The sequence below is a fragment of the Pelophylax lessonae genome, assembly GCF_965119305.1.
Source record: "Pelophylax lessonae genome assembly, chromosome: 1".
NCBI classification, from domain to species: domain Eukaryota; kingdom Metazoa; phylum Chordata; class Amphibia; order Anura; family Ranidae; genus Pelophylax; species Pelophylax lessonae.
This window is the reverse complement of record NC_138768.1, coordinates 20911250-20983338: the sequence shown is the minus strand read 5'-3', so window position 1 is coordinate 20983338 and position 72089 is coordinate 20911250. Positions and strand designations below refer to the sequence as shown.

General features: G+C 43.7%; 1 protein-coding gene across 1 annotated transcript; it reads left to right on the top strand.

Annotated features, from left to right (window-relative positions):
* Positions 1–30008: 30008 nt before the first annotated feature.
* LOC309563504 (vomeronasal type-2 receptor 26-like) lies at positions 30009–47661 on the top strand (the record flags this gene model as incomplete). The annotated part of the gene is made up of 3 exons (XM_082267944.1): positions 30009–30539; positions 32656–32779; positions 46754–47661. The coding sequence occupies 3 exons, from the start codon at positions 30009–30011 to the stop codon at positions 47659–47661; spliced, it is 1563 nt and encodes a 520-aa protein (XP_082124070.1).
* Positions 47662–72089: the final 24428 nt, after the last annotated feature.

The following is a 72089-nucleotide window of genomic DNA, read 5'->3' as shown; positions in this document are numbered from 1 at the left end:
CAGCACCCTCAAACCTTCAGAAGTATGAGATGAACCCCAACAACTTGGAAAGGTGGATCTCTCTCACACGTACCAACACAGACTATCCCCCAATTTAACTGATCCCCAAAGGTTTTTGATTAAATAGCGGAATAGAAAATATGATCCCAAAAAAGTGTATGTATATCACACGTACACAACCACACTAGGCCCCAATTACTATTGTTTGTACCCCTAAAAGGCTAGGAGTAGGGGGGGTATGGAACAGGCAGCACCCTCAAACCTTCAGAAGTATGAGATGAACCCCAACAACTTGGAAAGGTGGATCTCTCTCACACGTACCAACACAGACTATCCCCCAATTTAACTGATCCCCAAAGGTTTTTGATTAAATAGCGGAATAGAAAATATGATCCCAAAAAAGTGTATGTATATCACACGTACACAACCACACTAGGCCCCAATTACTATTGTTTGTACCCCTAAAAGGCTAGGAGTAGGGGGAGTATGGAACAGGCAGCACCCTCAAACCTTCAGAAGTATGAGATGAACCCCAACAACTTGGAAAGGTGGATCTCTCTCACACGTACCAACACAGACTATCCCCCAATTTAACTGATCCCCAAAGGTTTTTGATTAAATAGCGGAATAGAAAATATGATCCCAAAAAAGTGTATGTATATCACACGTACACAACCACACTAGGCCCCAATTACTATTGTTTGTACCCCTAAAAGGCTAGGAGTAGGGGGAGTATGGAACAGGCAGCACCCTCAAACCTTCAGAAGTATGAGATGAACCCCAACAACTTGGAAAGGTGGATCTCTCTCACACGTACCAACACAGACTATCCCCCAATTTAACTGATCCCCAAAGGTTTTTGATTAAATAGCGGAATAGAAAATATGATCCCAAAAAAGTGTATGTATATCACACGTACACAACCACACTAGGCCCCAATTACTATTGTTTGTACCCCTAAAAGGCTAGGAGTAGGGGGGGTATGGAACAGGCAGCACCCTCAAACCTTCAGAAGTATGAGATGAACCCCAACAACTTGGAAAGGTGGATCTCTCTCACACGTACCAACACAGACTATCCCCCAATTTAACTGATCCCCAAAGGTTTTTGATTAAATAGCGGAATAGAAAATATGATCCCAAAAAAGTGTATGTATATCACACGTACACAACCACACTAGGCCCCAATTACTATTGTTTGTACCCCTAAAAGGCTAGGAGTAGGGGGAGTATGGAACAGGCAGCACCCTCAAACCTTCAGAAGTATGAGATGAACCCCAACAACTTGGAAAGGTGGATCTCTCTCACACGTACCAACACAGACTATCCCCCAATTTAACTGATCCCCAAAGGTTTTTGATTAAATAGCGGAATAGAAAATATGATCCCAAAAAAGTGTATTTATATCACACGTACACAACCACACTAGGCCCCAATTACTATTGTTTGTACCCCTAAAAGGCTAGGAGTAGGGGGAGTATGGAACAGGCAGCACCCTCAAACCTTCAGAAGTATGAGATGAACCTCAACAACTTGGAAAGGTGGATCTCTCTCACACGTACCAACACAGACTATCCCCCAATTTAACTGATCCCCAAAGGTTTTTGATTAAATAGCGGAATAGAAAATATGATCCCAAAAAAGTGTATGTATATCACACGTACACAACCACACTAGGCCCCAATTACTATTGTTTGTACCCCTAAAAGGCTAGGAGTAGGGGGAGTATGGAACAGGCAGCACCCTCAAACCTTCAGAAGTATGAGATGAACCCCAACAACTTGGAAAGGTGGATCTCTCTCACACGTACCAACACAGACTATCCCCCAATTTAACTGATCCCCAAAGGTTTTTGATTAAATAGCGGAATAGAAAATATGATCCCAAAAAAGTGTATGTATATCACACGTACACAACCACACTAGGCCCCAATTACTATTGTTTGTACCCCTAAAAGGCTAGGAGTAGGGGGAGTATGGAACAGGCAGCACCCTCAAACCTTCAGAAGTATGAGATGAACCCCAACAACTTGGAAAGGTGGATCTCTCTCACACGTACCAACACAGACTATCCCCCAATTTAACTGATCCCCAAAGGTTTTTGATTAAATAGCGGAATAGAAAATATGATCCCAAAAAAGTGTATGTATATCACACGTACACAACCACACTAGGCCCCAATTACTATTGTTTGTACCCCTAAAAGGCTAGGAGTAGGGGGGGTATGGAACAGGCAGCACCCTCAAACCTTCAGAAGTATGAGATGAACCCCAACAACTTGGAAAGGTGGATCTCTCTCACACGTACCAACACAGACTATCCCCCAATTTAACTGATCCCCAAAGGTTTTTGATTAAATAGCGGAATAGAAAATATGATCCCAAAAAAGTGTATGTATATCACACGTACACAACCACACTAGGCCCCAATTACTATTGTTTGTACCCCTAAAAGGCTAGGAGTAGGGGGAGTATGGAACAGGCAGCACCTTCAAACCTTCAGAAGTATGAGATGAACCCCAACAACTTGGAAAGGTGGATCTCTCTCACACGTACCAACACAGACTATCCCCCAATTTAACTGATCCCCAAAGGTTTTTGATTAAATAGCGGAATAGAAAATATGATCCCAAAAAAGTGTATGTATATCACACGTACACAACCACACTAGGCCCCAATTACTATTGTTTGTACCCCTAAAAGGCTAGATGAGGAGTAGGGGGAGTATGGAACAGGCAGCACCCTCAAACCTTCAGAAGTATGAGATGAACCCCAACAACTTGGAAAGGTGGATCTCTCTCACACGTACCAACACAGACTATCCCCCAATTTAACTGATCCCCAAAGGTTTTTGATTAAATAGCGGAATAGAAAATATGATCCCAAAAAAGTGTATGTATATCACACGTACACAACCACACTAGGCCCCAATTACTATTGTTTGTACCCCTAAAAGGCTAGGAGTAGGGGGAGTATGGAACAGGCAGCACCCTCAAACCTTCAGAAGTATGAGATGAACCCCAACAACTTGGAAAGGTGGATCTCTCTCACACGTACCAACACAGACTATCCCCCAATTTAACTGATCCCCAAAGGTTTTTGATTAAATAGCGGAATAGAAAATATGATCCCAAAAAAGTGTATGTATATCACACGTACACAACCACACTAGGCCCCAATTACTATTGTTTGTACCCCTAAAAGGCTAGGAGTAGGGGGGGTATGGAACAGGCAGCACCCTCAAACCTTCAGAAGTATGAGATGAACCCCAACAACTTGGAAAGGTGGATCTCTCTCACACGTACCAACACAGACTATCCCCCAATTTAACTGATCCCCAAAGGTTTTTGATTAAATAGCGGAATAGAAAATATGATCCCAAAAAAGTGTATGTATATCACACGTACACAACCACACTAGGCCCCAATTACTATTGTTTGTACCCCTAAAAGGCTAGGAGTAGGGGGAGTATGGAACAGGCAGCACCCTCAAACCTTCAGAAGTATGAGATGAACCCCAACAACTTGGAAAGGTGGATCTCTCTCACACGTACCAACACAGACTATCCCCCAATTTAACTGATCCCCAAAGGTTTTTGATTAAATAGCGGAATAGAAAATATGATCCCAAAAAAGTGTATGTATATCACACGTACACAACCACACTAGGCCCCAATTACTATTGTTTGTACCCCTAAAAGGCTAGGAGTAGGGGGGGTATGGAACAGGCAGCACCCTCAAACCTTCAGAAGTATGAGATGAACCCCAACAACTTGGAAAGGTGGATCTCTCTCACACGTACCAACACAGACTATCCCCCAATTTAACTGATCCCCAAAGGTTTTTGATTAAATAGCGGAATAGAAAATATGATCCCAAAAAAGTGTATGTATATCACACGTACACAACCACACTAGGCCCCAATTACTATTGTTTGTACCCCTAAAAGGCTAGGAGTAGGGGGAGTATGGAACAGGCAGCACCCTCAAACCTTCAGAAGTATGAGATGAACCCCAACAACTTGGAAAGGTGGATCTCTCTCACACGTACCAACACAGACTATCCCCCAATTTAACTGATCCCCAAAGGTTTTTGATTAAATAGCGGAATAGAAAATATGATCCCAAAAAAGTGTATGTATATCACACGTACACAACCACACTAGGCCCCAATTACTATTGTTTGTACCCCTAAAAGGCTAGGAGTAGGGGGAGTATGGAACAGGCAGCACCCTCAAACCTTCAGAAGTATGAGATGAACCCCAACAACTTGGAAAGGTGGATCTCTCTCACACGTACCAACACAGACTATCCCCCAATTTAACTGATCCCCAAAGGTTTTTGATTAAATAGCGGAATAGAAAATATGATCCCAAAAAAGTGTATGTATATCACACGTACACAACCACACTAGGCCCCAATTACTATTGTTTGTACCCCTAAAAGGCTAGGAGTAGGGGGGGTATGGAACAGGCAGCACCCTCAAACCTTCAGAAGTATGAGATGAACCCCAACAACTTGGAAAGGTGGATCTCTCTCACACGTACCAACACAGACTATCCCCCAATTTAACTGATCCCCAAAGGTTTTTGATTAAATAGCGGAATAGAAAATATGATCCCAAAAAAGTGTATGTATATCACACGTACACAACCACACTAGGCCCCAATTACTATTGTTTGTACCCCTAAAAGGCTAGGAGTAGGGGGAGTATGGAACAGGCAGCACCCTCAAACCTTCAGAAGTATGAGATGAACCCCAACAACTTGGAAAGGTGGATCTCTCTCACACGTACCAACACAGACTATCCCCCAATTTAACTGATCCCCAAAGGTTTTTGATTAAATAGCGGAATAGAAAATATGATCCCAAAAAAGTGTATGTATATCACACGTACACAACCACACTAGGCCCCAATTACTATTGTTTGTACCCCTAAAAGGCTAGATGAGGAGTAGGGGGAGTATGGAACAGGCAGCACCCTCAAACCTTCAGAAGTATGAGATGAACCCCAACAACTTGGAAAGGTGGATCTCTCTCACACGTACCAACACAGACTATCCCCCAATTTAACTGATCCCCAAAGGTTTTTGATTAAATAGCGGAATAGAAAATATGATCCCAAAAAAGTGTATGTATATCACACGTACACAACCACACTAGGCCCCAATTACTATTGTTTGTACCCCTAAAAGGCTAGGAGTAGGGGGAGTATGGAACAGGCAGCACCCTCAAACCTTCAGAAGTATGAGATGAACCCCAACAACTTGGAAAGGTGGATCTCTCTCACACGTACCAACACAGACTATCCCCCAATTTAACTGATCCCCAAAGGTTTTTGATTAAATAGCGGAATAGAAAATATGATCCCAAAAAAGTGTATGTATATCACACGTACACAACCACACTAGGCCCCAATTACTATTGTTTGTACCCCTAAAAGGCTAGGAGTAGGGGGGGTATGGAACAGGCAGCACCCTCAAACCTTCAGAAGTATGAGATGAACCCCAACAACTTGGAAAGGTGGATCTCTCTCACACGTACCAACACAGACTATCCCCCAATTTAACTGATCCCCAAAGGTTTTTGATTAAATAGCGGAATAGAAAATATGATCCCAAAAAAGTGTATGTATATCACACGTACACAACCACACTAGGCCCCAATTACTATTGTTTGTACCCCTAAAAGGCTAGATGAGGAGTAGGGGGAGTATGGAACAGGCAGCACCCTCAAACCTTCAGTATGAGATTGTGTTCACTGTACCCCACAAAGATTGAGTTCACTGCACCCCACAATGATTGTGTTCACTGCACCCCACAAAGATTGTGTTCACTGCACCTCACAAAGATTGTGTTCACTGTACCCCCCAAAGATTGTGTTCACTGCACCCCACAAAGATTCTGTTCACTGTACCCCACAAAGATTGTGTTCACTGCACCCCAAAAAGATTGTGTTCACTGCACCCCAAAAAGGATGTTGTTCACTGCACCCCAAAAAGGATGTTGTTCACTCCACCCCAAAAAGATTGTGTTCACTGCACCCCACAAAGATTGTGTTCACTGCACCCCAAAAAGATTGTGTTCACTGCACCCCAAAAATGATTTTGTTCACTGCACCCCAAAAAGGATTTTGTTCACTGCACCCCAAAAAGGATGTTGTTCACTCCACCCCAAAAAGATTGTGTTCACTGCACCCCAAAAAGATTGTGTTCACTGCACCCCACAAAGGATTTTGTTCACTGCACCCCAAAAAGATTGTGTTCACTGCACCCCAAAAAGGATGTTGTTCACTGCACCCCAAAAAGGATTTTGTTCACTGCACCCCAAAAAGATTGTGTTCACTGCACCCCACAAAGGATTTTGTTCACTGCACCCCACAAAGATTGTGTTCACTGCACACCAAAAAGGATTGTGTTCACTGCACCCCAAAAAGATTTTGTTCACTGCACCCCAAAAAGATTGTGTTCACTGCAGCCCAAAAAGATTGTGTTCACTGCAGCCCAAAAAGATTGTGTTCACTGCAGCCCAAAAAGATTGTGTTCACTGCAGCCCAAAAAGATTGTGTTCACTGCAGCCCAAAAAGATTGTGTTCACTGCAGCCCAAAAAGATTGTGTTCACTGCAGCTCACACACAGAAAAATGGATGTGGATCACTGACACCTGCCTATCTCCAATCCCACACCACACAGCAATATCGATTGTAGTTTGTAGAACACAGTTTCCCTAAAATTCAGCAGACTCTGTCCCTAACAGGATTGAGAAGAGATCGTAGATCAGGATTGAGTGCAGACCCCACCCCCCACACAGCAATATCGATTGTAGTTTGTAGAAGACACTGACCCTATATAATTCAGCAGACTCTATCCCTAAAATGCCTACAACTCGCCCTGCCTAAACACTCCGACCTGTCCCTCAATTCTATCCGGACACAAATGGTTTTTTCCTGCCTATCTTTCCCTAATCAGCAGCCAGCACGTTGATGTGTGCTCTGTCCCTGAATCTAAGCAGCATAATGACGCCGCTGCGGCTGCCTCGAACTTATAAAGACTTGGTCACATGCTTCAGACGGCCAATCACAGCTACTGAGACATTTGCAGGCATGGCTGGGATGGCTTAAGGCACACCAGTTAAACGATTGTTGATTGGCTGTTGAAAGCCCGCCATGAAAAGAGCGCCAAAGCATGCAAAACCCGGAAATAAAACGACCGAACACGGATTTTTACCCGAACATACAGTAAAGTGTCCGTGTCCGTGTTCGGGTACAAAAAATCCAATTATTCGGTACGAACACGAATAATACAGTCCGTGTTCGCTCAACACTAGTCAGGGCCACTGTTTGTATCAGACTTAACTCAGCAGAAGAAGCAATATTGTTGCAGGACACAAATACACTTGTAAAAGTATACTCAGATAACACCCCACTTCAATATGTGGTATTGGGGGGCCACAGGTTTATTACAACAGTTCTACAAATAATTGGCCAGTAACTGTTGTCACTGTGTGTAGCACAGTCAACACAGCAAGAGAGGCCAAATTTTTGCAGGACTAAAATACACTCTTAGAAAAGAATACTGTTAAATAACACCCCACTTCAATATGTGGTATTGGGGGGGCACTGGTCTATCACACCAGTTGTTCAAAAAATTGGCCTGGGAGTTTGGCACTGTTTGTAGTATTGCTGCAGCAATGCTCAGTTTCCACACCTGTCACAATGCTGCACAGTGCACAATAATACTACTAATCCACTATAATATGCTTTCTACAAAGTATATTATACTGTGGATTACCCCCCCCCCCTTTTTAGTGTACTGCACAGCAATACCAAAAAATCTGCAGCCCTTTTAATGACTTTTGTGGACATTAACAGAGCGATTTGTGTGACTGCTGCCGATCTCTAACTGCCCCTAAATCACAGACTGGATACCTGACCCTAACCTGAAAAGAGACTGGACCTATACCAAAAATTGCAGCCCTTTAAATGACTTTTGTGGACATTAGCAGAGCGATTTGTGTGACTGCAGCCAATCTCTCTAACTGCCCCTAAAGCACAGACTGGATACCTGTCCCTATACTGAAGAGACTGTAATAGACCTATACCAAAATTGTAGTCCTTTAAATGACTTTTGTGGACATTAACACAGTGATTTGTGTCACTGCAGATGCCGATTTCTAACTGCCCCTAAAGCACAGACTGGATACCTGTCCCTATACTGAAGAGAGACTGGACCTACACCGAAATACCAGCCCTGAAAAGGACTTTTGTGGACATTAACATAGCGATTTGTGTGACTGCTGCCGATCTCTAACTGCCCCTAAAGCACCGACTGGATACCTGCCCCTAACCTGAAAAGATACTGTAGTAGACCTATACCGAAATACCAGCCCTGAAAAGGACTTTTGTGGATCTTCACAGCGCTATTTGTGTCTAGCAATCTCTCCCTCATGAGCACAGGCAACATCTCCCTATGCTGGCAAAAAGTGGAATGTGAAATGGTCGACAGCTCAGGTCTATTTATTGGGTAGGGGGACTGTCCATGTGCTGAAATGTTTTAACCACTTTACCTCCGCTCACTTCCCGCTCGTTCCCGTCCAGCGACGTAGACCTACGTCGCTGGACTCCGCCCCTTGTGGGCAGCGCGCGCGCGCCGCCGGAGGCTCGCTCCCGCTGTTTTCAGTCACAGCGGGAGTCGGGCCAGGGGAGGAGCAGTGGTGATCGCCGCTGCTCTTACCCGATCATCGGGGAACGAGTTTGGAGATCCGCCCGCTGTGTTTACACTGAAGTGACAGGCAAGGTCAGATTGCAGGGTTCAGCATAGCTGAACCCTGGATCTGTCCTTGTGTCACACAGTCACCTCCCCCCCACACATCAGTAAGCACCAGGCATACATTAACCCCTCCCTCTCCAATAAAATTAACCCCTTCCCTGCCAGTGTCATTTTTACAGTAACAGTGCATATATATAGCATAGTATAACCATGTGTTCGCAAATTTGGCGGGTAGCGAACAAGCAGAATTTGTGGCGAACCGACCGCCGGGCGAACGGCAAGGACATCCCAATCTATCAGCCCCGATTTCAATAGCTGGAGTCTCCAAAACAATAAAAACTCTTGCCTTATACAAATCCCCAGGACCCGTCAGCTTTATTAACAAATATTACAGGCAATTTGTAGACTAACTATATCTAACTGACTCTCTAAATAATATCATGGACACTGGTTCTTGCCCCAAAAATTCCTATATTCATTTATCGTCACCATCTCTTAACTTGGTAAACCCGCAGACACCCCTGCCAACTTCCGCCCCTTCTCCCTCCTCAATTCTGCTATGAAAATGTATGCTAAAATCCTTGCCATCCGTATCTCCCAACTTACTCCCCTCCTAATACATCCTGACCAAGTGGGATTCATTACGGGTCACCAAACCTCCCACAACACCAGGTGGTTCATCAATCTTATCAAATGGGCAGAACACCATCACGCCCCCTCCCTAAATATCTCTCTGGATGCTAAAAAAGCATTTGATAGGGTGCGTTGGGCTTATATGACTGAGGTAGTTTGCAGGTTTGGCTTCAATGGGAAAATTCTCTCTGCAAGAACCACTCTGTACTCCTGACCCAGCACAAAATTGTGAGACACAATCCAAAGTATTGTGATGCCAGAAGAGATTTCTCAGATGTGTGTTGGACTATTGTTTATCGCACAATTATTTTTGGTATAATGGCACCTTTTACCGGCAGAGACGTGGCGTGGCTATGGGCGCTAAATTTGCCCCTAGCCTCGCCAATCTCTTTATTGGAAAATGGGAGGATCGGTTCATTTACTCTGCTCAATATGGGGAACTCATCATGTACAAAAGGTACATCGAGGATTTGTTTTTCATTTGGGCAGGGTCGGAAGATTCTTTGATTGATTTTGCCAATACTCTCAATTCCAATTGTAACAACATCAAATTGGATTTTAACCACTTTACCACCGGAGGATTTTGCTGTCTTACGCCCAGGCCACTTTTTGCGATTCGGCACTGTGCGACTTTAACTGACAATTGCGCGGTCATGCCACGCCATACCCAAACGAAATTTACGTCCTTTTTTTCCCACAGAGATTTCTTTTGGTGGTATTTGATCACCTGTGCGATTTTTACTTTTTGCGCTATAAACAAAAAAAGAGCGAAAAAATAACAATATTTTTCACATTTTTTTTATATGAAATTCCCCCCCAAAAAATGTAAAAATCAAAATTTTTTATCATTTTTGGCCAATTTGTTTTCTGCTACATATTTTTGGTAAAAAAAATTGCAAAAAGCGAATTTTGATTGGTTTGCGCAAAAGTTATTGTGTTTACTAAGGGAAAGACTTCTGTAATTTTTTGTGTTTTTTTTTTTTAACGAGTAATGGCGGCAATCTGCGATTTTTTTTGCTGGACTGCGACATTGCGGCGGACAGATCGGACCCCTGACTGACATTTTTGACACTTTTGGGGGTACCTGTGACATTACTACAGTAATCAGTGCTATAAATATGCACTGTTACTGTAAAAATGACACTGGCAGGGAAGGGGTTAATTTTATTGGAGAGGGAGGGGTTAATGTATGCCTGGTGCTTACTGACATGTGTGGGGGGAGGTGACTGAGTGACACAGGGACAGATCGCATGTTCAGCTATGCTGAACCCTGCAATCTGACCCTGCCTGTCACTTAGGAGATCCGCCTGCTCTGTTTACACAAGCGGGCGGATCTCCACAATCGATTCCCCGACGATCAGGGAAGAGCAGCTGCGATCGCCACTGCTCCTCCCCTGGTCCGACTCCCGCTGTGACTGAACACAACGGGAGCTAGCCTCTGGCGGCGCGCACGTGCCGCTCACAAGGGGAGGAGTCCAGCGTAGGTCTACGTCGCTGGATGATAACGAGCCACATTGCCGCAGTAGCAGCAATGTGAGCGGTCGTTATGTGGTTAATTGGAGTAAACAAAAAGTACATTATTTGGATGTGGAGATATCCATTGCTAATCATAGGTTGGAGACTATGGTGTACTTCAAACCTACTGACCGCAATGGATATCTCCCCATCCATAGTGGGCATCACCAGCAAAGGTTGGCAAATATTCCTAGAGGCCAACTATTGAGAGTCAGAAGGAATTGTACTTCTGACGTAACATTTCAGGCCCAAGCCCAGATCATCAAACAGCGATTTGTTGAAAAAGGCTATGATACTCGGGTTTTGGATGGTACAATTGCTGAAATTAGCATGCTCTCTCAAGAACATTGTTTGAGTGAGCGTAATACAGAGTCCATTAACAGACATGAGTGGGGCTTTATCACACAGTTTAATGCCCAGCATAAAGAAGTGGAAGCAGTGATTAAAAGACACTGGCCGGTCTTATGTATGGATAGGACCTTGGGGAGTGTTTTACCTCCTGCTCCCTCCTTCATCCACAGGAGAGGTCCCACTTTTGGGGATCAGGTGGTGCAGAAATTCCTTGATCCACCAGTCAAACCCAGAATGTTCTGGGATAATACAACAGGATTTTTTGCCTGCCGAAAGTGTAGGTCTTGTAGACAAGTACGGACTCATCTGAGGAACTTTTGATCCTTTGCATCTTCTGCAAATGGGCAGAATTTCGACATTAAGGATTTTATATCCCGCAACACCACGCATGTTGTATATGGACTGCAATGCCCTTGTGGTTTAATTTATATTGGCAGGACCAAAAGAACTTTAGCGGTCCGGATATCGGAACACATTGCCAATATTAGAAAGGGTTTCAAAGACCACAATGCTTCCCTTCATTTCCGTCAACATCACAATAAGGATCCTGCCCTCCTCAAATTTTGGGGCATAGAGAGGGTGGATCCAGGTTGGCGAGGGTGAGGGAATTGTCCAAACGCGAGACCTATTGGATTTTTTTGACTGATTCCTTATACCCCAAAGGGTTAAACATTGATTTAGATATTAATTGTTTTATTAGCATTTACTAGTATGGTCTGTGTTTTATATTTAATACTTTTTCCAATCATTTAGTATGAGAGTCTTGTGATTTGTCATCTATTATTTATTACACTTAAAATTGTCTTCAAGTTTTATATGAGAGTCTTGTGTTCTTACCATTTTAGGGCCTTGAATTAGGATTATGTGTATAATTTTTCAGGTCCTAGAGGTGCTCCTTCAAGGCGTTTTTTTATTATTATATATTTTTATGACTGGTTTTATACTAAATATCTGCCATTTTTGCTTTTCTTTCTGTGATTATATGTTTTATACAATTGTTTTATTATTTTTATTGTATAACATGCATTATGGTTTTTATTAGAATATTAATGATGTGCGTTGCTTTACATTGATTTTGAGATTTTGTGGGGCAAATAGTGGTTTTATGCATATATATTGAGGGAGATTTCATTGCCATTAGGTATATTCTGTTATTGAGAGACATATTGAATATACTATGTATTGTTGGGCTGACAATATTTGGTATATTTCCCATGTATATGCACCTAGTTGCCTTGATAATAATAATCTCCATTTATTTCTATATGATATGCATTACCAATATATCTCTATGTCCGGTATGGTTTAAGGGTTAATTTGCCCAGAAATACTGGCTGAATAGGGGTGTGATGCTATGATGTACCCAGGGGTAAGGGCGGAAGTACTGGCGGTCTCACACATGCTTAATTTCAGAGTGCATGCGGCTGCGTCTGCGCCCTGGGGACTATAAGATTGGTGATCGGGCCGCGTACTCATGCCCTCTGTAGAAGTCTGTGATGACGAAACGCATTAGGGCTTGAGTACGTAGTCACCTTGACAACAGCAGATGCCACGCTGCAGTGTCCAACCAGCTCAGGTACCGAGCGGTCAGGTTTTTTATGCGCAGCGGCGGACTACGGCTTTATATCAGCAACGCTGTGATTACTCTGCAAGTTTATGTTTATTTACATGCTACTATTATGAGATATGTTTGACCGGAGGCACAGACCCAGGGGAGTCCATCTGCAGCTGTTACCTTTTGAGGTGGAGGAGCATACACTTTGTTCTACAGGCGCAGATCGATCATCCTTGTGGTGAGTGTCGAGTCTGACGGGTGGAGGCACTTGTGGATGGTGGAGGCACATGGGTGTACAAGAGAACTTTTCATATATCTACTGCTGATTTGAAGGACATTAGTGTTTTTTTTTTTGTTCATGTCAATCTGTTGGCTGCTTTTGTACCGGTTCACTATTTACACTAAGTGCATGCTGTTCCACTTTCATACCTATCTCTGTCTGATTATTGTTATATTGACATCTTAGCGCTGCTATTGTTATCAATTCTTTATGGAATATTGAATGGATCACACCTTGTTTAGATTTATTATTTGTGATATTGGATAATTAAGACCAATAGAGAGCATTTGACATTTAGAATAATTTAATTTATATAAGGATGAGGAGCATAAATGCTCTAATTGGTGACAAAGATGGGATAAGGATAGCAGGAGATTAGTTAGAGAGAGGATCACGTCGTCTGCGTATAATCCAATTTTGTGTTATGTATTTTCAACGGATATACCTGTTATTAAGGGGGTTAGATCATAAATGTTTCGCTAGGGGTTCTTTTACTAAGGAAAATATAACTGGGGAAAGTGGACACCCCTGCCTGGTGCCGTTCACAATTTCAAATGACAATGAAAGGAAACCGGAGGTCCAGACTTTAGCGCTGTGTCAGGAGTGGAAAACGGGGGCGGGGGGGGATTTGATCACCCTAAAAATAGTAGGACTTTGTAGGTATATGCTGATTACTCTCACAAAAAATGTACAATCGTAAATAATATAAATATAGACAACATTTATTTTTTTTAAATTATACAATCGATCAAGGAGCGATTCCTTGGGCACACTTGCACATTTGAACCCTGTTTATCCAGGCACAAAAAGGTTGACCATTTCTATGGTCTTTGAATAGAGACTATGACATGTTGGAATTTACATGGCCTCCTTTGGTTTAGGAGCATATTGTTGCATGGCTATCTATATGCATCTGTGTGATGGTTTTCATATAATTTTTAACAATACATTTTGTCTATATTTATATTATTTAAGATTGTACATTTTTTGGGAGATTAATCAGCGTATGCCTACAAAGTCCTACTATCTTTAGGGGGATCAAATCCCCCCCCCCCCCATTTTCAAATTATCTATTTTTGGGATGTGGCATCACAATACTTTGGATTATGTCTGTAAATGATACGTATAGTATCATATGTTTCCCCGTAAAAGGCTATGTCCATTCCCAGACGTAGCCTTTTACAAGTAAACACATTTTTTTAGCTTTATAAAAGCAATTATTTCTGCAGCAGCTTCTATACACAGTACAGATGTAGACCCCCAGGCACTATATTGAAAGGATTTTTTTCATTTTTATTTTTATTTCTCATTTTTATGCTTTCACTTTTAGCATCAGTAAAACACAGCTCATTTAAAAATGATGTTTTTTACAAAAAAAATGTCATTGATACATGTCCCCCAGGGCAGTACCCAGACCCCATAACCATTGTATGACCAATTACTTGCATATAAGCCTTCAACATTGACACTTTCGATTTTTACAGTTCGAGTCTCATAGACTTTAATGGGGTTCTCTAACAGTTCGTTTGGTTCCAAACTTTTGCTACGTTCGAAAGTTCTGATGCGAACCGAACAGGGGGTCGTTCGGCCCATCCCTAATAGACGTTCGGCCCATCCCTAATAGAAGGACCATGACTCCTATGCAAAGAAGACTTTGGACTGGAGTGGCCACCACTACTATCCATGTCCAGATTCTTCCTAGGCCTTCTGAATAAATCTGACTGTTTGGAGTTGTAATTCCCCCTGATCGGAAATTGGCAGTTATACAGATAGAAAAAACAAAGTTTGTAAACCCCTTGGAGCTACCTGGATTTTTGAATGAGTGGCTCCTAAAATTCAACTAAATAAAAAAAATATATAATGGCAAAATATTGTCCCTGTCCCCCTTCCCGCTTCTGTAACAAAATGTAAAAAACACCCAGCATTTTACATTGTCATACATACTGGTGGACAACTAGTTGAAGCAATCAAAGTCCTTCACAGAATAACATTCAGTGGGCTCCATTCACAAAGCGGTATCTTACCGCATCCGAGTATGTGGTAAGATACCGCACAGCATTTTTTGGCATTCACTAAAAAATGCTATTAAAATACCACATGCACTATTTCATGAAGTTATGTGGTATTTTAGTAGTGAAAGCCAGTGGTAAATTACTGTCCTCAACAAATACTTTAGCTGGTTGTTAAGGAGTGGGCAGCCATCAGCATCCTTAACCACTTGCCAACCGCCCGCCTGCCACCTTTTTACTGCGGCAAGGCAGCTCAGCTGTGTCCAGTCAAATAGTACTACGTGACTGAGTGCATGTGGTTTCAGCAGTGCGTGCGTGCCGCCGGATCCACATTCCAGCTGTATTTAGACACAGCGGGAGGCAGGCCGCAGGAGGAGCGGTGGCGATTGCCGCTGCCCTCCCGCGATCATCGGAGAAACCGAGATATGACCCACCTGCCTGTTCTGTCAGACAGGCAGGGAGAGATCAGCAGTTTCAGCTAAGCTACAACCCCAATCTCTCTGTGCCTGTCACAGAACCATCCCCCACACAGTTAGTAAGGACATTAGGCATACATTTAACCCCTTTGATCAACCCCAGTATTAACCCCTTCCCTGCCAGTGTCATTTATACAGTAAATTATTTAGCACTGATTACTGTAGTAATGTCACTGGTCCCCAAAAAGTGTCAAAAATGTCAGTAAGGGGTCTGATCTGTCCACCGCAATGTTGCAGTCCCACTAAAAATCACTGATAGCCGCCATTACTAATAAAAGATAAATAAGTAAATAAAAAGTCCAAAAATCTATTCCGTATATTTACCAAAAATATGTAGCAAAACACAAATTGGCCTAAACTGATAAAAAAGTGCAAAGGTGATCAAATACCACCAAAAGAAAGCTATATTTGTGAGAAAAAAAGGACATCAATTGTATTTGGGTACAGCGTCGCAGGACTGCACACTTTTCCGTTAAAGTAATGCAGTGCCCAATCGCAAAAAATGGCCTGGTCATTAAGGGGGGAAAACCTTCTGGGGCTGAAGTGGTTAATTACCAGTAAACAACATGGCATCCTTAACATGGCATCCTTAACAACTGATGAGTCATCAGCAGTCAGCGGGGTTTTCTACTGACAGCTGAATGTAAAAAAAAGAATTGGTGGCCATAAAAAATTAAGAAAACAAATGGCATGGGGTTCACCCCCCCAAAAAAAAAAAAAAAAAAAAAAAAAAACATACAAGCCTCTTCAAGCCTGGTATGAATTTTGAGAGGAACCCTCATGCCAAAAAAAAAAAAAAAAAATGACAAGGGGTCCCCACTAAAATCCTTAGCAGACCCTTTTCTAAACATGCAGCCTGGCAGTTTAGGAAAGGGGAGATGAGCAATGTCCCCCTACTGAACCATATCAGACCCAATGCCCTCAACATGGGGGAGGTGCTTTAGAGCAGGGGGGGTTTCCCCCAAAGCACCTTGTCCCCATGCTGATGGGGGCAAGGGCCTCTTCCACACAACCCTGGCTGGTGGTTGTGGGGATCTGCATGCAGGTGGCTTGTCTGAATCTAGAAGCCCCCTTTAACTAGGGGACCCCCAGATCCCTCCCCCTATGTAAATGAGCATGGGGTACAGAGAAACTCTACTCATTCGCCAAAAAAGTATAGTGTAAAAAAATACAGGAGGCAATTTTTGACAAGTCCTTTAGTAAAAAAAATAAATAAATAAAAAAAAAAGTCCCCCTAGTGTAGATCCATTGTCAATCACGTTGCCCACTGCCTCAGCTGACCTGAAGAATAAAAAAAACCCTGCTTCAGACGAAGGCTCCAAGAGTCTGACAGCTCCGCCACCTCCGCCACCTCCCGCTGCTAAATAGACTAAAGTGTGGGGCCACCCGGTGAAAACACAAGGTGGCCCGCCCTTTGTGACATCACTGACTGGGGGCATGCTGGGCTGGTGACAACCAAAGGAGCTGGGTCACCTGGTAATGTGTCACAAGGAGATTTATTTTAAAATTGCTTGATGAACTTTTACTGGACAATATCATAGTAGAGATCATTAAACAATTTCTAAACCCAAGAACATGTAATATAACACCCCTTGCCAGTCCTTAGATGTGGTGGCTGCATGTGTTTTCTTATTTTCAGCCTAAGTATAATTTTTGAAAGTACCAAAAATACTTGTTTACTGTGCCATAATTCCAGTGTCCTTGTAACTTCCTGGTCACTGAACATATACAGTATATCAAACAATGTATTCGGTTTTCCCAGAAATCTTCTGTGAGCTACAGAAGAACCCTATGTAATGGAGATGAGGAGAGGAGGAGGGGTTGGCAGTCCAAATTAGGAGAGCAGCCCGGGGGTAAAACACAGCTCTATAGTGCAGTGAGGGAGTGTTGTCACTCTAAGGCTCCATGTACATGGGACATTAGAAAAAACGTCCTGCAAAGCTATTTCTGACGCCGGGAAAAAGCAGCTGTTAAACGTGCTTTCAGTAGCTTTTTCCATTTGCGTTATTGCACGTTTGGCCACGTTGCTTTTAGCAGCGTTTTTCTGCCTCCATTCAAAATCAATGGTTCCCTATGGGAGCCTATTGATTTGAATGGAAGTCGCACCACAAGTCGGATCCGACTTGCGGCACGACCTGCACTGTGAGAATCTTGAGGGGGAACTCCACGCCAAAAATGAGAAAAAAACTGCGTGGGGGTCCCCCCCAGGTTCCAAACCAGGCCCTTTGGGTCCGGTATGGAATTTGAGGGTAGCCCCACGCCGAAAAAAACGGCGTGGGGTCCCCCCCAAAATCCATACCAGACCCTTATCCGAGCACGCAGCCCGGCAGGCCAGGAAAGGGGAGGGGACGAGCGAGCGGCCCCACCCACCCTGGACCACACCAGGCCACATGCCCTCAACATGGGGGGGTGTTGGTGCTTTGGGGCAGGGGGAGCTCTGCACCCCCCACCTCAAAGCACCTTGCCCCCATGTTGATGAGGACAAGGGCCTCATCCCCACAACCCTGGCCGGTGGTTGTGGGGGTCTGCGGGCAGGGGGCTCATCGGAATCTGGAAGCCCCCTTTAACATGGAGGCCCCCCAGATCCCGGACCCCCTCCCTATGTGAATGGGTATGGGGTACACTGTACCCCTACTCATTCACCACATAAAAGGCAGTGTATGGAAATAACGACAGGAGACATTTTGGAAAATGTATTAAAAATCTTCATCTCTTCTTGTCTTCTCCTCTCCGGTCTTCTGCTCTTTTGCTGTCCGCTCTTCTTGTCTTCTCCCCTCCGGGGTCTTCTGCTGTCCTCTCTTCTTTTCTTCTCCTCTCCGGTCTTCTGCTCTTTTGCTGTCGGCTCTTCTTCTTCCTCCGGTCCTCCTCCGACGACGTCTCCGGTGATTGTGCCGGTCTCCGGTCTCTGCAGCTTATTATATAGCCATTAGGGGCGTGGCACCCGATGACGTCATTGGGAGGCCCCGTCCCTCATGTCACAGATGACGTCATCTGTGACATGAGGGGGTGGGGCCTCCCGATGACGTCATTGGGGGCCACGCCCCTAATGGCTATATAATAAGCTGCAGAGACCGGCATAATCACCGGAGACGTCGTCGGAGGAGGACCGGAGGAAGAAGAAGAGCCGGCAGCAAAAGAGCAGAAGACCAGAGAGGAGAAGAAAAGAAGAGAGGACAGCAGAAGAGCAGAAGACCCCAGAGGGGAGAAGACAAGAAGAGCGGACAGCAAAAGAGCAGAAGAGCGGAGAAGACAAGAAGAGATGAAGATTTTTAATAAATTTTCCAAAATGTCTCCTGTCGTTATTTCCATACACTGCCTTTTATGTGGTGAATGATTAGGGGTACAGTATACCCCATACCCATTCACATAGGGAGGGGGTCCGGGATCTGGGGGGCCCCCTTGTTAAAGGGGGCTTCCAGATTCCGATGAGCCCCCTGCCCGCAGACCCCCACAACCACCGGCCAGGGTTGTGGGGATGAGGCCCTTGTCCTCATCAACATGGGGGCAAGGTGCTTTGAGGTGGGGGATGCAGAGCTCCCCCTGCCCCAAAGCACCAACACCCCCCCATGTTGAGGGCATGTGGCCTGGTGTGGTCCAGGGGGGTGGGGTCGCTCACTCATCCCCTCCCCTTTCCTGGCCTGCCGGGCTGCATGCTCGGATAAGGGTCTGGTATGGATTTTGGGGGGGGACCCCACGCAGTTTTTTCGGCGTGGGGCTACCCTCAAATTCCATACCGGACCGAAGGGCCTGGTTTGCAACCTGGGGGTGACCCCCGTGCACATTTTTGGCGTGGAGTTCCCCCTCAAGATTCTCACAGTGCAGGTCGCGCCGCAAGTCGGATCCAACTTGCGGCGCGACTTCCATTCAAATCAATAGGCTCCCATAGGGAACCATTGATTTTGAATGGAAGAAAAAAAACTTATAACGTGGCTGAAGGTAGGTTCATCACATTCAGTCACGTTTAGTCACGTTCGGCCGCGTTTCTGCGTTTGAAACGCCAGGAAACACGCGTTCGAACGCAAATAATTGCGTTCTAAAAAAAGTCCCTGAACGCAACTGCCTGCAAATGACTGTAAACGACCATGTGTACATGGACAGATAAGATAACATGGAGCTGCGTTCAGGGGCTTCTGAAAAAAAATGCCCAACTGCTCCTAAACGGCCATTTCCAGTGTCCCGTGTACATGGAGCCTAAGACAGGAACTGTGTAACCAGATACCAGGTGAAATACATGGAAAGATACAATGAAAGATAAGCAGTCTAAGGACAGGTAAACTACAATATTTACATTTTGTTTTTGAGTTTAGATACATTTGAGATTGAAGGTTGGTACTGAAACGTAATGAAAATTGAATGAATCAGGAAAACATCTACTGTAAACATTTGAAGCAAATCAGCAATAAAATTATTCACTCAGAAAAACATGTAAAATGGGCATCTCAGAGTCCAGACCCCAATCCAACTGAAATTCTGTTGAATTACCTTAAGAAAACTCTTAACATTCCCCTCTCTGTTGCTAATTTATTATGGCTGACACCGCCGGACCGTCGGTCTGTTTCGAATCCTATCGTATGTCATTCCCTGCGTCTTTGGGACACCCTTAAATTGAAATATAAGCTCCAATCGCCCCACAACCCCCTACTTTCATTTCTACACAACCCATCTTTCCCTCCAGCCTGGGAAGCCCCATCTACATTCCGTAATTGGGCGATAGCTGGCCTCCTCAGAGCACATTCCTTGATCACATTTAACTCCTTTAAGCCTTTTCCGACGCTTTGTGAATCTTATAACATACCGAACTCTGAAATCTTCCGCTACCTACAAATTAAGCACTTTCTGGCCAAAAGTATCTGCACTGACTCTTCCTTGCCCAACATGACTTCTTTTGAACACACTTGCCTCCATGACCCACATGCTCGGGGCCTCATTTTGTCACTGTACACCAGACTCACCGACTCCCCCAACCATACTCCTCCTGCGTATACTGCTAAGTGGGAGCAAGGGTCCTCAATAGATGTTGAAGATTGGTCCAAAATCTGGCAATCAACGAAATCGGCCTCGCAAAATATCGTAGCCTCGGAAACAAACTACAAGGTGCTGATGCAGTGGTATTTAGTACCCGCACGCAGGGCCGTCTTTAACGCAGGTCAAAAGGGGCATCTGCCCAGGGCCCTGGTATTGTTGAGGGGCCCCAAAGCAGCTTCTCCTGGAGCCCGTGCTGCCCTCAAATAGCTCTTCTTGTTTGACAGTCACAAATACAGCTGTCCCGTTCTCCCGTTTTCTCTTCCAGGCAGGTTAACACAAGCAGACACACAGGGGAGAAGCACAGCTGTGGGCTCTGTGTGTAGCTCGTCCTGACAGGGAGTGAGTCAGAGCTGCTCTCCTTGCTCCCCCTCCCCCCTCCTGTCTCTCAGACTTCTATAGCAGCACAGCACAGAACAGAGTGAAGTGTTCCTGGCTGTATGCTAGCTACGGATCTGATAGGCAGAGACTGCACTGTGTGTGTTGAAAAACAGCGCGCACACATAACAGAATGGTGCAGCATCTCTGTGAGGATGAGAAGGAGGGGGTGAATTTGTTTAAAAGAGGTGAGAAATACAAAAGGGGAATACAGAGATGGCTGTGGGGGGGTACAAAGGTGGCTGTGGGGGGTGGGTACAGAGGTGGCTGTGGGCAGGGGGGGGGGGGGTACAGAGGTGGCTGTGGTGCAGAGGTGACTGTGGGCAGGGTGGGGGTACAGAGGTGGCTGTGGGCAGAGTGGGGGTACAGAGGTGGCTGTGGGCAGGGTGAGGGTACAGAGGGGGCTGTGGGTAGGATGAGGGTACAGAGGTGGCTGTGGGCAGGGTGAGGGTACAGAGGTGGCTGTGGGCAGGATGAGGGTACAGAGGTGGCTGTGGGCAGGGTGGGGGTACAGAGGTGGCTGTGGGCAGGGTGAGGGTACAGAGGTGGCTGTGGGCAGGGTGGTGGTACAGAGGTGGCTGTGGGCAGGGTGAGTGTACAGAGGTGGCTGTGGGCAGGATGAGGGTACAGAGGTGGCTGTGGGCAGGGTGGTGGTACAGAGGTGGCTATGGGCAGGGTGAGGGTACAGAGGTGGTACAGAGGTGGCTATGGGCAGGGTGAGGGTACAGAGGTGGTACAGAGTTGGCTGTGGGCAGGGTGAGGGTACAGAGGTGGCTGTAAGCAGGGTGAGGGTACAGAGGTGGCTGTGGGCAGGGTGAGGGTACAGAGGTGGTACAGAGGTGGCTGTGGGCAGGGTGGGGGTACAGAGGTGGCTGTGGTACAGAGGTGGCTTTGGGCAGGGTGAGGGTACAGAGGTGGCTGTGGTACAGAGGTGGCTGTGGGCAGGGTGGGGGTACAGAGGTGGTACAGAGGTGGCTGTGGGCAGGGTGGTGGTGCAGAGGTGGCTGTGGGCAGGGTGGTGGTACAGAGGTGGCTGAGAGCAGGGTGGGGGTACAGAGGTGGCTGTGGGCCGGGTGGGGGTACAGAGGTGACTTTGGTACAGAGGTGGCTGTGGGCAGGGTGAGGGTACAGGGGTGGCTGTGGGCAGGGTGGTGGTACAGAGGTGGCTGTGGGCAGGGTGAGGGTACAGAGGTGGCTGTGGGCAGGGTGAGGGTACGAGGTGGCTGTGGGCAGGATGAGGGTACAGAGGTGGCTTTGGGCAGGGTGGTGGTACAGAGGTGGCTGTGGGCAGGGTGAGGGTACAGAGGTGGCTGTGGGCAGGATGAGGGTACAGAGGTGGCTGTGGGCAGGGTGGTGGAACAGAGGTGGCTATGGGCAGGGTGAGGGTAAAGAGGTGGCTGTGGGCAGGGTTAGGGTACAGAGGTGGCTATGGGCAGGGTGAGGGTACAGAGGTGGTACAGAGGTGGCTGTGGGCAGGGTGAGGGTACAGAGGTGGCTGTAAGCAGGGTGAGGGTACAGAGGTGGCTGTGGGCAGGGTGAGGGTACAGAGGTGGCTGTAAGCAGGGTGAGGGTACAGAGGTGGCTGTGGGCAGGGTGAGGGTACAGAGGTGGTACAGAGGTGGCTGTGGGCAGGGTGGGGGTACAGAGGTGGTACAGAGGTGGCTGTGGGCAGGGTGGGGGTACAGAGGTGGTACAGAGGTGGCTGTGGGAAGGGTGGTGGTGCAGAGGTGGCTGTGGGCAGGGTGGTGGTACAGAGGTGGCTGTGGGCCGGGTGGGGGTACAGAGGTGGCTGTGGTACAGAGGTGGCTGTGAGCAGGGTGAGGATACAGAGGTGGCTGTGGATAGGGGGGAGGGTACAGAGGTGGCTGTGGACAGAGTGGGGGTATAGAGGTGGTACAGAGGTGGCTGTGGGCAGGGTGAGGTTACAGAGGTGGCTGTGGGTAGGATGAGGGTACAGAGGTGGCTGTGGGCAGGGTGGGGGTACAGAGGTGGCTGTAGGCAGGGTGAGGGTACAGAGGTGGCTGTGGGCAGGGTGGTGGTACAGAGGTGGCTATGGGCAGGGGGAGGGTACAGAGGTGGCTGTGGGCAGGGTGGTGGTACAGAGGTGGCTATGGGCAGGGTGAGGGTACAGAGGTGGTACAGAGGTGGCTGTGGGCAGGGTGAGGGTACAGAGGTGGCTATGGGCAGGGTGAGGGTACAGAGGTGGTACAGAGGTGGCTGTGGGCAGGGTGAGGGTACAGAGGCGGCTGTGGGCAGGATGAGGGTACAGAGGTGGCTGTGGGCAGGGTGGGGGTGCAGAGGTGGCTGTGGTCAGGGTGAGGGTACAGAGGTGGCTGTGGGCAGGGTGGTGGTACAGAGGTGGCTATGGGCAGGGTGAGGGTACTGAGGTGGTACAGAGGTGGCTGTGGGCAGGGTGAGGGTACAGAGGTGGCTGTGGATGGGGGGAGGGTACAGAGGTGGCTGTGGGCAGAGTGGGGGTACAGAGGTGGCTGTGGGCAGGGTGAGGGTACAGAGGGGGCTGTGGGTAGGATGAGGGTACAGAGGTGGCTGTGGGCAGGGTGAGGGTACAGAGGTGGCTGTGGGCAGGATGAGGGTACAGAGGTGGCTGTGGGCAGGGTGGGGGTACAGAGGTGGCTGTGGGCAGGGTGAGGGTACAGAGGTGGCTGTGGGCAGGGTGGTGGTACAGAGGTGGCTGTGGGCAGGGTGAGTGTACAGAGGTGGCTGTGGGCAGGATGAGGGTACAGAGGTGGCTGTGGGCAGGGTGGTGGTACAGAGGTGGCTATGGGCAGGGTGAGGGTACAGAGGTGGTACAGAGGTGGCTATGGGCAGGGTGAGGGTACAGAGGTGGTACAGAGTTGGCTGTGGGCAGGGTGAGGGTACAGAGGTGGCTGTAAGCAGGGTGAGGGTACAGAGGTGGCTGTGGGCAGGGTGAGGGTACAGAGGTGGTACAGAGGTGGCTGTGGGCAGGGTGGGGGTACAGAGGTGGCTGTGGTACAGAGGTGGCTTTGGGCAGGGTGAGGGTACAGAGGTGGCTGTGGTACAGAGGTGGCTGTGGGCAGGGTGGGGGTACAGAGGTGGTACAGAGGTGGCTGTGGGCAGGGTGGTGGTGCAGAGGTGGCTGTGGGCAGGGTGGTGGTACAGAGGTGGCTGAGAGCAGGGTGGGGGTACAGAGGTGGCTGTGGGCCGGGTGGGGGTACAGAGGTGACTTTGGTACAGAGGTGGCTGTGGGCAGGGTGAGGGTACAGAGGTGGCTGTGGATGGGGGGAGGGTACAGAGGTGGCTGTGGGCAGAGTGGGGGTACAGAGGTGGTACAGAGGTGGCTGTGGGCAGGGTGGGGGTACAGAGGTGGTACAGAGGTGGCTGTGGGCAGGGTGGGGGTACAGAGGTGGCTGTGAAAAGGGGGGAGGGTACAGAGGTGGCTGAGGACAGAGGGGTACAGAGTGTGTGTTTGTTTTTTGGAGTGGGGAGTGAAATTGCATGTGGGGGGCCCAAGAAAATGCTTGCCCAGGGCCCAAACAATATTAAAGATGGCCCTGCCTGCACGCATTGCAAAATATTCACCCTCCTACTCTGCAACATGCTTTCGGGAGTTGCCTGGATGCAGACACATACATGCACATTTGGTGGACCTGTCCAGTGGTGCAAAAGTTTTGGCAGGCCGTCTTCCATATTCTCTCCACCCTGATGGATGTACCAATCTCGCCCGACCCCCTCCTGGATCTCTTGAATGTAAAACCGGATAATGTTTCCAAATTCCGCCACAAACTGTTCCTACGGGTCACAACAGCTGCTAGACAAACCGTTGCGAAAGCGTGGAAGTCCCCACACCTACCTTTGCCTGAAGTGAAACACTGAATCACCAACGCTATGATCCAAGAGAAGTGGGGGTTTCAACACGAGCTAGTTCATCCTTGAGGCTTTCAAACAGTCCATGGCGGTATTGGTACTTAAGAGCTGCCTCATTCCAATCTGTGTCAGCGGACCATCTGCGGAAATCAACGAATCAACGGTGTAGTCCTCCGCTGGTTGTTTACCCTGTTGCAGGGCATGCAAGGCTGATTCTGCAGTAGCATTGCCTCAAAGAAAGAGTTTACAGAGTTCAGTATTGGACTTTTCTGTTCAAAAAGGTTATGAGCCCAGGTTTGGGGTTCCTCAGACAATAGGGAGATTATGAACCCTACTTTGACAGTCTCAGAGGAAAAGGTTCTAGGCTGGAAGACCAAGTACAGCAGGCAGGCATTTTTAAAGGCCCTGAATTTATTTTGTTCTCTGCGAAAACGTTCAGGTGTTGGTACTAGTGGCTCAGGTGGGGGAACCATTGCCGTATATGAGGAACTGGTGTGTTCTTGTTGTGAGGAGGCAGAAGCGGAACTGGCAGAGGGTTGGTTAGGATCGGTAGGAGGAGGAGAAGCCGTTAGATCCTGCAGATGACCTTCCAACTGAAAGTAGCCCTCTTGAAGCCTCTGGACTGCTTAGGTCAGGGTGGTAACTTGTTGACATAGAGCCTCGAGCGGGGAAACACCTCTGTCGGCCTCTGACTTGGCTGGATTATACTGTCACGACTCTGGATTGAGGCCAAAGTGCAGAGAGGGCTTCCCTTGCAGCTCAGTGCGAGTCACATCTGGAAGTGGAACAGGAGGTGAAGCGTCCCAAGAAGCACAGGTTGTCTGCGGAGAACAGGAGAGCAGAACCGGTGAACACCAGACGATTTCCAGGAACTCCAGATATATCAGGCAACTTTGGTGCAGTAGTGAAAGCCAGGCCGGGGGTCATACACAGGTGATCAGTCCGAGAGCAAGGCAAGTAGCAGAACAGGGACAAGCCGAGGTCACAACAGGAGAGCAGGCAGGCAGAAGCAGAGTCCTTTAGGCAAGCCGGGGTCATACACAGGCGATCAGAACAGGTTGGTAGCAATAGCAAGGTCAGTAAGGCAAGCCGAGGGTCAAACACCAGGAGAGAGATCAGACGGGTCAGAGGCAAGCCGGGTCACAACAGGAAGTCCAAGAGAGTACACAAGGTTCTGGTCACAGGAAGCTGATGATATTCCAGCAATGTGATGGGGCCAGAGGTGGGTTTATATAGGCCAGCAGATTATCTCAATTGGCACGTTGCGCGCTATGTGGCACATTCGCCTGTAGCGCCAATTACTAGTACTGGCAGTAATGCCAGTACTTCTATGGCCATGTCCCTGACAGTTAGGCTGGGTTCACATCTGTGCGGGTAGTGCTGCTGTGGGACTCATACAAATACCAGCAGCCGCAACCACCCACACAGAGAAATGTGGGATCCGCGGGCAGATGTCTTTAATCCTAATGGCATGCCACCAACACAGGAAATCGCACCTGTACTGGGAACCTCAGGTCCCATGCGGGCTGCAATTTCAAAAATAGTGAAGGGACTTCTTTCCTGCATATCAAGGGGCACAGAAGCCTATTCAAAGGAATGGGCTCTAGTGCCCACGCAAACTGCGGCCCCCACATCTGCACAGGTGTTAACCTAGCCTATCTATCTCTCTAATCCCTTCCAGTGCATTGTATGTGGTTACCAGGTACACGACTACTTGTTTTCTTCTCTTTGTATTGTAGGAGATTTTCTATTTGGGCGTTTATACTTGTACTGATAGTTTTGTTGCTGTAACCTTTCTAATGAAAGATTCTGCTAGTAGTCCTAGATGTCTATTTTTGTCTTCTGGTTTGGAGCATATTCTGTGGTATCCAGACTAATAAAGGGCCACCTTCTGGAATGGTTTATGTGTTTCCACCAAGGATTGCATGCTACATCATTTTAAACACCAGAAGCTTCACTCACACTACTATTACACTACTTATACTTAGACATCGGCCAAACTACCCCCCTGTTTTGTTCGCAGCAGAACTCCTGAACAGGGGAAATGTTCTAACCCAAACAGCGATCCCCATTGAAGTCTACGGGAACCAAACAGTAAAAATCAAAAGTGCCCATTTTTAAGGCTTATATGCAAGTAATTGACCATAAAAGGGGTATGGGGGTCCGGATACTGCCCTGGGGGGACATGTATCAATAAAAAAAAAAAATTAAATAAATAAAAATTATCATTTTTTTCAGAAGCAGTGATTGTAATTATGCTTAAAGTTTAACAATACAAATGAAAAATTACCTTAAATATAGTGCCTGGGGGGTACCTTTAATGTGCCTGTAAAGTGGCACATCTGTAGCATGCAAAAAACAAGCTGCAGCAAAAATGATATTTCTAAAGCAAAAAAAAAAAAAAAACAGTCAAACCCCAATTAACCACTTTACCACCGGAGGATTTTGCTGTCTTCCGTCCAGGCCACTTTTTGCGATTCGGCGCTGTGCGACTTCAACTGACAATTGCGCGGTCGTGCGACGCCGTACCCAAACGAAATTTACGTCCTTTTTTTCCCACAAACAGAGCTTTCTTTTGGTGGTATTTGATCACCTGTGCGATTTTTACTTTTTGCGCTATAAACAAAAAAAGAGCGTTTATTTTGAAAAAATAACAATATTTTTAACATTTTTTTATATGAAATTCCCCCCAAAAAAGATGTAAAAACCAATTTTTTAAAAAATTTTTGGCCAATTTGTTTTCTGCTACCTATGTTTGGTAAAAAAAATCACAATAAGCGTATTTTGATTGGTTTGCGCAAAAGTTATTGCGTTTACTAACAAAGGGAAAGATTTCTGTCATTTTTGGTGGTTTTTTTTTAACGCGTAATGGCGGCGATCTGCGATTTTTTTTGTGGGACTGCGACATTGCGGCGGACAGATCGGACCCTTGACTGACATTTTTGACACTTTTGGGGTTACCAGTGACATTACTGCAGTAATCAGTGCTATATATATGCACTGTTACTGTAAAAATGACACTGGCAGGGAAGGGGTTAATTTTATTGGAGAGGGAGGGGTTAATGTATGCCTGGTGCTTACTGACGTGTAGGGGGGGAGGTGACTGTGTGAGTCATGGACAGATCGGATGTCCAGCTATGCTGAACAGTCCGATCTGTCACTCCCTGTCACTATGGAGATCCGCCCGCTGTGTTTACACACAGCGGGCGGATCTCCACACTAGATCCCCGGCGATCGGGGCAGAGCAGCGGCGATCGGCGCTGCTCCTCCCCTGGCCCGACTCCCGCTGTGAATGAAAACAGCGGGAGCGAGCCTCCGGCGGCGCGCAAGCGCCGCCCAGAAGGGGGAGTGTCTGACGACGTTAATACTACGTCGTCAGACGATAACGAACCACTTTGCCGCAGTACTATTACCGTACTCGGTCGGCAAGTGGTTAAAATTACTCACATTTGCAATTGCTGGCTCCTGGCTATTAAATAATGATTACAAAAAAGGCATGCCCTCCCCCCAGTCCATATCAGACCCTTTGAGACTGGTATGGATTTGGAGGGGAACCCCACGCCAAAATTTAGAAAAAAAAAACGGCCTGGGGTACATAGTACTCCTATCCATTCACCAAAAAAGTGTCAAAAAGTAATAAACACAAGAGAAAAATTTTTGACAATTGCTTTATTAAAAAAACAATGTCCCTCAATGTAAATCAATCATCAATCACGCTGCCTGGTGACCTGAGAAATAAACAAAAATCAAAAACATTCCCCCTCCTGGGTGGCCTCCCGCCAAATGATTGCTCTGCGCTCTGCACACATTTCTTATATAGGCAAGGGGTGGGGCCACCTGACTAAGTCAACTGGTGGCACCGCCCCCTTCTGATGTCAAGGACTGGTGCATGCAGGGCATGTGATGTCAGAAAGGGCAGTGCCACCAGGTGATGTGGCCAGGTGGCCCCGCCCCTTACCTATATAGGAAATGTAAAAGCACAAAGCAGGCACTTGGTGGGAGGGCTCCAAGGAGGTGGGAGCTTTTTTTTCTTTTTCGGGTCTGCAGGCGACATGACTGACAATGGATTTACATCGAGGGAAATTATTTTTTATTTTTTAATAAAGGTATTGTCATCTCATTGTCACTTTCTCTTGTGTTTATTCTTTTTGATACTTTGTTTGTGAATGGGTGGGGGTACTATGTACCCGATACTCATTCAAATGGGGGGGGGGGGGTCAGGATCTGGGGGCTCACTTTTTAAAGGGGACTTCTAGGTTCCAATAAGCCACCTGCCTGTAGACCCCTACAACTACTGGCCAATAGGTGGGGATGAGGCCCTTGTCCCCATCAACATGCTCCAAAGCATCCACCCCCCCTTATTTTGAGGTATGTGGCCTGGTATGGTTCAGGAAGGGGAAGCTCACTCACCCCCCCCCTTTTTTTCCTAACCTGGCAGGCTGCATGGCTGCATATAAGGGCTTGGTAGGGATTTTAGGGGGGACCCCACACAGTTTTGATTTTTTGGGGGTGCCCCTTCAAATCAATACCACATCCGAAGGGCCTGGTATAGACTGGGGGGGGGCACACTGTTTTTTCTTTATTTTGTTACCAGCACTTTTTTTTTTTTTTTTTACTGTTCAACTGTCAGCAGGGAAATCCATTGAAAGCTGATGACTCATCTTCCTGGCCCCGCTCCCTAACAACTAGCTTACACTGTGCCCAGTCAGGGTGCAGAATGCATTGTGCAGTGCTCAGTTCATTGCAAGGTGTTCGTTGGGATGAACACCCTGCAAATTTGGGTGTTTGGTAAATGGTTGAACAGGCAATTGTTGCCCATCCCTACTTACACTATTATATCTGTAGTTTTCCAGATTAGGCGAGTACTTAGACCACTTTTTGCAAACTAGTGTGATCCAATTGAGATCCTACTTGCGAGATACAAAGACCTTCTTACTAGCCCTTAAGGAATTGACTTTACCTAATAATGGGGACATCTTCTTAGTGACAGGGGATGTCACCTCATTATATACGATTATTCAACATGATGATGCCCTTTTGGCTTTTAATTGGTCTTTCAGCAGGAGGGAAGAGGTTCCCGAGTACCAAAAGAGATTTTTAAGACATGCTTTAGATTTTTGTTTGGCGCACAATTATTTTTGGTTTAATGGTGTGTTCTACCAACAACAGAAAGGTGTGGTAATGGGAGCCAAGTTCGCTCCAAGTCTGGCGAACATATTCATGGGTGAGTGGGAGGACCGGTTCATTTATGCGGCCCAATATGAGGAACTAGTAATGTATCGTCGTTACATAGACAATCTGTTCTTCATTTGGGCAGGGAATGAATCCTCTCTGCTGGAATTCTGTGGAAAACTTAACAATAATTCCAACAACATCAAGCTAGACTTTAATTGGAGTCGTACTAACATTCATTTCCTGGACGTGGAGATATCCCTTCTGGAATGTGGACTGAAGACTAAGGTCTATTTTAAGTCCACTGACCGGAACAGATATCTCCCCGTCCAGAGTGGACATCATCATAAATGGTTGTCCAACATTCCGAGGGGACAGTTTCTCCAAGTAAGGAGAAACTGCACCACTGATGATGTTTTTGAAACCCTGGCCCAGGTTTTAAAACAAAGGTTTGTAGAAAAAGGGTATGAAATTAATAAACTTGACACAACCATTGCTGAAGTGGGGAGTCTTTCTCAGAACGATTGTTTGAGGGATACTGTGAGACAGCCCACACGTGAGCATGAATGGAGTTTTATAACTCAGTATAATGCACAATACCAGGATGTGGAGCAGATTTTTAAAAAGCATTGGCCTGTGCTATGCATGGACAAGGTTTTAAGCGGGGTGTTACCTGAGACCCCTTCGTTTATATACAGGAGAGGGCCCACTTTTGGAGATCAAGTGGTTAAAAAAGTTTTGGATCCCCCATTAAACCAACCATGTTTTGGGATAAGACCACAGGTTTTTTCGCATGTAGAAAATGCAAAACATGCAGACAGGTACACACACACACCTGAGGAACTTTACAATGTTTACGTCTCCTTCCAATGGACAAAGCTTTGAGATCAAAGATTTAATAACATGTAACAGTACACATGTAGTGTACTGTTTACAATGTCCATGCAATCTGATATATATTGGAAGGACGAAACGTACCATTGCCATCAGGGTGTCTGAGCATATCGCAAACATCCAGAAAGGTTTTAAGAATCACAATGTATCCCTACATTTTCGTGACTATCACAATAGAGATCCCACACATCTCAAATTCTGGGGGGTGGAAAGGGTGGATCCAGTATGGAGAGGATCCAATAGAGTTCGCAAACTCTCCAAACGCGAAACACACTGGATCTACCTCACAGAATCCTTACATCCCAAAGGTTTAAATATTGATTTAGATATCAATTGTTTTATCAGTAATTATTAATCATGTGTTGGAGTTTCCTATTGGCAGTCGTTTTTATTTCAATTGTTATCTATCCAGCTGATTCTTGATGTCGTCTGATTTTTTAGTGAATTTTAGAGGTTCTTATGAATTTTAAAATTGTGTATTTATATTTTTTATGATTCTGATGTATTAAGGTAGATTGGGATATATCCTGTGGTATTTATTTATATTTATAGATATATCTATACATTTGATATATGTTGGAGCATTAATTAATTGTATTTTATATATTTTTATACATATCATTTTATCCAATGCTCGTATCTGCTAATATCACTCTGTATATTATGTGTTCCTTGCGATCAGTCAATTTGATGTGGTTTTAAGTTTATAGTAACAAATACTGTTTATGACCCAGGCTTGTTTAATTAGTACATGTGTACAATGATGGGCATTCGAATAAACACATGGATGCTGTACATTAGGGTCACAAGAAAGTATTGGCCATATATCTGTAGCCCACTCTGCTGTCTGAGTAGTTTCCAATGCGGGGATATCCGTAGGAAAGGCCGGAAGTAGATTATATGTGTCATTTACGGGGTCAATGTTTGGGCGGAAGTCCCGTCACAGGCACTGACGTCAGGAAAGTGGAAGTTAGCGTGTCCCGTCCTCTTCTGGGTCGCGGAGACGGTGCAGAGTGCGCCTGCACCGTATGATAAATATCGGCCGACCGCGCCGCGCACACACGCTCTCAGTGGAAGTGCTTACGACGAAACGCGTCAGTGCGTGTGTGCGCGGTCACCTTATATCATTGCTACGCCTGGCCACGCTATGGTCTCCTGGAGAATACAGGTCCGATCTAGTGGGAGTCATGGAGCGTACATGTTTTATTGAATGCCTTCATTACAATCTATTGCTGTAAGTAGAAACCTTGAGGGGAGTGGGGCTATTTGTGTCATATTTTAATCCATTAATGTTGCGGAATTACACTATGTGCCCCTACTCTTCATTTACATGCTACCATGAATGGAGTTCTATATGAAGGCTAATAAGGTTCACATGGAGTTTCGATCTTACGAGTTTGGAGACATATATATGGTGATCGCAGTATACTCTGAGGGAGAGCTTTGATCATTTATCTGGTGAGTTCCAGGAGACAGGGGGGAGCACCGGTGATTGGTGGATTTTTGGTGGATGATTAAGAAATCCTTCACACCCTTTTCCCTGGGATTTGGATTGTCACTTACTGGAACTGTTTTGTGATGGAAAACTCAATTTTTTTACATCATCCCTCCCACACGGGAGTGACCTTGATATTAGCAGACTTTATTCATTAGCGCTGTTAGTGTTGTGGATTTATCTATATGTTTTTAGATTGTCTATTACACCTTTGTCATATCTGTAGTTTTGCTCTTGAATAGTTCATATCTTTCCATATTATCTTAGGTCCCAAGGGGTCGATGCTCCGAGGAATGTCTTCCAGGGTTCAGAAAATCTGTAAGAGAAGGATATCACCCATGTTGTTATAATTGTGCTCCATGTTCAGAAGGAGAAATATCAAACCAATCTGGTAAGCTTTATATTTATTTAAATAGAAACTCTGATATTGAATTAGAAAATGAAAACATTTAAAGTCCCTTAAAGTGATTCTGTAACCACTTTACACTTTGCAGGCTGAACATCTCCCTACATTGTATGAAAATAATGATTACTGATGGCGCCTTTCAGCCTTTTTGGTAAAGATTGCTGCACTTTTCTTCTACCTCTGACCCTTCTGGGAGTGTTGGAGGCTTTCTCAAGCAAGCAACGGGAATCAGATTCCTCCAACTGTCTGCCTGAGAAAGCCTCCAACACTTTTGCACTTACCAAAAAGTGGTCTGGAAAATGATTTCACTGAAGAGACCAAAAAAATGGTAAAATAAGGGAATGTGATTGTTACATACATGTTAGGGTTACAGATAGACTGTGTCATGGCCACCACTGAGGCTTAAAGTTCTTTTTATTTTCAGTAGGTCATCATCACACTTTATTCATGACTAAAGCTTTCTTATATATTATACCTTATATTATATTGTATATATATATATATTTTTTTGAGCAGTATATATATATATATATATATATATATATATATATATATATATATACTGCTCAAAAAAATTAAAGGAACACTTCTAAATCAGAGTATATCATGACGTCAGTTAAACTCCTGGGATATTGATCTGGTCAGGTAAGTAGCAGAGGCAGGTTGTTAATCAGTTTCAGCTGCTTTGGTGTTAATGACATTAACACCAGGGGCCCTAGATAGGCAACATTGAGACAACCTCCAAAACAAGAATGGTTTTACAGGTGGAGGCCACTGCAATTTTTTTCTATACTAATCTTTTCTGACTGTTTTTCACTAGTTTTCCATTTGGCTAGGGCCAGTGTCACTACTGGTAGCATAAGGTGATACCTGGACCCTACAGAGGTTGCACAGGCAGTCCAACTCCTCCAGGATGGCACATAAATATGTACCATTGCCGGAAGGTTTGCTGTGCCTCTCAGCACAGTCTCAAGAGCATGGAGGAGATTCCAGGAGACAGGCAGTTACTCTAGGAGAGCTGGACAGAGCCAATAAAGGTACTTAACCCATCAGCAGGACCGGTATCTGCTCCTTTGTACAATGATGAACAGGATGAGCACTGCCAGAGTCCTACAAAATGACCTCCAGCAGGCTACTGGTGTGACTGCCTCTGACCAAACAATCAGAAACAGACTTCATGAGGGTGGCCTGAGGGCCAGCCATCTTCTAGTGGGCTCTGTGCTCACTGCCCAGCATCGGGGAGTTTTATTGGCATTTGCCATTGAACACAAGAATTTCCAGGTCCACCACTGACGCCCTGTGGATTTCATAGATGACAGCAGGTTCACCCTGAGCACATGTGACAGACGTGAAGGGGTCCTGAGAAGCTTTGGAGGACATTATGCTGCCTGTAACCTCATTCAGCATGACCGGTTTGGTGGTGGGTCAGTAATGGTCTGTTGAGGCATATCCATGGAGGGAGACACAGACCTCTACAGGCTAGACAATGGCACCCTGACTGCCATTAGTTATTGGGATTAAATCTTTGGACTCGCTGTCAGACCCTACACTGGGGCAGTGGGACCTGGATTCATCCTGGTGCACGACAATATCCGACCTCATGTGGCGAGAGTATGCAGCCAGTTCCTGGAGGATGAAGGAATTCATACCCTTGAATGGCCTCCACGCTCGCCTGACCTAAATCCAATAGAACATCTCTGGGACATTATGTTTTTGTCCATCTGCACCTGGTTGCAGCTCAGTCTGTTCAGGAGCTCAGTGATGCCCTGGTCCAGATCTGGGAGGAAATATCCCAGGACACCATCTTTTGTCTCATTAGGAGCATACCCCAATGTTTTCAGGCATGCATACAAGCAGGTGGGGGCCATACAAACTGGTGAGGACCATTTTGAGTTTCTGCAATAAAATTTCAGCCAATTTTTTTATATTTTGGGGGTGTCTTTGAGTTCAGCCCTCTGTAGGGTGATAATTTTTATTTCCATTAAATGGTTTGCCATTCTTTCCTTCCTCATACATTACCCAGTCCATACCAGTATAGATCCTAACACATTACCCAGTCAATACCAGTATAGATCGCAGCATATTAACCAGTTCATATCAGTATCGATATCCAGTATGATATTTTTCCCCATTGAGATCTGATGTGTTTTCAGAGTGCTCCTTTAGTTTTTTTAGGCAGTGTATATATATTAGATATTTACCATATATATATTGCTCCAAACATTTTTTTTTTTGTATGGCTTTTAACTCACATTCAATATTACATCATAACTCAAAAACATTTTAAAGAAAATTGACTGCTTGACCTCCGGAAGGTTTACCTTCTTCATGACCAGGCCATTTTTTGCTATACGGCACTGTGTTACTTTAACAGACAATTGCGCGCTCGTGCGACACGTTACAAATAAAATGTAGGTAATTTTTTCCTACAAATAGAGCTTTCTTTTGTGGTATCTGATCACCACTGCATTTCTTATTTTGTGCGCTATAAACAAAAAGAAGACCAACAAATTGGAAAAAAAAAAAAAGAAATTATTTTCTGCTATAAAACATATTCAATAAAAACATTTAAAAATCTTATTTCTTCTCAAATTTAGGCCAAAATTTATTCTGCTACATGTTTTTGGTAAATAAATATCAATAAGTGCTCATTGATTGGTTTACACGAATGTTAGAGCGTCTACAAACTATGGGCTATATTTCTGGAAATGTTATTGCTAGTAATGGAGGTGATCAGCGACTTATAGTGATACTGGGATATTGCGGTGGATTATCGGACACTAACTGAACCTTTTGACACTTTGTGGGAACCAGTGACACTAATACTGCGATCGGTGCTAAAAATATGCACTGTCACTGTACTAATGACTCTGGCTGGGAATGGGTTAAACATCTAGTGCGATCAAAGGGTTAACTGTGTGCCTAGCCAGTGTTTATGTGTACACAGTGTGCAGGAACACAGAATCCATCCCCTCCCCCCTTGTTTACATAGGCATCTCTCAGTTCTCCGTGTTTTACTAATGATCGACGCGTTCTGGAGAACATCGAGTCCCCTGCATCAGAAATGCAGAATCACATATATATACATATATATATATATATATATATATATATATATATATATATATATATATATATATACAGTGCATTGCGAAAGTATTCGGCCCCCTTGAACTTTTCAACCTTTTGCCACATTTCAGGCTTCAAACATAAAGATATAAAACTGTAATTTTTTGTGAAGAATCAACAACAAGTGGGACACAACCATAAAGTGGAACAAAATTTATTGGATATTTCAAACTTTAAATTTAAAAGTTTTTATTGAGAATTTGTCAAGAACATACAAAGAAAAGCAAAGGTATTTCAGTAGTAATACAACAGTCCAAAAGACCACAATATGGCCTCATTTACAATATAAACAGCTCGAAATTAACATACGCTTCATCTGTCGCCCAGAAGCAAATAGAATTACTTAACGATGCAAGCAACAAATTTCCATACTGGATTTAACTCAAAAGACATCCAAACTAAGTGACGTGACATACAACACAAACCATAGTATGTTTGTGACCCCCGGTTGACACACATAGGCTAGTGTCTCCCGTCTCCCGTGGTCCCGTATATGGAAATGAAACGGAACGGTCGGGCCCACCCCATACCCCCCGCTCCCGGACACCCCCACGGGGATCAAAACTGTGCCCGAGAACGGAGACTACACGGCGGAGCCACTCCATAGGTAACTACACAATAAACATTTCAAGAGAGAAAAGTGAGCTAGCTAGGAGATAAAACTACTGCTTTGTGCCTAGACCAATGTATCCAAGGTTGCCACTGCAAGGTTATATCCCGTGCAGTGCTGTGTTTAAGGGAGAGAGTACGCTCAAACATGTAGTGCGTGTTGACAAGGCCAACAACATCCTCAGCAGTTGGGGGAAGCTCTTGTTTCCAAGCCCGGGTAATAACTAGTCTTGCTGCTAACAAAATATGTAATATTGAGTGTCTCAGGTTCTTGGGGACTTCTTCTATCCCGAGTGATAGCAGCGCCAAACTCGGATTGCGTGACATAGGCCTCTGTGCTACCTCAGATATGATTGCAAACACACCATTCCAATAAGGTAGTAGTTTCGGACATTGCCACAGAGTGTGGAAAAGAGTACCCTCCTCCCCACACGTCCTCCAGCAGGTATTATCATACTTACTATCAAGTCTGTGTAGTTTCGAGGGGGTCAGGTACCATTTAAGAGAAATTTTTAACGATAACTCCCATAAACTGGAGCAGCTAGTAACTTTATGGACTGATTGGAGTGCCCTGGTCCATTGACGATCCGAGTAAGTTTTCCCCAAATCCCTTTCCCATTGTATGTGAGGGGTGGTCTTGGTGAATAGCATTTTATGTTGGAGGAGGTTATAGAAGAGGGTGATTCCCTTTTGTCTAGCGGGTCCAGAAGCAGAGAGATATTTCCAAGCCTGGGTGGGGACGAACTGCGGCCATGGTGCAGTCGAGTGCAGAAAATGAACTAATCTCATGTATGTGAAGAAAAATGTGGGGGGAAGGTGGAATTTAGCTTGGAGGGCAGGGAATGACAGCAACTTGGTACCCTCATACAAGTCATCTATATAGTCAACACCTTTCATCCGCCACTCCATGAAGTATGCACAATCCATAAGGGAATGCAGTGCCGTAATGGGGATCCGAAGAGGGGTTTGTGCTGAGGCTAAGGACTGTTGTGCTAACAAAACCCTCCAGGCCGTGGCCGCCGCTTTCATAAATGGTGGGAAATGGGAGGGTATCCTAGCTCCTAAGGTGGTTGCCATAAGCCAGGCCATTAAGTCCTTTTTAATACAATAGGAGGCTTCGATCGAGCCCCACAAAGTCGTGGGAACGGATCTGAACCAGTCCTGTAATTGGGTGAGAACTGACGCGGTGTAGTAATCTTGCACATCCACATAACCTGCTCCCCCCACTGATCTATGTTTAATGAGCTTGGCATGCGCACATCTAGGCTTTTTACCTTGCCAGATGAATTTAGAAATCATCGATTGGAGGGATTTGAAATAGTATTTTGGTATGGGGATCGGAAGCGTACGGAATAAGTAGAGTAGTTGGGGAAGGTACATCATTTTAAAGGCTGCCAACCTCCCCAGCCAGGAGAACTCAGAGGACGCCAACTTCTTGAGGTTATCTTGTAGAGAGGAGCGGGCGGGGATGAAATTGTGCTTAAATAGCCATTTAGTGGAAGCTGTCAACTGAACGCCAAGATAAGAAATGCATTTGTCTTCCCACACATAAGGAAAATGCTTTTGGAGGAGATTGCTCGTTACAGCATCTATCCCTATGCCCAAGATATGAGATTTCGATTCGTTAACTTTATAGAACGAAACCTCTCCAAACCATTGAAGAGTTCTCTGAATTTCCGGCAGGGAGGTGGAGGGATCAGTTACCATAAGTATAACGTCGTCTGCGAACAGACTGATTTTGTGGTGTTGGTCCGATATACGGATCCCTGAAATTTTGGGGTTGGATCTAATGTGTTCAGCAAGGGTTTCCATAATCATATTAAAGATCAGTGGGGAGAGAGGACATCCCTGTCTGGTACCGTTAGTAATGCTAAAGGGGATGGATACGGCTTCTGTGGTGCGAACTATCGCTGAAGGGGCAGAGTATAATGCCATGATGGCATTATGCATGAACCCGTGTATGCCGAATTTATGGAGGACACCCGAAAGGAATCCCCAGTGGACCCTATCGAACGCCTTCTCCGCGTCCAAGGATAGGAGCAGAGAAGGCGTTCCAGAGAGGCCCGCCTGGTGGATAACATTGATAACGCGTCTCGTGGCGTCTGACGCCTGGCGGCCTTTGGTGAAGCCCGATTGGTCCTTATGGATTATGGAGGGAAGCAGGTCCACCAACCTAGTAGCTATCAATTTTGCATATATTTTTACATCCACATTTAAAAGGGAAATAGGCCTGAAGTTCTGGGGTTGATTGGGCTCCTTGCCAGGTTTGGGTAAAGTTACAACCATAGCCTTTAACATTTCACCAGGGAAAGAAGAGGAGGAAGCAGCATTATTAAATACCCCACGTAACAACGGAATCAATGAAGACTGAAATGTTTTATAATACTCGGCCGAATAACCGTCGGGGCCAGGAGATTTCAGGTTTGGAAGCTCCGATATGGCTACGGCAATTTCCAGATCTGAAAAGGGGCGATTAAGGGACTCCAGATCAGTAGAGGAAATAGATGGTAGTTTAATGTGGTCAAGGAAGGAAGCAATGTCCTGTGGGGAGGGCTGGTGTGTCATCGGATCATCCTTGAGATTATATAGGGATGCGTAATAGGAACTGAAAGCATTAGCTATGAGATTTGGCTTAAGCAATTTTGTTTTTGAATCAGGATAAAGCATATAGGGGATCTTGGATTTAATTCTTTGCCCTTTAATACGTAGGGCCATTGCTTTGGTGGCTTTGTTGTTAGTGGAGTAAGCGGTAGCTTTCCATTTTTTAAGAGAAGTGCTAAATTTTTCCAACAGGAAGGCTCTAAGTTCCTGTCGCAGGGTAAAAATTTGCGATTGCAAGGCGGGAGAAGGTGATTGTTTGTGTCGCGAGTCCAGGGAGGAAAGTTTACGGGTAATCTCGTCTATTTGCTGTGACCTCCTCTTCCTGTCCCTGGCTCCTAACTGCATGAATACCCCTCTCAAGACTGCTTTGTGAGCATTCCACACGACCAACGGATCAGAATCATGGTGTAAATTGTCAGAAATATAGTTGTCAAGGTGCAGTTGGATTTCCTCAACATAGGACGGTTTAGAAATTAAATGATTGTGCAACCTCCATACAAAAGTGGAGTATGCTGGTGGTTCATGCGAAATTGTAATGCTCAGCGGGGAGTGGTCCGACCAGGTGGCCGTATGGAGCTCAGCAGCCGAAACACGTTCTAATAAATGCTTATCAGAGACACATAGGTCTATGCGCGAGTAGGTGCCATGACGCGGGGAGAGGAAGGAGTAGTCCCTCTCCGACGCATGACAGCACCTCCACACGTCATAGAGATCATTGGTCCACAGAAACTTTGACAAAGAAGAATTATGCCGTTTAGACACTGCGGAGGAATCCAAATCATTGTCCGGAACTAGGTTGAAGTCTCCACATACAAGGAGATTGCCAAATTGAAGTGCCTTAGCTTTACTTATCACAGAGCGAATGAAAGGCATTTGATGGTTGTTGGGTGCGTACAGGTTCACGATAGTATATGGTCTATTGTCAATAGAGCATCTGAGTATGATATAACGCCCCTTGGGGTCCAGGATAGATTCATGGTGCTGGAACACCAGAGAGTGCTTGATGGCCAGAAGAACTCCCTTGCGCTTCTTTTTCCCCGATGCTATATAGATGTTAGGGAAGTGCTTATGGCTACATTTTGGGGTGGCAGAACTAGCAAAGTGCGTTTCTTGTACACAAATGATATCTCCCTTAAGCGAGCATGCTGTGGACCACAAAGAGGCCCGTTTGGCAGGGTGGTTCAAGCCCCTAGCATTGATGGACACAATGGTAAAGGACATCGCTTACCGATGGTAGAAGCAGATACACTGACCAGTATAAGTGCACAGTTACTTTACCAGGATAGGTAGGGCTGGACGGAAACTGTTCGTGGTGCTGTAGGTAGATGCACAGGACACAGGAGACGGTGAGAGCTCTGCAGGGAGGGCAACGGTGGTCACTCCTAGAACAACACACTAGTCACTCAGAATCAGCTGCTGAAATACTGCGATGGGTCAAAACTTGCAAATTAGTAAAGGTCACTTCTGGTGAGAAGAAATAAAAAAGTTATAACACAAAAACTCGTACAATTGTGCACCGGCACTAAAAGTAGAAACTATGCTTTACGGTCTGGTAAGCAACAAGTGCCAATATCCAGCAAGTATAACCCTATGACAGGCTTGCTGAAACAAATCGGGGGTTGTCCACAAAAGTGGAAGGACAGAACGTGAGGAAAAGTAGGTGATCACACATTTGTAGCCCGGCCGGACTATGTGAAGCTAGTAAGGGGTAGCTCTGAATACACGATTAAAACCTGAAACTCGGGGACCCCTGTGTAGATCTGGATCTAGGTGGAAGGGGGGGTCTTGCGCCTTCATGTGAGCCCTTGGGGAGTTCCGGAATGATACCCCAAGAATGTAGTAGCTTCATTCCTCCCTCGATGGTGGAGATGGTGTGGGGAATGCCATTGTACGTGACCATTAGCGTGGCAGGGTGGCGCCATTTATAGATGATTTTATGGTTGAAGAGAGCCTTGGTCAGGGTCTTCAATTGCCGTCGCTGCTGGAGAGTGTGCTGAGACAGATCTGCATATATCTGAATAGCCTCGTACGGAGCTGGCAGCGTGCCCATTTTCCTGGACATTTGTAGGATTCTTTCCTTAGCAGGGTAAAAATGTATGCGCAAAAGTACATCCCTGGGGACAGAATCCTCAAGATGACGAGGTCTGGGGAGTCTATGGATCCGGTCTATTGTCAGCTTTATAGGTGTGAGTTCTGGAACCATAGAAGAAAACATAGTAGTTGCATATTGTTGCAGGTCAGCAGGTTGCACAGACTCAGGGATACCTCTAATTTTGATATTATTACGGCGAGATCGGTCTTCAAGATCCGCCAATTTATGCTTAATCCAGTCAGTGTCCTCTCGCTGTACATTATAAGCATCAATGAGATCATTCACTGTGTCTGTGCATTCCTCCATCTTGTCTTCTATATGTGTCACTCTCCTGCCCATCTGCAACATCTCACATGAAAACTTCTGCATAATAGTAGACAAGTTCGCCATCAGTGATGATTGGAAGGTCATCAGCATATTTTTCATAGTGGTATCTAGCACAGGTTGCCCTGTGGTGGGGAATGCAGCAATAGAGGACTGCAGCGCCGACATGGCACACATAGCCGGGAGTGGTGTACTCACAGCGGGATCGGACACGTCCTCCGGCTCCATCCTCATGCGGGTCTTGGCGGGGCTGCCCGTGACCGGGGTTGCCGGAGAGGGTGATGAGGACTGGTCAAGTGCTCGGTCATCCGGGATCAGCGGCAGCGCGTCCGGCAGATCTGTGTAGGCCGCGTCATCTCCTCTCTCCTCAGGCGCGGCGGCGCCATCTTGGGACTTCCCGGGCCTCGTTGGCGGTTTAGAGAAGAAGGCCGTAAGTTTTGTAGGTCCCCTCTCGTCCTTTCTTTTTCGAGAAGACATGTTCCCAACGAGTCAGGGGTGCCCGAGGATCAGATTTGGAGACTTGATGGCTGTTTGCTGCCCCGATGCTGGTGGATTCTCCGGCCGGTTACAGGGAGCTCTCAGCTCATGCAGCCATTCAGCTCGCGCGCAAGCCACGCCCCCCGGATATTTCAAACTTTGTTAACAAATAAAAAACTGAAAAATTGGGCGTGCAAAATTATTCAGCCCCTTTACTTTCAGTGCAGCAAACTCTCTCCAGAAGTTAAGTGAGGATCTCTGAATGATCCAATGTTGACCTAAATGACTAATGATGATAAATAGAATCCACCTGTGTGTAATCAAGTCTCTGTATAAATGTACCTGCACTGTGATAGTCTCAGAGGTCCGTTTAAAGCGCAGAGAGCATCATGAAGAACAAGGAACACACCAGGCAGGTCCGAGATACTGTTGTGGAGAAGTTTAAAGCCGGATTTGGATTCAAAAAGATTTCCCAAGCTTTAAACATCCCAAGGAGCACTGTGCAAGCCATAATATTGAAATGGAAGGAGTATCAGACCACTGCAAATCTACGAAGACCTGGCCGTCCCTCTAAACTTTCAGCTCATACAAGGAGAAGACTGATCAGAGATGCAGCCAAGAGGCCCATGATCACTCTGGATGAACTGCAGAGATCTACAGCTGAGGTGGGAGACTCTGCCCATAGGACAACAATCAGTCGTATACTGCACAAATCTAGCCTTTATGGAAGAGTGGCAAGAAGAAAGCCATTTCCTAAAGATATCCATAAAAAGTGTTGTTTAAAGTTTGCCACAAGCCACCTGGGAGACACCAAACATGTGGAAGAAGGTGCTCTGGTCAGATGAAACCTAAATAAAACTTTTTGGCAACAATGCAAAACGTTATGTTTGGCATAAAAGCAACACAGCTCATCACCCTGAACACACCATCCCCACTGTCAAACATGGTGGTGGCAGCATAATGGTTTCGGCCTGCTTTTCTTCAGCAGGGACAGGGAAGATGGTTAAAATTGATGGGAAGATGGATAGAGCCAAATACAGGACCATTCTGGAAGAAAACCTGATGGAGTCTGCAAAAGACCTGAGACTGGGACGGAGATTTGTCTTCCAACAAGACAATGATCCAAAACATAAAGCAAAATCTACAATGGAATGGTTCACAAATAAACATATCCAGGTGTTAGAATGGCCAAGTCAAAGTCCAGACCTGAATCTAATTGAGAATCTGTAGAAAGAACTGAAAACTGCTGTTCACAAATGCTCTCCATCCAACCTCACTGAGCTCGAGCTGTTTTGCAAGGAAGAATGGGCAAAATTTTCAGTCTCTCGATGTGCAAAATTGATAGAGACATACCCCAAGCGACTTACAGCTGTAATCGCAGCAAAAGGTGGTGCTACAAAGTATTAACTTAAGGGGGCTGAATAATTTTGCACGCCCAATTTTTCAGTTTTTTATTTGTTAAAAAAGTTCGAAATATCCAATACATTTCGTTCCCATGGATCCCATGGATTGCAAGATGAAAAACAACATGCGTTTACTTCAGGGAGATCATGTTAAACAAATCTTATAGATTTTTTTGACTGGGTGACTAAAATAATAGATGGTGGAGGTGCAGTAGACATTGCATATCTAGATTTTAGTAAGGCTTTTGACACTGTCCCACATAGAAGACTTATCAATAAACTGCAGTCATTGAGCATGGACTCCCATATTGTTGAGTGGATTAGGCAGTGGCTGAGTGACAGACAACAAAGGGTTGTAGTCAATGGAGAACATTCAGAACAAGGTCATGTTACCAGTGGGGTACCTCAGGGATCTGTACTGGGACCAATTTTGTTTAATATCTTCATAAGTGATATTGCAAAAGGCCTCGATGGTAAGGTTTGTCTTTTTGCTGATGACACAAAGATATGTAACAGGGTTGATGTTCCTGGAGGGAAACGCCAAATGGAAAAGGATTTAGGAAAACTAGAAGAATGGTCAGAACTCTGGCAACTGAAATTTAATGTGGATAAGTGCAAGATAATGCAGGGCAGAATATAGAATATTTGACACAGTCCTGACCTCAGTATCTGAGGAAAGGGATTTAGGAGTAATTATTTCAGAAGACTTAAAGGTGGGAAGACAATGTAATAGAGCAGCACGAAATGCCAGCAGAATGCTTGGATGTATAGGGAGAGGTATAAGCAGTAGAAAGAGAGAAGTGCTTATGCCGCTGTACAGAACACTGGTGAGACCTCACTTGGAGTATTGTGCGCAGTACTGGAGGCCATATCTCCAGAAGGATATAGATACTCTAGAGAGAGTCCAGAGAAGAGCTACTAAACTAGTACATGGATTGCAGGAAAAAACTTACCAGGAAAGGTTAAAGGACCTTAACATGTATAGCTTGGAAGAAAGAAGAGACAGAGGGGATATGATAGAAACTTATAAATACATAAAGGGAATCAACTCGGTAAAGGAGGAGAGCATATTTAAAAGAAGAAAAACTACCACAAGAGGACACAGTTTTAAATTAGAGGGGCAAAGGTTTAAAAGTAATATGAGGAAGTATTACTTTACTGAGAGAGTAGTGGATGCATGGAATAACCTTCCTGCAGAAGTGGTAGCTGCAAATACAGTGAAGTAGTTTAAGCATGCATGGGATAGGCATAAGGCTATCCTTCATATAAGATAGGGCCAGGGACTATTCATAGGATTCAGATATATTGGGCAGACTAGATGGGCCAAATGGTTCTTATCTGCCGACACATTCTATGTTTCTATGTTTCTATGTTCCACTTCATGATTGTGTCCAACTTGTTGTTGATTCTTCACAAAAAATTACAGTTTTATATCTTTATGTTTTAAGCCTGAAATGTGGCAAAAGGTCGAAAAGTTCAAGGGGGCCGAATACTTTCACAAGGCACTGTGTATATACAGTGGGTACGGAAAGTATTCAGACCCCCTTAAATTTTTCACTCTTTGTTATATTGCATCCATTTGCTAAAATCATTTAAGTTCATTCTTCTTCCTCATGAATGTACACATAGCACCCCATACTGACAGAAAAACACAGAATTGTTGACATTGTTGCAGATTTATTAAAAAAGAAAAACTGAAATATCACATGGTCCTAAGTATTCAGACCCTTTGCTGTGACACTCATATATTTAACTCAGGTGCTTTCCATTTCTTCTGATCATCCTTGAGATGGTTCTACACCTTCATTTGAGTCCAGCTGTGTTTGAATATACTGATTGGACTTGATTAGGAAAGCCACACACCTGTCTATATAAGACCTTCCAGATCACAATGCATGTCAGAGCAAATGAGAATCATGAGGTCAAAGGAACTGCCTAAAAGAGCTCAGAGACAGAATTGTGGCAAGGCACAGATCTGGCCAAGGTTACAAAAAGATTTCTGCTGCACTTAAGGTTCCTAAGAGCACAGTGGCCTCCATAATCCTCAAATGGAAGACGTTTGGGACGACCAGAACCCTTCCTAGAGCTGGCCGTCCGGCCAAACTGAGCTATCGGGGGAGAAGAGCCTTGGTGAGAGAGGTAAAGAAGAACCCAAAGATCACTGTGGCTGAGCTCCAGAGATGCAGTCAGGAGATGGGAGAAAGTTGTAGAAAGTCAACCATCACTGCTGCCCTCCACCAGTCGGGGCTTTATGGCAGAGTGGCCCGACGGAAGCCTCTCCTCAGTGTAAGACACATGAAAGCCCGCATGGAGTTTGCTAAAAAAACACCTGAAGGACTCCAAGATGGTGAGAAATAAGATTCTCTGGTCTGATGAGACCAAAATAGAACTTTTTGGCCTTAATTCTAAGCGGTATGTGTGGAGAAAACCAGGCACTGCTCATCACCTGTCCAATACAGTCCCAACAGTGAAGCATGGTGGTGGCAGCATCATGCTGTGGGGGTGTTTTTCAGCTGCAGGGACAGGACGACTGGTTGCAATCGAGGGAAAGATGAATGCGGCCAAGTACAGGGATATCCTGGACAAAAACCTTCTCCAGAGTGCTCTGGACCTCAGACCGGACTGAAGGTTTACCTTCCAACAAGACAATGACCCTAAGCACACAGCTAAAATAACGAAGGAGTGGCTTCACAACAACTCCGTGACTGTTCTTGAATGGCCCAGCCAGAGCCCTGACTTAAACCCAATTGAGCATCTCTGGAGAGACCTAAAAATGGCTGTCCACCAACGTTTACCATCCAACCTGACAGAACTGGAGAGGATCTACAAGGAGGAATGGCAGAGGATCCCCAAATCCAGGTGTGAAAGACTTGTTGCATCTTTCCCAAAAAGACTCCTGGCTGTATTAGATCAAAAGGGGGCTTCTACTAAATACTGAGCAAAGGGTCTGAATACTTAGGACCATGTGATATTTCAGTTTTTCTTTTTTAATAAATCTGCAACAATGTCAACAATTCTGTGTTTTTCTGTCAGTATGGGGTGCTATGTGTACATTCATGAGGAAGAAGAATGAACTTAAATGATTTTAGCAAATGGCTGCAATATAACAAAGAGTGAAAAATTTAAGGGGGTCTGAATACTTTCCGTACCCACTGTATATATATATGTGATTTGGTGCACAACCGCGATCCGGTAGCAGTAAAAGTGCTATAGGGCGGTCAGCAAGTGGTTAAGGAAATGACTAAAAAAATATTCATATCATCATATAGTTGCATTCTCGGTGTACCGTGCCTAATGTTATTTTCACTTATTTTTACTCTACAGACAGTAAAATCTGCAAGAAGTGTCCTGAAAATGAATGGCCTAACAAAGCCAAAAATATTTGTATTGACAAGGTCAATGAGTATTTATCATACGAGGAGGATATTCTAGTTTTATTTTTTTCTGTAACTTCAGTCATATTTGTTACAACATCTCTCCTTATACTTGGACTATTTTTTTGGTTTCGGAGCACTCCCATAGTCAGAGCCAATAACCGGAACCTCAGCTTCATTCTGCTCCTCTCCCTCATACCGAGTTTCCTGTCTGTATTCCTCTTCCTTGGACGTCCTGTGGATATTACCTGTATGCTGCAACAAGTCTCCTTTGGAGTTCCCTTCACCATCTCAGCATCTTCTATCCTAGCCAAAACTATCATGGTCTTCATTGCTTTCAAAGCCACCAGACCTGGAAGCTCTTGTAGAAAATGGGTGGGAGTCAAACTTCCCAATACAGTCATGTTATTCTGCTCATCTATTCAGGTTATGAATTGTATTCTCTGGTTGTCCATCTCTCCACCATTTCAGGAGTATGACATGGACTCCTATCCTGGGAAGATCATCATTCAGTGTAATGAAGGGTCAGTTATTGGGTTCTACTCTATGTTGGGTTATATGGGGTTTCTGGCAGCTGTGAGTTTTGTTCTGGCTTTCATGGTGAGGACATTACCGGACAGTTTTAATGAAGCCAAGTACATCACCTTCAGCATGCTGGTGTTCTGCAGTGTCTGGATTGCCATGATCCCGGCCTATCTGAGCACCAGAGGGAAATACATGGTGGCTGTGGAAATATTCGCCATATTGACCTCCAGTGCTGGAATATTATTGTGTATGTTTTCTCCAAAACTCTACATTTTACTTTTAAAACCTGAGCTGAACACAAGAGGAACAATGCTGGGGAAAAGAATGCTGTAAATGTAATTCATTGATTCAATGTATAATGCTGTAGACCAGATTAAACACATTCAGTAATATTGTTAAATCATCGTTATCATCATTATGATTTTTTGTGTATATTAACTGCCTTCTGTCTGCCTATTGTACATAAGTGGATGGAAGATGGATGTTATAGGATGGGATGCTATTTTAGAGCTTTATTGTTTTCTTGCTCTTACATGACCCCCTAGCATGCACAAGCAAAGTAGTGTGACTGCGCTGTTCATTGGACGATGCCGATCACAAAAATTGCTGTGACCAATCAAAGCATCACACCATGTAACCAACACCTGTACTTAGCAGCTTGCTCCCACTTTGCTCTCACACACTGATTGGATTGTGATAAGAAATAAAGCTTCAAGATCACCAGCCAGTATAAATCCAATCCAGAATCCGACCCGCCAAGCCTTGTCATGTGGCCTTCACAGTCAGTTTTGCAGCAGAAATGTGACAGAACTCCATTCCACCACCTCTGGATCTCACCCTCCTCTCCCACTCCCCACTGTCATTTGTAAATACAGAAGCCTTCTATGTTTACAAGGGACAACTTGGCTCTCAGCGGCTCCTGGAACTTACAGATCTCTGCACACTCTTATGGTGGGGCACGGCAGGGACAGATCTTCAGAATCTGAGAGACGGAACAATATCTCTGCAAGGTGATGCAGAAACACCTACACATGGAGGTACTAGAGCCGGACCAGGGAGGAGAGAGATGTGAGGAATCTTTGAGGGGGGAGGGGGGGTTGCACACTGTGCATAATGCACTCCTGAACTCTGCACTCTGTATGTAGTGCATCCCAGACACAACCGGCCCTTTGAGGGCAATCATACTTCTGATGCGACCCGCAATGAAATTGAGTTTGACACCCCCTGCTCTACGGTATATGTAGGCAGTTGTTTTCTTTCAACCTTTTCTGTTCCAGCATGACTGTGCCCCTGAGCACAAATCCAGACATGGATTAATAGGTTTGGTGTGGAGGAACCCAAATGTCATGAACACAGTCCTGACCTCACCCTGATTGTGAGTCAAGTCTTCTCATCCAACATCGGTACCTGACCTCATTAACCACTTCTAAACTGGCCCTTTTCTGACACTTGTTGTTTACAAGTTAAAATCAGGTCTTTTTTGCTAGAAAATTACTTAGAACCCCAAAACATTATATATTTTTTTTAGCAGAGACCCTAGAGAAGAAAATGGAGATTCTTAATATGTATGAGTGGTTCCTGCGCTATCTGAGGTGGTGTATATTTTCCCTCTTACTGCAGCCCCACGGTGCTGGTACCAGAAACCAGTTTATACAGGTAAAAATATTGTAAGTTTGTGGCGCGCTTCAGAAGTGAAAATACAAATGCCTTATAAACTCATGTGAATCTGTATATAGTCCTTGAAAAAAACTGTGTTCTTTTTTAGCTGAAAAATAGTTGGTCACTTAAAATTACCGTGATTAAATATATTACAAAATAAAAATAAATAATAAAATAGTTCCAATATGCCTCTATATTGTGTTAATTATATATCAAAAAGTGCTGGGTGCTTGTGTTCCAATGAATAAAATAAATACATATCCAATTGACTCAATATAAATATTTCTTCAAAATCAATCAAAAGTGCTCTGTGCTTTCTTCAATTAAAAATTAATACAGTACTGTGTTTCATAATGTCCATATACATAAATCCAAACGATAAGGTGCAATTCTATTCAGTATCTTCAAAAGTGCTCTCATGCAAAGGAAAAGTGTTGTGACTTTCTGCCTCCACCAGGTGTCACATCTAGGTGCTCTGGACTCTCACCTTACTAAGGTGTATATTGCGCCTATTATATACAACTTGGTCTCCGAATAGATGGTTGAGGGCTTTTTAATCGTTCCGATATCCTGTTATGACCACGGGTGTTTCCTGTCTTGTCCGTATCTGGGGGGTTATACGCTTTCTGGCGTCCTTAACTCCTTATCGTACCTCGGGCTCTCCTCCCGCTTCTCTCCGGACCCCAAACACACAGCACTACAGTCCTCTGCCGTGCCCGGCACCGCCTCTCACACGCCTCCTGTCATTGGCCAGGATGCCAATAAACACGCCCAGACGAAGTCTATTGAGACGAAACGTTGGCGACTCCAGACGCAACGTCCACACGCCCCTTGCTACTTTTGCCGGCCTTCATTTTCTTATTGCCTGGGATAACCTGCGGGACGCCGCACCTCCATCCCTTGGAATATCAATTGATTTGCCTTTTATTCATGACACATTGAAAATTTTGAGGAAACTTTATCCTGTATTGATCCCTTTACACAACTGGAGAGGTGGTTCATCTGTACTGAATAAGCATCCATGTAATATCAGATCTTCAGTGGTCTTGATTAAAAGCTGGGAGAGGCTGACTCATTAAGTTGAGTAGCCATGGAAATCTGGTAAGCTGCTTTTATTATCCCATCACAGAGGTGTTCCTTTCTTCCACATACCCTTGGTGTCACGGGAAGATCTCCCTTTGGATTATTGTGCATGCGGATTGATTTGACTTCACACCAGTTTTCTATGGGACTTATTCATTTGGACACTAATTTTTTCCTTTTTTCTCATATACACAGTATTGTGATTATCAGCTGTTTATTCATTTGGACACTATTTAATATTTTTTACCTTTAGCATTAATTTTTAATTGAAGAAAGCACAGAGCACTTTTGATTGATTTTGAAGAAATATTTATATTGAGTCAATTGGATATGTATTTATTTTATTCATTGGAACACAAGCACCCAGCACTTTTTGATATATAATTAACACAATATAGAGGCATATTGGAACTATTTTATTATTTATTTTTATTTTGTAATATATTTAATCACGGTAATTTTAAGTGACCAACTATTTTTCAGCTAAAAAAGAACACAGTTTTTTTCAAGGACTATATACAGATTCACATGAGTTTATAAGGCATTTGTATTTTCACTTCTGAAGCGCGCCACAAACTTACAATATTTTTACCAGAAAATGGAGATTGCTGCAATATTTTTTTTATCACAAATGTGCGCAGCGGTCTTACAAACGCAATTTTTTTGGGAAAAAATACACTTTTTTCAATTCCAAAATAAGAAAACAGTAAAGTTATTCCAATTTCGTTCTATAATGTGAAAGATAATGTTACGTCAAGTAAATAGATACTCAACATGTCATGGTTCAAAATTGCGCACACTCATGGAATGGCGACAAACTTTGGTACTTTAAAATCCCCATAGTCGACACTTTAAAAATTTCTACCGGTTACCAGTTTATAGTTACAGAGGAAGTCCAGGGCTCAAATTATTGCTCTTACTCTAAAGACTGTGGCGATACCTCACATGTGTGGTTTGAACACCGTTTACATATGTCGACGCGACTTGCGCATGCGTTCTCCTCTGCGTGCGAGCTAACGGGGATGGAGCACTTTATTTTTTTTCCTATTTATTTTATCTTTTATTTTTTATTGTTACACTGTCCCTTAAAAAAAAAGAAAAAAAAAGAAAGACTTTTATTCCTATTACAAGGAATGCTCATCCCTTGTAATAGAAATAATGGCAGGACCTCTTTAATGTGAGATCCGGGGTCAAAAAGACCTCACATACCACATCTACACTAAAATAGAAAAAAAAAGAAGTCATTTTTTTCATGATAAAAAAAATTGGCTCTTTAAAACCGTTGCTATGAAGTGACGTATGACATCGCTCCGGTCCTCCAAGGCCATAGAGTGGAGTGGGAGCCATCTTGCCCTCACCCAACTTCCTGCCTGAGAGGACAGTGGACCGGATCATTTTCCCTGCTACCAATGGGTCCGGTAAGCGGGGAAAACATTTGGGAAGAGGCGGGGGGGGACCTCTCTCGCTGCCCATAAAGGTGATCCTGCAGCGAATCCACCGCCGGGACCACCCTTATGTTAAAGCGGACCGCCCGCCGTTTAAAACAATACCGGGGTTATGGCAGCTATCTGATGACATAACTCCAGTATTTAATGTCAAAGTACCGACGTAAATACACGGTGGGCGGTCTGTAAGTAGTTAAGGATCTTTTGGTTGAATTGGCCCAAATTCCCACAGATACATTCCAAATCTTGTGAACAATCTTCCCAGAAAAGTGGAGGCAGTTATAGGCACAAAGGTGGGGGAACTCCATATTACTGACCATCATTTTGAAATGGGATGCTCAATCAGCCCATATAGGTGTGATGTTTAGGTGACTACAAATATTTGGCCATATAGCATATCTGATCTCCTCACCTTCCTGTGAAGAATGGACCCATAAGTGATGTGCTCTGATCCCTTCTGGGTTCAGTGTTGTCATTCCCCGACCTCCATGGTCAAGGAAGAAGCTATTTGAGCATGATTGTGCTTTGTTTCAACAGAGTGCAGAGATATCATTAGGAGTCTAAAAGACCCCGATGTCTCCTTAACCACTTCCCTCCAGAAGGTTTTAGCCCCTTCCTGACCAGGCCATTTTATGCTTTTCAGTATTGTGCTATTTAAACTGGTAATTGCGCGGTCATGCAACGCTGTACCCAAATTAAATGTGTGTCCTTTTTTTTCCCCACACATTTTGTGAAGTGCTAAAATGGCAGAGCAGCACAGAAACCTCACAAATTATCCCTTTTTGGAATGTAGACACCCCAAGCTATTTTCTGAGAGGCATGTTGAGTCCATGGATTATTTTATTTTTTGCCAGCATTTTCTGGAAAATGTCAAAAACATTTATTTTTAAATTAATACAAAGTTGTTATTTAAAGGATTAATTGCTCGCACATGCCATGGATATATGTGGAATTACACCCCAAAAATACATTCTGTTGCTTCTCCTGAGTATGGGAATACCACATGTGTAAGACTTTTTGGGAGCCTAGCCGCGTACGGTGTCCCGAAAACCAATGACCGCCTTTAGGATTTTACATGGCGTAAATTGCAAATTTCACTTCCCCACTACCTATCACAGTTTCAGACGCCCTGAAATACCAAGATAGCGCAAACCCCGTTCCTCCCCCCTTCCTTTTTGGAAAGCAGAAGCCCAAAGCTATTTGCAGAGAGGCATGTTGAGTCCATGGAAAAATGTTTTGCCACAAGTTTCTGGAAAATGTATTTATTTATTTTTTTTATGCAAAGTTGTCACCTAAATATTATATTGCTCACACATGTCATGGGTAAATGTATAATTACACCCCAAAATACATTCTGTTGCTTCTCCCGAGTATGAAGATACCATATGTGAGAGACTTTTTGGCAGCCTAACCACGCACAGGCCCCCAAAATCTAATGACCACCTTCAGGCTTTTAAAGGGTGTATTTACTCATGTCACTTCCTTAAAATCTATCACAGTTTCGGAGGCGCTGAAATGCCAAGATAGTACAACCCCCCCCCCCCCTCAAATAGAAAGTAGATACCCCAAGACATAAAAATATGCACTGTTACTGTACTAATGACACTGGCAGGGAAAGGGTTAACCCAGGGGTGACCAAAGGGTTAAATATGTACCTAAGGAGTGCTTTCTAACTGTGGTGGGGATAGGGTCACTGGATGTACACAGAGACCTGTGTTCCTAATTAAGAGGAACACAGGATCCCTGTAATCATAACTGACAGAACCTCAGACCGCCGTTCTGTCTCCATAGGGAGTGATTGCGGGTGCCCGGCGGCAACTGCGGCTGCAGAACCCGCTGATTGACTCCCTCCTGTAGCCAATTGGTGCGTGTGCGTGCCTCCTGCGGCGCACATGCATGCTCAATAGCGGTCCAGCAAAACAATATACAGTTACGTCGTTTTACGGGACAGAGCTGACCTGCCGCAGTCTATGTACTGCTGGTGGTCAGCAAGTTATTAAGTGACAACTTTGTATAAAAAAAAATACATTTAAAAAATTGCCATTTCCAGAAACTTTTGGCAAAAAATAAACTCTTCCATGCACTCACTTATATGGCTCACAGCAAATAGCTTGGGGTGTCTACTGTCCAAAAAGGGGTCATTTGGGGGGTGTTTGAACCTTCCTGGTATTTTATGCCCAACATTAGAAGCTTAAGCTTTTCTGACACTTTGTTTAAATGAAAAATCTTTTTTTTTTTTTTTTTTTGCTAGAACATTACTTTGAACCCCCAAACATTATATAGTATTTTAAAGCAGAGGCACTATAAAATAAAAAGTGGGTCTTGCAATATGTTTTGTCAGACAGTATTCCCACAGTGGTTTTTTAAACACAATTTTTTTGGGAAATAATACATTTATTTTTTAATTTTTATTTTAATGCACAAAAACACAATATATTGCGCAATTGTTCGGTACGATAAAAGTCAAGTAAATAGATACCAAACATGACATGCTTTATAATTGCTCACATTGGTGCTACGGTGACAAACTACGTACATTTTTAATATCCTTAAATTTAAAAGCCTTTACAGATTACAACTTTGCATTTACACAGCAGGTCCAGTGTTAGAATTATTGCTCTCTATCTGACACTTGCGGTGATATCTCACATGCATGGTGCAATTGCTGTTTACATACCAATATACCAACAGAAGACTGATGCTTGCATTTGCATTCTTATGTGAACCGGGGGGGGCAGAGTTGCTTCTGTTTTTTTGTTTTTTTTTCATTATTTAATTTTCTTATTTTATTTTATCTTTACACTGTTTCCTTCATTTTTTGTAATCACTTTTATTGTTATCACAAAGAATGTAAATATGGCGGAAGACGGACGCACTGGAACAGAGCTCCAGCGGAGGCTATCTAAATCCACGTCCATCCACCTCCAAAAAGCCACCAATTACCTCCACAATCAGGAGAGGCACCCTCCGGGACCCACTGCACCTTCCTGGAAACTTTGGGAAAGAACAGACCAATATTTCCGCGATCCGGGAATTGAGGCCTACACGACGGCCGAAGCCGCGGACTTTCCTGCGGGAATCCGCGATCGAACGTCCAGCACTCCAGTAAGCGGCGCTGAGCTATCACAGGAGGATAAGTGCACACTACCTTCTGCAACCCGGCCAAAACACCCTCCGACCTCTCCCAGCACATAGAGGCACAAAACATATCCTCAGGCAGTTAAGCACTGGCAGCCATATTGCCCCCATGTGCATTCTGTACACCTTCAACCAAGAAATACATCTTCAACCAGGAAGGTGGGGACCGGAGATGACCAAATAAAACTGTAGCTCCTCACCGCCTGAAGGGACCGTGATACCCACCGCACAAACCAACCGCAGCATCACTACCCTGACAGGATCACAAATACACTGTGCCATCCACAGCCATGGGCAGAAGAAGGAGAGATTCTCCAAAGCTCAGTAAAAGGAGCAATCCTGTGCTTCATCTCAGCCCTGGATCTTTCCAAAATGGCAGCTCCACGCAGCAAATTAGAGGCAGTTCTTCACAGCACTGTAATCCAGCTCAATCCATCCATCCTCTCTACCAGATAGGCAATCCAGATAGTGAGGGATCCTCTGGCTCATCCTCTCCTGTCTCCCCATCCTCCAAAAGTCCTGCCAAAGCTAAGCAGAGGATTAACTCTCCAGCTAAACAGTGGCACAGCATGGACAGTAACCCCTTGCAGCAGACAGGCCTCAATACTAGCCAAATGCCACACACTCAGGATCCCTTTGAATCCTTCCCCACTGGGGGTCAGCCTGCTTCGGAGACTACTTTGAAGAATATGCTATATGCACTCAAAGCATCGATGCATGCGGACATGATGTCTTGTATGCACCAGATCAGACAGGAAATGTCCAGCATGGGGAATAGAATCCATATAGTCGAAGAATCATTGGGGAATCATGCTTTATCCTTCAATGCTATGGTGGACGCTCACAACCACCACTCTGACGATATTGCCTGGCTGAAGGATAAAGTGGCAGACTTGGAAGATAGGTCAAGGCGCAACAACGTCAAGTTGCGTGGTATCCCAGAAACAATACAAGCCCCTGACCTAATGCAGTATGCAACTCGTCTGTTTACCGCCTTAGTCCCCTCACTGTCTGCTGCAGAACTTGTCATTGACAGAATACACCGTCTACCAAAACCTGCATTCCTAGCAGCAGAAATCCCTAGAGACGTCCTGCTGCGAATACACTTTTTTCAAACAAAAGAAAAAGTAATGTCAGCTTCTCGCCAAACCAATGACCTGTCGGGAGAGATTGCAGGCCTGCAAATCTTGCCGGACTTATCAAGGCACACTCTACAGAAGCGACGCAACCTGGCAACTATAACTAAAGCGCTCAGGATCCACAAGATTCCACACAAGTGGAAGTACCCCGCTTCCCTGGTCATCACCTACAATGGGAATTCTACCACAGTCACAGCGCTTGATGAAGGGATTGCCCTGCTTCAAAAATGGGGGATACTCCTACCAGCGGAGATAACCCCCCCCCCCACAGGGGCCCTGGCCCTTCTCACTTACCCGAGGAGTGGCATGTTGTGTCCAGAAAGAGGTCAGGAAAACAAAGTAACAAATCCCACGCGGATGGTCTTCCCACTACACATCCTCAACATCACGGTCCCCAGGCCCATGGATCTTCCTAAATCCATATGGCCACACACCCAGAACTGTTATTAACTGTTTCAGTTAATCACGGACCTACACTATGGTCCCCTTTTTTACTAGTTCACACCCCTCATCCTTGTTCGTTTTTGTTTTGTTCTTCCAATGCACAACCTGTACACACTGGTTATACTTTTATTCCTCTCTCTCATGGAATCCACCAAGCCATTAACCGGGCTTTCAATTACACTAACGTCACATCGCCCCTAAATGAATCCAAATACCCACCGTAATGCCTTTCAAGTGTCTCTCAATCAATGCTAATGGACTAAACCACCCGGTTAAAAGATTTGCAATGTGGAAGGAAATGAAATCCTCAAATGCCGACATCCTCTCAGTCCAGGAGACACACTTCCAGACCGCAAACCATCCCAAGTGCTCCCACAGAGACTTTACCAACATTTTCCTGGCAACATCCCCAACTAAGAAGAAAGGAATCCTTTTTGCCATAAAAAATACCATCACCTTTCAACTAAAGGAACAGATTGCTGACCTAGAGGGACGCTACCTGATCATCACAGGAGACTTTAATAATCTACCATGACCTTTGTCTCAATCTATGCGCCAAATACACATCAGCTCAGATTCCTGCGTAGACTTTTTAAAATTATTGCCAAGAAGAAATATAGGAAACCTGGTCATCTGTGGAGACTTTAACCTCACGGTAAACCCGGACATAGACACCTCAGCCTCCACCAAATGGCCGTAGGATATCTCTGCTCAACCTACTCAACAGTGAACATCTCTATGACGCATGGAGGTGCCTTCATGCATCAGAAAGAGACTTTACCTTCTATTCAGCACGACATAAATCGCCTTCCAGGATTGACCTCTTTCTGGTCGACTGGTACCTCCTGGGAAGAACTTCCTCTGCAGAGATTAAAAACATTACATGGTCCGACCATGCAGCAATAGAAATGACTGTTGATGAAGGAATCCTGAGATCTGCGGGGCAAGTATGGAGATGTAACATCAGAAATCTTCAGACTGAGCGGGTTGGTAAATGTGTATCCCAGCACCTGCAGGAATTCTTTAGTTTAAATGAAAACTGGGTCTCTAACCCATGGTCCTTATGGGGTGCCCATAAGGCATTCATAAGAGGCATATGCATCCAACAAAATTCTATGATGAAAAAATTATACAACCAAAAACTCTCTAACCTACTATCCCAAATCAACACCCTAGAACAAAAACACAAAGTGGTACCTGACTCATCCTTAGGCAATACCCTACACGACCTGAGACATGACCTACGTCAACTTCTGCTTACACAACACGACAAAATATTCCGTAAACTCAAAACAACATACTACGCTCACGCTAACAAACCAGGAAAAGCACTGGCTAACAGAATCAAAGCCAAACAGACTAAATCCAAAATCTCCCACATGACTAACCCTCAGACAAACACTAAATATACCCATCCTCAAGACATAGCAAATGAATTTGCAACCTACTATCACTCACTATACAATCTTGACCAAGACAATAATACACACACCCCGACTACAGCTGAAATATCTGCCTTTTTGGATAAATTAGACCTACCGACCCTTACTGAACAGCAATTGTCTATACTCAATGCGCCATTTGCGCAAGACGAAATTATAAAAACCATAAACTCACTTCCCAATGGTAAATCCCCGGGACCCGATGGGTTCCCAAGTGAATATTATAAATTATACAGCGATACTCTAATACCGCATTTACTGAATGTTTATACTAAAGCTGCAACCGAGACGAGTTTTCCTGCAGATATGCTCGGAGCATACATTGTTACCATACCAAAACCAGGGAAGGACCCATCTCTTCCGGGCAACTACCGCCCTATATCTCTGTTGAATACAGACATTAAAATTTTTGCCAAAATGCTTGCAGGGCGCCTACAGGAGATGGTTCCCTCCCTAATAGGAAAGGATCAAATGGGATTCATACCAGGTCGCCAAACTTCGGACGCTACTAGACGAATAGTGGATGTGCTACATGTGGCCGAAAAAAAGTCAAACTCCTTCTCTCCTCCTTTCCCTGGATGCGGAGAAGGCATTTGACAGAGTCAACTGGAGCTACATGACTGCCGCCCTACACAAATTTGGCCTTCGAGTCAATATATTTTCTGCCATTATGGCTCTTTATTCACAACCCTCTGCCAGAATCTTTGCTTCAGGTGCATTGTCCAAACAAATCACTATATCCAATGGTACCAGGCAGGGATGCCCCTTATCCCCTACAGTCTTCAATTTAATTATAGAACCACTTGCTGCAACCCTTCACTCCGACAGACATGTTCATGGATTTAACATTGATGGTTATGACCATAAGATAAATTTATTTGCAGATGACATTATATTAATGCTGACAAAACCCGAAATCTCTTTACCCGCTGCATGCCAAATTTTGACTGGATTCAGTAAAATTTCATTTTACAAAATTAACACCACAAAATCGATAATCCTTGACCTAGGAGTATCTCCAGAAACTAAACAAACCCTAATCAACACCTGTCCCTTCCCCTGGACTGCGGACAAGATTTCGTACTTGGGGATTTTTATTACCTCCAAAACCACAGATCTTGTCAAAAATAATCTAGGCCCCCTTAGACAAAAACTAACATCTGACTTAGAAAGGATAGCTTCCCTAAACTTATCATGGGGGCTAGAATCTCGGCAATTAAGATGAACATTTTACCACAAATCCTCTACTTATTCCGAGCCCTCCCTGTCCCATTCACCAAAACACAATTACACACTCTTGTAGCCACACTGAGGAAATTCCTATGACTGGGTAAAAAAGCAAGAGTTGCATATGATATACTCACAAACCATAAACACCTAGGAGGAGTGGGACTACCTGATATCTCCGCTTATTACTGTTCCACTAGACTCGACCAGCTTAAACATTGGACCCCCCATGACGACACCCCCCTTTGGTCAGAAATCGAAAAACACCTAGTACCTTCCTCTAACCTTAACCTCATGCTTCTAAGAGATCTTTGGATCCCATGGAACTTAGCTAAACTGCCACCTACGGTTAAGGCTTCTTTCCAAGCCTGGAGAACGGTAAATAAAATAGAACCAAGAGCCATACCTACTGACATTCACAACCTACCACTATCCACCCTCACGACTATATACAGTAACCTGAACGTCTCCAAATTAAAAACCCTAGGACTAACACAAATCTCACAACTCCGGTCACCTCTAGGTCTCAAAAGCAGAGAAGACATAATGTCAGAGTTTAACCTATCGCCCGACACATCATTGACTCTATCAAGAATACTTTTTCTACTTGGGAAACACTCCCTAACCTCCACCCATGTTAATTTAACCACATGGAATTTCCTGGTATCAAACCCCCTGGCTAATAAAGGCATGTCTACCTTCTATAATATCCTACCAGGTGAGACACCCTCCCAGAAGACGGTAAATATTGTAAGGGATCAGCTCGGTGGTAGGTGTATGGGTGACCCCTTTGGGGGGGTCAGCACACAGGGAGATAGCCGAGGAGTGGTTGAAAACAATAGTTTATGGTTTATTCTTCCAATTTCTTCAAACAAGTGCATGCAGCAAAAACATCAAAATAAAATAAAACACAAAATAAATCCTGGCCGCTGTGGGCGTCTACCTTCTCACAGCTGGAACCTACCTAAGAAGTCTTCCCAACCTACTGTTGGGCCGACACTGCTGATCCTACAGCAGACATTCAAATGTCCATTTGTTTTCTTTCACACAGAAACACTTCGTCTTCTCACCTTTGAGACGTCTTCACTCGTTTTTACCCTCCTGAGCGCACACCGCTTCAGGAGGTCTTCCCCATGCTCACACAGCTTTCAGGGGGCACACAGGACTGTCCTCTACCCACACGGCGTCAGGATGCAGCAGTTTGTCTGCCTTCCTCTCCCAGCCCACACGGCGACAGGAGGCAGCACTCAATAGATTTTCTCTGGACAAATTATAGAGGCCTTGATCTCCTCATTCTGAACAGCTGAATGGTTTTCAACTTCCTGCTGGCTCTCTCTGCAGCCAACACCCTATAGTATCAGTGAACTTTCTAAATCAGGTGGAAATGTATCTCCTTCCTGTGACTACATTCCCAGATTTACCTGACTTCCTGTCACAATATGCTTAAATGGGAGAAAGATCTGAAGCTAAATCTCACTTTCAAAAAGTGGCATACAGCACTGCGCTCTATATATAAATTTTCTAAATGCACTAACCACTGGGAAACTACAGTTAAAATTGTCAATAGATGGTATTACACTCCATACAGGCTGGCCAAGATGGCACCGTCAATACCCTCACTCTGTTGGAAGGAATGCGGCAAAACGGGTACCTTGCATCACATCCTGTGGGGCTGCGCATCACTCACGAGTTTTTGGCATAAAATATTCCAGTGTATCTCCTCCTGCACAGGAGTACTTTCACCCCCAAACCCAGAACTGGCAATATTAAATATTAACATTGACCTATACCCTCACAGTCATAGACAAATGATAACTCACATACTATTAGCAGCCAGGACCCTTATTCTCCGCAATTGGAGATCTACTACCACTCCCAATCTATCTGAGGTAATATCTCTTGTTAATGACAACTATCTCCTAGAGAAATCTCTAGCAATTAATTCCCTGTCATATAAAAAATTCCAAAAGTCCTGGGAATGCTGGCCCTATCTGAATCAGGCATTAAGACTCTCTTGAAATAATAGTACCTGACTATTGACCCTAATGGTTGTGGGGGAGCTCCCTCAGACCGGACCTAGTGACAATGCTCCTTAGGGTTCTAGGTCTGGGATGGCTGAGATTCCCACTCCCGTTCTACTTCTAAGCAAGAATATAACTAATATCAAATTAAGGTTATATAGTACTACTCTCTTTTCACTTGCCATACTTCTTTACAACCTGAATGCTTTGGTTATTCCTGATACTTCTGATTGTCTAATACTGTACCAATCACCAGTTTTTTTTTTTTTTAATCTTTGTTCATGTATCTGTGTACATGCATTGGAACCTGTTGGAAATCTGGAATTTTTGTTGTATTTGTTCTGATTATATTTTCTTATGAAAAAACCAAATAAAAACTTATTGAATGGAAACAAAGAATGTAAATATTCCCTGTGATAGCAATAGGCAGTGACAGGTACTCTTTTCTGAGAAATCTGGGGTCTATTAGACTCTAGATCTCTCCTCTGCCCTGAAAGCATATGACCATACAAAGAACGGTGTGATCAGACGCTTTCCCAATTTAAAAATGGTGCTGTTTATATCCAGCAAAACTGAAGTGATGAAATGCTTGTAGCTTCCAGTTTCTTAGACCATAGAGATGGTTGGAGCCATTCTGGTCTCCAATCAGCTCTATGATCAGCTGGTGGAACCACCGGCTGAAGTCTCGGGTTACCCAGTGGGACAGGAGAGCCTGAGAAAACCATGGAAGTCCCCTCCCACTGCTTGTAAAAGCAATCTAGCAGCTATTAACTACTAGGATTCGTTTTGCATGAAAGCTGACCACCAAAAAAAAAACAATACTGAGATGATGCAAAGTCCAACGACGTACCAGTACATTGCTGGTCCTTGTCGGGCATATGTTGTAATTTTCTTTTTTTTTTTTTCATGCAGCCTGTGGGCTGAACAAAAAAAGAGAACCTAACATATTCCTCCGTTCACATCAATAGATGTGAATAAAGAAATCTCTGCCAAAAAAAGTAAAAAAATATGCTAAAGCATAGGTGTGATTCGCCCCCTGACTACCCCTGGCCCTCATGCTTGGGCATATACTGTACATTTTTTTTTTTTTTGACTGTGGATGAAAAATCTTCTCCTACAGCGCTGCAATCACTGACATATGTATTCTAAAAGAACACCCTGCTGCTGTCAGAGTTAACATATCAGTGCTGCAGCTGAATGGTGTTCCTGCAAAGCAAACAACGGTTAACAATAAAACACAGTAAGAACTGAACAATAATTCAATAAAACAACTTTTTTTTTTACTGAAATCTATGATATATATATATATATATATATATATATATATATATATATATATATATATATATATGCAGAAGCATAGGGGCGATCCACCCACTGACCACCCCAGGCCCCTCATGCTTAGACATATACATTACATTCTTTTTTAACTGCAGATGAGAAATATCTTCCAGCAGTTTTGCACGCACTGATGTATATATTCTGAGAGTTGCACCCTGTTGCTGTCAGAATAAACATATCAGTGCTGCAGCTGAATGGCAATCATGCAAAGCAAACAACTGTTAACAATAAAATACAGCGAGAAGCAAATATTAACTCAATAAAATGACAAATATTTTTGAGATTTGAGATTTTTTTTTTTACCTTTTTAATTTTTTATGCTTTCTTTTACTTTTTTTAACTTATAAACTGTAAACTTTCCATGCTAAAATCTCTCGAAATGTGATAGACAGTTTTCTGACTATCTAACATTTTTTGACATGTGTGTGTATGTGTGCCCTAGACTGTGCCGTGCTGTACCCTATACTAATACTCCATTAGTGTGTGGTAATGACAGAAGCAGTCCTTGAGGCAGAGACCAGGTTCCCCAGGACAAGAGGGACAAAAAAAGCAGAAGTCTCTTCTTATTCCGTGTCTGCTACAAACACAACATCTATTCTGGGTGACTTTTGGTTCAGGGTAGCAGGAATGGCTTCCAGAAAATGTCTCTCATGCAGCTGGCTCACTGCGTCTGGATTGGGAAATTGGGCCACAGCACCTTCTGGATACAAAAGGGCCGTGAAGATCTCTTTCTGAAATTTTAGGAAGGATTCACTTCTTCATGATGCTTTTTAAAGCACAAAAGCGTTGAACAGAGCCAATTGGAATAAATATTCAGACACTTTCTAGCCCAGTGTCTGGCTTTACAGGAAATTAAGTACAGCTTTATCATCTAGTTGTTGAAGTCCAACCCTCCCATGTTAAGGTTGTAGTCGTGGACACAGAGGGGCTTCTCAACAACACCAGTCACCGTTACAATTTGGATTGTTGTGTCTAGATGATTGGAAGTCAGGATGTAAACATCCTGTTTGTCATTCCATTATATTGCAAGCAATTCATTGTTTCTCAAGCAGGCTTTCTCCCCTATCTAAGTGAAGTGTTTACAAGCTGTTAGGGGAAGCCCGGCAATTAGGTCGCACAATGCCACATGAGACAATTTTTAATTCAAAAAGGTGTCTAAAAAGTGGCACACTTGTATAAAAGTTGTCCACGTACAAATGGTACCCTTTATGGAACAAGGGAGACACCAATTTCCAAACAATCTTACAATCTTCTCCCTATGTAGTCTGGGCCGTTGTGGGGGATCCACGTGACTATCCCTTGTATATCAGGAAAGTCCATGTATAGCCTGTTGCCCTCTCACAGATCTTACATATTTTGACCCCAGATATGGCACGCTTGCTGGGGAGAAATGGTTTGAAAGCAAGGTGACGAGAAAACGCAGACATTTTGTATGGGAGAAGATTTTGTGGAGACGATCATATCCAGGGTCACCCCAAGGACAAAAGTGTTCATTGTTGCTGAAATGCATAAATCACATTATATTCTTAAATTTACCCCTGGCCATGGCAGTTGAGAACACGGGCATATAATGAAATGGGTCTGTGTACCAATACGACCCTGACTCATTTTTTTTTAGTAATGTCCATGTTGAGGGTTAGGTCCAAAAAAGTCTTAAATTTGGAAACTGTGATACATTTCCATGCAAATTGTCTGGCAATGTTTGAATTTGGGTTTGTGGCGATAAATTGCTCAGCATATAAATTGCTTTGGTCCACAATTGATCTGTACACATCCTCTATGAAAAACAGCTGAAAAAAAACAAAGGTGAGTTAAATCTGCTGTTTCCACCTGAATTCCAGGTTGGGCAGTGAATGGGGGAAGGAGGGGTGCTTCAAAATCTGTGGGCTGCCAATCAGGACTTTCAAGCACATCAGGAAGCTCACTATGGGCTCTATGGTCTGTGATTGAATTCTTGGTGACTGCGGGACACTACTTGTGCTAGCCACTGCTTGGACTGTACTTATGGGACTAGCCAGGTCACCAAGTGTTACTGCAGTGCTGTTGTGTCTAAGACCAGGATGTACTAGGCTGCTTGTGCATGCCAGTTCACCAAAAGGCAGGAGCACTAGTACTGGCACTATGCTGCATAAGAGAATCATCATGCCATTGTACCACCTCAGAAACATGGGCAAGGGTTCAGATATGCCTGATGTTAGCAGGGACCTCTACCCCATAGTCAGAGCTATCTGTCAGGGTGTTGCTGCCCTCTACAGGTTCATATACTGAGCCTGATTCTGTCAGTGAGGTCACTCTCAGCTGACATGCTCAGTAGCCTGGAGACCTCTTAACTAGTGTACCTTTCTTTGGACATTTTGGCCACTAAATGTATTGGTACCTAGTGTGACTCACACGTAAAAAAAAAGCACCTGGCTGTCAGGGACTGCCTGAACCACTACAATAAATGACACTCTGCTGCATACGAGAACCCTGCGGTTGTTGCACATGAGCAACATAAGAGGGGGGTTGGGTACGCCTGACCTTAGCAGGGACCACTACTCCATCATCAGAGCTATCTGTCAGGGTGCCGCCGCTCTCTACAGGTTCAAATACTGAGCCTGATTCTGACAGTGAGGCTTCCCCATCACTCTCATCTGTCATGCTCAGCATTGTGTAGGCGTCTTCACTAGTGTACCTCTGTTTACAACAGTTTTGGATCAGTAAGAATCCTTCATCAGGTATAACAAGCATGAAAGTCAAACTCACATATACTCTTTATATAACACATTTCTCCTGGACTGGAAATTAGCAACACCTGAATCACTTCAATTGGGATGCAATGCAATAAATCACAGCATCTAATAATCAGAGGACAAATAATATAACAGTGTCTCTGGTTACTTCATATAGATACCGGTAAAAAATAAAAATAACAACGTATAACAATATTTACAAAGACTAATGCAAATCGTAATCTTTGTTCAACCCCTTAGGATAAATAGTATCTAATTGTGAAATCCATGCCTCTGCTTGGACATTTTGGCCAAAAGAATTATAGCTGCCTAGTGCAACTGACAGGTAAAAAATGCACCTGATTGTCAAGGACTGTTTGAACCGCTACCAAAAACTTTAACTGCTAGTGCTAACAGAAATCAGGCCTGACCCTGCTAAGGCTGTGGTTTAGTGTGCTGTGTATTGGAAGTGACAGTAATCTGCCGATTCTGGGGGGAGGGGAGGGGCTAAACCAGGTGCTGGCAGGTGTCAGGGCTGGTCCTGCTAATGCTGCATTTTGGGAACATTATACTAAACTATTGGGGACGCTAGTATAGTTCTGATCAGACCAAAGATGTTGATACGTTCAGACACTATACTAGTAATGGAGGTGTTTAGTTTGTGTGTGTCACTGGCAATCAAAGTGTAAAAATGTTTTACTAAATATGCGGTGGGCAATCTGACGCTGTCCTGGATTGATGCTAACTAATGTTAACGCTAACTGATGTCACCTGTGACACTAATACAGTGATCATAAAAAAGATCTGTACACTATAATAGTGACACTGAGACAGGGCAATGAAGGGGTTACCTGGGGGTGATCAGGGGGTTAAATCTTTATTAGGGGATATATATGGAGGGGACCCTAAACCTATCTGGGGCTCCCTCTAACTACCACTAACTGTCTCTCACACTAACTGAAGTCACAAGTGACACTAATACAAGCTGGAAAAAAAAATAGTGCCTTTATTCAGAGACTGAGAAGGCCAAAATATAGAGTTTATCAGCATAGATTTTATGTCTGTATGGACAGGCTGCAATCTGTGAGTTATTAGGTAGGAATATTACATCTGGAGATAAAAAAACAAAACAAAACAATAATTATTTCTTGATTCAGAGACTGACAAAGCAAACATTTTACAGTCATGCACCGCAGTCACTGTGCCTTTTAGACAGACTGAGCCGGCATGTTACATTCGGAGAGAAGAAAATTGTGTCTTTCTATTCAGAGAACGGCAAGGCAAACATTTTACAGTTTTACACCACAAATATTAGACCTCTATGCACAGACTGCAAATTGTAATGACTGAGCAGACATGTCACATCTGGAAATAAATAAATGGACAGGCTGCAATTATTGATGGAGAGAGTAAGCACATTGCATCTGTAAATAAAAAAGTAATGTAATTATTAGGAAACTGAAAATGGAAAAATGTTACAGGTTTGCACTACAGATATAAGTATGGACAGGCTGCAGTTTCCGGGTGATTGAGCCGGAATAATATATCTGAAAAAAATAGTCTTGAGAAGAAAGAAGTGTTCAGTTCTATATTGTGAAATAAAATGTTTTAAAGATTTTTTGTTTTCCTTTGTAGTTGTCTATATCTGGGTTGCCCCACACAATCCCACCAAATAGAGGGATAAAAAGGTATTAGAATGTAAAGTCTTGTCCACAAATATTAAACCTGGAATGGCCGGCTGACATTTCTGAGTGATGAAGCACGAATATTATATCTGGAAATAAAAAAATGAGTGTCTGGATTGAGAGACGGATGTGGTAAAATTCTGTGTCTTGATTTCAGAGACAGAAAAGGAAAACATTTTATAGTTTTGCTCTGAAGATATTCCACTTGTATGGACAGGCTGCACTCTTCCAGGGGCTGAGGGGGAATATTACATCTGGAAAGTAAAAAATGAGAGTCTTCATTCAGAGACTGGAAAGGGAAAATCTTTTTGCACCACAGCTAATAAGCATTTTTGGGCAGGACACAATTTCTTAGGGATTGAGCAGGAAAATTACATCTGGAAGGAAGAAAAAAATAACATCTATTTGTTTCAAAATGAAAAGAGAAAAATTAGAAAAGATTTGCAGCACAACTTTGAAGCTTTTATTGGATAGGTCACAATTTCTGAGGGAGAGAGCAAGCAAATGGCACATGGGATTAAAAAAATTGCATCTTGCTTTGAAGACTGAAGATGGGAAAATGTTAGAGATTTGCACCACCAATATTAAGTGTGTATGGGGAAGCTTCAATTTCTGAGTGACATCTTCCATCTGGAAACAAAAAAATTGATACTTTTCATTTTAAATTGAAAATATAAACATGTAACAGAATTGCAGCACACTTTTCAGGCCTTTATTGGATAAGTCACAATTTATGAGGGAGAGAGTAGACGGATTTCGTGTGTAAGTAAATAATTGTCTTTCCTTTTCACAGACTGAATAAGGAAAAATGTGACAGATTGGCTGCTAAGCGTGTAATCCTTTTTGGCCAGACCACATTTTCTGAGGGAGAGAACAAGTAGACTGCAGCTAGAACTAAGAAATTATTATTTTTTTATTCCAGTAATGAATCCGGGTGGTAAATGTTATCAGATTTTCATCACAACCTTTAGCTGTGTTTAGGCAGGATACTATATGCCGGCCATAGAATGAGCAGATTGCATCAGGTGAGTTGCTACTGAAACAGCAATCCCCCCACAAGTGATCAGGAGATATACAATGGCTTTAGGCACAATGATGCCATGCAGTGTTACAGCTGGTATACCTAGGGGACAGGATCCACACTGGGGCAGAGATTCTATAAGTTCTGCAGGGGCAGGTCCAGAGGCGGCACACCATCTTGTGCCAGGAAAAGTCACGTATGACATCAGCATCAGCCTGTTGTCTGCCCTTCAGCAGGGTAGGTTCACATATGTGCCTTCTCTGGCACATGTCCCCATCCTGGTGGTGCAGCTATTCCTAGGTAGGAACTGACTTACAGGATCTTCTGAAGCAGAATAGAAAAGTTTGTAGCCAACTGATGTCATCCTGCATCCGTTTTGCCCAGTGGGTGATGAATTATATAGAAGTAGTACTTCTACTACTTCTATACATTTATACTGGAGTACCGCTTTAAGTTTGGCTACTTTTTTGTCTTTGGATTGCATACAAATAAAAAAGTACAAATGAACCAAAATGCTTTTCTGTTCTTTTTTGGGGGAAGTTTAACTTTATGAGGCAAAACGATATATTATCTGAATAGCACCTTGAAAGAGGATGGTCATGTTTTTTTTTTTTACTTTATATTTATACTTTATTATTTATAAATGTTATGAATAGTAAAATTTGGGCTTTAAGTTTGTCTTTTTTTTGTCTATGGATTGCGTAAAAATAAATAAATAAATAAATAATAATTTTTGCAAATAAATATCAGCAATAAAAGTGTATTTTTGTCCTAAGAGAAATTATATATGTATTACCTTGTTATTGCTGAATCAATAGGTTCATAGAGAAATGTAAATATTGCTCTGGTCCATAGGTGGTGTAAATGAGAGATAGTGTTGCAAGAAAAGATATTAGGTCCTGAAGGTGAATTTTACAAACAAGCCATCCATATATTATATAACCTTTCTTCACAAATTATAAGTTCATTAATGATAATGATGATGATAATAATAGTAATAGTAATAATAATAATAATAATAATAATAATAATACTAATAACAATAATAATAATAATAATAATAATAATAATAATAATAATAATAATAATAATAATAATAATGCATTATGATTATTATTATTATTATTAGTATTTTTAGTATTATTATTATTTTTAATATTTATTTTATTGAACAATGCATTTAATCTTTAATTATCATATGCATTTTTATTATTATTTTACATTCTAATAACAATTATATTAGTTTGTAATCTTGCATCTATATTTTAAATATAATATATACTGAATATCCAGCAAAAGAAACGACTAAACCTAAAACTTTTATATCAGCATTGCTGATACTGGAAAGTGATTCTTTAGTAAAATATTATTAGACATCTTCTTCAGGGAAGAGCCGGAGTTTGTTCTATTGGATGAAAGTTTCTGTCCAATCTCTCATTCTTCATTTTTAGAGTCATTGTAAACCTTCTGTGTGCCGTTCTCCCGGGACTACTGACACCTGAGCTGAGCGCTCACTAGAGACACCACAAGACCCACACATGATTACAGTGGTGGGAACGCTCCATTCACAATACAACAAAACAACAACTAAGTCACCAAAGAAAAACAAACCTGAGATTTTATTGGATGAAAGTTTCTGCCGGATTCCCCCAGGAAACAGACGCTGAATTTACCGATCACCATCTGCTTTCCAATACAAACTGTCATCATACAAGTCTTACTATGTCTCCTTCACTTTAACTATTCAATCACCCATTTAGTTTAGTTGAATAGTAATACAATATAAATCAAAATTGTAAATAATAAAAATAAATAAATAATAAATACATTACATTCAATTTCAAATTAAATAAATTAAAGTATACTTAAATTATTATACATTAAATTAAAAAAATATATATTTTTTAGTAACGGCAACATTATTATTATCATTATCAATATTTTTTTTCAATAACTATCACTATGCAATTAATTGATACATTGTACAATGCTATTTAATGTGTACATTGCAGCTCTAGTTTTCTATTAATGATGAAATTCCAATTATTGATGCTTTTGCACATTTTGCCCAAAGATGCCGTACATAATACAGATCAATATTTTACTTAAAATGAATTCATCAATATATAAATAAATAAACAAATGAATACATAAAACAATGTGAGTGTCTTTCTGTGTAGTAAGTTGTGCATGTACTAAGATAAATGACATGTCAGAATAAATCCTGTACACTATGATGTCATAGGAAGAAATGTCTGAGTGATGATATATTGGCAGCGTATAGCACAGATATACATGCATGAGCCGTGCCATACATTCCATGGATGGGTCACTCGGGATTTCTTTTTACTAATTATTATTTTTTACAATCTTCTTTAGTAATAGACAGACTTCATTTTCAGAAATTTGTCTGGCAACAATTAATTAATTTTCAGCATGATAAAAAGATATAACAAACTGTATATATACAAACAACAAATAATTACACATATGTGGTATGTTCACAATCATCAGGAGTCTAAAACTCTTTTTTCTTGGGGGGGGGGGGGGGTCATAGTAATGGCATAAAAGTACATAAAAGTATACAGCTACATTTAAAAAATTATTATTTTTTTTACTATTTTGGGTCAATTTTCCTCTCATAATAAAATAAAATCAGGAGATATCCAATAATATTTTCCACCCAATGAATGAATCTGTCCTAAACAAGAAGGGGGTATAATTTCCCCGGATACAGGAAGGAGCTGCGATGATTTGTACAGATTTACTAATACGTGTCACAGTTGGAAAATGAGGTTTGGGTGAGAAGGTTTGATGTGAATCCGGTCATGGAGGGGTCAAAGGACAACAATAAGATGATAGAAATCTATGAAAATAAGATTCTTGTGGGATGTCTTATCGCTGTGTGTGACGCTGTGCACCAGGACAATGCACTCCAATAACAGGGAGGATTCTTCCTGGAGGGGCTTTTTACTGTTTAAAAAAACTAGTCATCTCAAAATCCAAACCTGTAGGGTCCTGTGGGGTCACCTCAAAATCCAAACCTATGGGAACCTGTGGGGTCACTTCAAAACCCAAACCTGTGGGATCCCCCTTAAAATCCAAACCTGTAGGGTCCTGTGGGGTCACCTCAAAATCGAAACCTGTAGGGTCCTGTGGGGTCACCTCAAAATCGAAACCTGTAGGGTCCTGTGGGGTCACCTCAAAATCGAAACCTGTAGGGTCCTGTGGGGTCACCTCAAAACCCAAACCTGTCCATTGAAAGGACAGATCAGATTGTTTACTAAACTTGTATATAAAAAACATGGCGTGGGGTCGCTGGTAAAATTTATTTTAATGCCCCTAAACCCAATATATAATATGTAATTTCTGGGGAAATGATAAAGGACGGGGTCACATCGAGTAAACAGACACCAAACATGTCACCTTATAACTGACCGCATCTGTGAAAGTGGGAAGGGCCACGGTAGCCCAAATTGTCCATAGAGGGCACTTTATAAGCGTTGGGGGACAGGGTTACCTATCCATTATTTTACATTTAATTTATTATCTTTTACATTGTTTAAAAACATTCTTTTATTTACCTTTATTGCTGTCACAAGGGGGGGGGGGGGGATAACAAGTCCCAGTGTGATAGTATGAACAGTTGACAGGTACTCTTTATGGAGACATCGGGGGACTATAGAATCTGGGGAATGACGGCTCCGCCTCCTGTGATGAAATGCTCGTCTCTTCTGGGTCATTAGTCACAGAAGAGATTTGGTACAACCTCGGGAAGATTTACCCCCCTTCATGACCAGACCATTTTTTGCGATACAGCACTGCGTTACTTTAACTGACAATTGCGCGGTCGTGCCATGCTGTACCCAAATATCATTTATGTCCTTTTTTCCCACAAATAGAGATTTATTTTGGTGATATTTGATCACCTCTGCAGGTTTTTTTTTGCTAAATTAATAAAAAAAGACAATAAAAAAAAAATCAAAACAATATTTCTTACTTTCTGCTATAAAAAATCCAATCAAAAATGTTCTTCATCAATTTGTCCCAATATTTATTCTGCTACAAAAATCCCAATAAGCGTATATTGGGATTTACGCAAAAATGATCACGTCTACAAACTTGGGGATGTACTGGAATTTTTTTTTATACTAGTAATGGCGGCGATCAGCGACTTATAGCGGGACTGCAACATTAACTGACATCTTTTGGGAACTGGTGACACTAATACAGTGATCAGTGCTAAAAAATATGCACTGTCACTGTACTAATGACACTGGCTGGGAAGAGGATAACATCAGGGGAGATGAAAGTGTTAAATAGAGTTGAGCGGACACCTGGATGTACGGGTTCGACGGGTTCGGCCAAACTTTGCAAAAAAGTTTGAGTTCGGGACCTGAACTTA